This window comes from Brachyhypopomus gauderio, chromosome 2 (assembly GCF_052324685.1).
Source record: "Brachyhypopomus gauderio isolate BG-103 chromosome 2, BGAUD_0.2, whole genome shotgun sequence".
NCBI classification, from domain to species: Eukaryota; Metazoa; Chordata; class Actinopteri; order Gymnotiformes; family Hypopomidae; genus Brachyhypopomus; species Brachyhypopomus gauderio.
In genome coordinates, this window is record NC_135212.1 from 35,661,323 (window position 1) to 35,732,204 (window position 70,882).

The 70,882-nt window shown below is 43.6% G+C and overlaps 5 protein-coding genes and 1 pseudogene across 5 annotated transcripts; 2 read left to right on the forward strand and 4 right to left on the reverse strand.

Moving 5' to 3' along the window:
* Positions 1-7,506: 7,506 nt before the first annotated feature.
* Positions 7,507-11,160, reverse strand: olfcj1 (olfactory receptor C family, j1). The gene is made up of 6 exons (XM_076997490.1): positions 11,099-11,160; positions 10,615-10,900; positions 9,184-9,996; positions 8,822-9,052; positions 8,553-8,676; positions 7,507-8,420 (listed from the first exon to the last, which is right to left on the reverse strand). Exons 1-6 carry the CDS (start codon positions 11,143-11,145, stop codon positions 7,507-7,509), a joined length of 2,415 nt encoding a protein of 804 aa, XP_076853605.1. The 5' UTR covers positions 11,146-11,160.
* A 1,987-nt stretch (positions 11,161-13,147) lies between these two features.
* olfch1 (olfactory receptor C family, h1) lies at positions 13,148-16,251 on the reverse strand. Its single transcript, XM_076997540.1, has 7 exons — positions 16,049-16,251; positions 15,616-15,901; positions 14,991-15,522; positions 14,716-14,927; positions 14,401-14,628; positions 14,168-14,291; positions 13,148-14,058 (listed from the first exon to the last, which is right to left on the reverse strand). Exons 1-7 carry the CDS (start codon positions 16,249-16,251, stop codon positions 13,148-13,150), a joined length of 2,496 nt encoding a protein of 831 aa, XP_076853655.1.
* A 1,929-nt stretch (positions 16,252-18,180) lies between these two features.
* LOC143508963 (extracellular calcium-sensing receptor-like) lies at positions 18,181-28,258 on the reverse strand (annotated as a pseudogene).
* A 3,746-nt stretch (positions 28,259-32,004) lies between these two features.
* LOC143508964 (extracellular calcium-sensing receptor-like) lies at positions 32,005-49,964 on the forward strand. The gene is made up of 8 exons (XM_076997542.1): positions 32,005-32,095; positions 45,510-45,580; positions 45,676-45,839; positions 46,567-46,852; positions 47,035-47,856; positions 48,235-48,456; positions 48,678-48,801; positions 49,069-49,964. Exons 1-8 carry the CDS (start codon positions 32,005-32,007, stop codon positions 49,962-49,964), a joined length of 2,676 nt encoding a protein of 891 aa, XP_076853657.1.
* A 1,877-nt stretch (positions 49,965-51,841) lies between these two features.
* Positions 51,842-56,038, forward strand: olfcw1 (olfactory receptor C family, w1). The gene is made up of 6 exons (XM_076997491.1): positions 51,842-51,972; positions 52,337-52,625; positions 53,042-53,872; positions 54,032-54,259; positions 54,477-54,600; positions 55,131-56,038. The coding sequence occupies exons 1-6, from the start codon at positions 51,896-51,898 to the stop codon at positions 56,036-56,038; spliced, it is 2,457 nt and encodes an 818-aa protein (XP_076853606.1). The 5' UTR covers positions 51,842-51,895.
* A 5,813-nt stretch (positions 56,039-61,851) lies between these two features.
* On the reverse strand, positions 61,852-68,983 carry LOC143501382 (extracellular calcium-sensing receptor-like). The gene is made up of 7 exons (XM_076994989.1): positions 68,273-68,983; positions 66,450-66,724; positions 66,079-66,370; positions 65,096-65,896; positions 64,717-64,947; positions 64,040-64,163; positions 61,852-63,695 (listed from the first exon to the last, which is right to left on the reverse strand). The coding sequence occupies exons 2-7, from the start codon at positions 66,665-66,667 to the stop codon at positions 62,797-62,799; spliced, it is 2,565 nt and encodes an 854-aa protein (XP_076851104.1). The 5' UTR covers positions 66,668-66,724; positions 68,273-68,983; the 3' UTR covers positions 61,852-62,796.
* Positions 68,984-70,882: the final 1,899 nt, after the last annotated feature.

Below are 70,882 nucleotides of genomic sequence, written 5' to 3' on the forward strand. Positions count from 1 at the left end.
GCACGGCGAGGACCAGGGCAGTCTCCCTGGTAGGCTCTTCGTCTTGTGTGGTGTTAGTGTGTCCAGGTGAACGGACGTGAAGGTCTGTGTGCGTGCGCGTTTGTTATATGTTAAGTGTTTTGTGTGTGTGTGACGCGGTCGCCGCTTGTCACTGTCGCCTCGCTCCCCGTGTGTCGTGTGTTTTATGTGGGTAGCGACTGCGACTCTGAGCGGCGCGTCACCGTCGTTTATGTCTAGTGCACGCAAGTATCGGTCCCGTTCGTTCAGTGTCTGCGCACTAAGTTTTGTTTGTCTAGTCTTTGTGTGCATGTTTTGTCCTAGCGTGTTGTCAACTGTTAAATGTGTATTTCCACGCATGCTCCTCCCCTTGAATGTGTGTTTGGGGGGGACCGGCTGTGGTCCCGTGCCATGGGGTGTGGCACGGAGGGCGTTGCTCCCAAGGGAGACCCTGAATAGGGTAGGGTGTGTTTGTGTTGTGTGTGTGTGTGTGCTGTTCTCTGTGCAGGTGCTTCTCCTTGGCGGTGTTCCTGGACCTTGTGGGGGTCTCCACCTGGCAGGAGCCCCCTTGTGTTGTGGGGTGACCGGAGCCCGGTCATGAAGAGCCCCTCCCTAGAGGGCTGGGGCCCCCGGATGTTAGGGGACCATGGGGCTCCGGTCTGAAAAGCTCCTGCTGAGGAGGGAGATCCTCCCTCCTGCCCGGGGTGACCAGGAGGCCCTTGGGGCTGCTCCCTAGCCCGCGTCGGGGGTGCTCTGGGCCTCGGTCTCTGGCGCTCCTGGGTTGGGTGGAGGAGTCCACCTTGCGATGAGAGGCCCCGGGAGGGGTTGGCTCCCCAGGAGGCTGGGGTGACCCCTAGCAGAAGGCAGGGGTCAGCTCTGGGAGGAGGTAGGTCCAGGAGGTGAAGTAGCCACGACTTGGAGAGGTAGCCTGCACACACACATACACGAGGGACGAGAGAGGAGCCGTAGCCCCTCGTCCTCACACCCGTGGGGCTCACCGGCTGAAGGCCGGTTAGGGCGTGAGGGCCCTGTGACCGACTGGGGCATGGTTTTGTGTTGTTAACGGCCCGGTCGGTCCAGGGTCCCGTCTGGGGAGGCGAGCTGTTTAATGTTCTATGTTTTATGTTCCAGCTCCCGGACTGCAGGAGGTGTTCCTGCCTGTCCCTGCCTTCCTGCCCTTTCGTGTGTTGTGTGCAGCCGCTGTGTGCCACACACCCAGTGGAGGGGAGTGCGGCTTGGTGGGGGGGTCTGTCACGGTGAGGCGGCCCCCTACCGGCCGCCTCCGTCCACAGCGGCTGTTGTTGTTGTTGTTTGGTGACGTCATGTGCGTCCCTCAGGTGGGCGGAGCCCGTGATCCGTCTCACCTGAGGGTCGTTTGTTTGCCTATATATGTCTTGTCTTTGTACCAGTTGACCGCTGGTCATTATATCCTTAATTTGGAGATATTGCACAGGTTTTAGGTTTGCACACTTTCTATTAAACCATCCTTTTTCCCTGAGACCTAGCGTGATCGCTTCCTTTTTGTTGCTCACCCCTGCCCGTCACAGTGTAAACCTGTGTTTAACTTTAATGTGTTCCACAAAGGCACTAACTGATGAGACTGTCAGCCAATACGTGTAGCTACATCTTGACGCCAATTTGTAGCAAACTTTGGTTCAACTAAATCATCATATATTGCTAGTTTGAATTGGTTTTTAGTATTTCGTTACATTTAATAATTACATCATACACACGTATACCTCAGAGATAGCATTACACAAAATTATACATACGGAAAACTTATCGTATTGTGTTTCCTCAAATTTGATGTTGAGTTCTTGTAGGCTGAAATGTCCACACGTTTTAGCAGACACAACTGACAGCGCATTAACTGTCCTTTTACACGTTTGTAATGTGAACATTGGCTGTATAAGGTCAGGGATGCTCGGTAGGTTTTTCTGTCACTTTCTTGCTACCGGTGGAGAAAGTTTGCTTATGTGATCACGTGACTGACCGGCTTCATTTGATTGGTCACTCATACTCAGGTGATGAGACGTTGGTCAGTCTTCTCACTGAAAAGACAAATTATTTACAAATGGTAAACGGTAGCGCGTGGCGCAATTCCGATTGTAACGGAGTAAAAGTCGCGTTTTTCTCAGCACATATTTACTCAAGTAAAAGTAAAAGTCGTTCATATTAAAACTACTCTTACAAGTACATTTTTGTCCAAAAAGCTACTTGAGTAAATGTAACGGAGCAAATGTAACGCATTCCTACCCACCTCTGCGTACTTCACACAAAGTGATTACAGGTCCACACAACTGGGTTTTTTATTATTTAAGTCTACATATATTTTAAAAACTGAGGCAGAAATAAACCATAATGGCATATATAATATTACATATTTTACTATTTATTGAATTAAAAATAGGCTATAGAGTACTGTGTTTAATTATCTGGCCTTTTAGAGGACTTTCTAACCCTAACCCTGTACTCTTCATCTGATCAGCAAGCATGTATAGTAATGTATGTATAGTTTCTATGTATACTTATGTACACTACCGTTCAAAAGTTTGGGGTCACTTAGAAATGTTCTTATTTTTGAAAGAAAAGCAGTTTTTTTTTTATTTAGCTAACATTAAATGCATCAAAAATACACTACATTATTAATGTGGTAAATGACTATTCTAGCTGTAAACATCTGGTTTTTAATGCAATATCTACATAGATGTATGGAGACCCATTTCCAACAACCATCACTCCAGTGTTCTAATGGTACATTGTGTTTGCTAACTCTGTAAGGAGGCTATTGGATATTTAGAAAACCCTTGAAAACCCTTGTGCAAGTAGGTTAGCACAGCTGAAAACAGTTTTGCTGATTAGAGAAGCTATAAAACTGACCTTCCTTTGAGCTAGTTGAGAATCTGGAACATTACAATTGTTGGTTCGATTAAACTCACAAAATGGCCAGAAAAAAAACAACTTTCAATTGAAACTCGACAGTCTATTCTTGTTCTGAGAAATGAAGTCTATTCCATGTGAGACATTGCCAAGAAACTGAAGATTTCCTACAATGGTGTGTACTACTCCCTTCAGAGGAGAACACAGACAGGCTCTAACCAGAGTAGAAGGAGAAGTGGAAGGCCCTGCTGCACAACTGAGCAAGAAGACAAGTACATTAGAGTCTCCAGTTTGAGAAATCGACGCCTCACAGGTCCTCAACTGGCAGGTTCATTAAATAGTACCCACAAAACGCCAGTGTCAACGTCTACAGTGAAGAGGCGACTCCGGGATGCTGGCCTTCAGGGCAGAGTGGCAAAGAAAAAGCCATATCTGGCTAATAAAAGAAAAAGATTAATATGGGCAAAAGAACACAGACATTGGACAGAGGAAGATTGGAAAAAAGTGTTATGGACAGATGAATCAAAGTTTGAGGTGTTTGGATCACACAGACGAACATTTGTGAGACGCAGAACAACTGAAAAGATGCTGGAAGAGTGCCTGACACCATCGGTCAAACATGGTGGAGGTATTGTGATGGTCTGGGGTTGCTTTGGTGCTGGAAAAGTGGGAGATTTGAACAAGGTAAAAGGGATTTTGAATAAGAAAGGCTATCACTCCATTTTGCAACACCATGCCATACCCTGTGGACAGCGCTTGATTGGAGCCAATTTCATCCTGCAACAGGACAATGACCCAAAGCACACCTCCAAATTATGCACAAACTATTTAGAGAAGAAGCAGGCAGCTGGTGTTTTATCGGTAATGGAGTGGCCAGCGCAGTCACCAGATCTCAACCCCATTGAGCTGTTGTGGGAGCAGCTTGACCGTATGGTACGAAAAAAGTGCCCATTAACCCAATCAAACTTGTGGGAGCGGCTTCTGGAAGCATGGGGTGAAATTTCTCCAGATTACCTCAGCAAATTAACAGCTAGAATGCCAAAGGTCTGCAATGCTGTAATTGCTGCTAAGGGAGCATTCTTTGACGAAAGCAAAGTTTAAAGTAGAAAATTATTTCAAATAAAAAAAAACATTATTTCTACCTTGTCAATGTCTGGACTAGGGGTGACCTGCAATAGTCGCTGATTCGACTATAGTCGACTATACCCCCTAGTCGACTATGAATGTCATAGTCGAATGTACCATTCTAACTGCATGGGGGTGCCCAAGGACGCTGCTAACCATTAGTTGTTACATTAAATGTCTTTGTTTTTGTTATATATAGCCTTTTGTCAAATATAATCATCCTAATTTCTGTTAATAAATATTTTTAAATGATGTGTGCGCATTAACAATAGGCATCTTCCTTACTACACATTAATAAATCACACCCTGCAGTTGCACAATCCAAATGAGCAGAGCTGAACACGCTACAGATTATAACGGCTACTAAAAAAACTTCAAAAGTATTTTGAAAAAAGTCCTGAATGAGAACGAGATCCTGTTTAAGGTGCTCTTAAAAAACCCCTGATTCGACTATTAGTCTACTAAATGGAAAATCTGACGAATCAGATTCGACTATGAAAATCCTTAGTTGAATACACCTCTAGTCTGGACTATATTTCTATTCATTTTGCAACTCATTTGATAAATAAAAGTATGACATTTCAGGGAAAACACAAAACTGTCTAGGTGACCCCAAACTTTTGAACGGTAGTGTATGTATGTATTAGTATATATTGTCATAGTTTGAGTACATACACTACCCCACACACACTTCTACCTAAATGTATATATAGTTTGTATGCATATCTATAGTATATGTCAGTCATGTATTCATTATCCGAACAGCTTAATCCCGCTAGTCACGGGGGGGCTGGAGCCAATCCCAGCATCTCCGGGCAAAGGGAGGGTACACCAAGGGCAGGTCACCAGCCCACGGCAAGGCCAACACACACGCACACCTACAGGCAACTTAGAGAGACCAATCGACCTAACACGCATGTCTTTGGACCATGGGAGGAAACCCACACAAGCACAGGGAGAACATGCAAACTCCACACAGAGCAGCCCAGACCGAGAATCGAACCCAGACCGCCGTGCTGTGAGGCGACAGTGCTAACCACCACACCACCATGCCGCCTCATATAAGTCATGTCAGTCAAATCATTCCAGTCATGCCAGTTATGTCAGTCATATCAGTCATGTTACTTTTGTTCGTCATGCCAGTGATGTCATTCCAGTCATGCCAGTCATATCAGTTATGTCAGTCATGCCAGTCATGTAATGCCAGGCTTTGCAGACTACATTCATACTTTCATTACACGGGCAGTCATGTTAGGCGTGCTAGGTGTGCAAGGAGTGAATTAACAAAGCATAGTCTCTGGCTCCCTCAATCTCTCTCTGTCGGTACTATACAGGCCCAATCATGTATAGACACATGCACGCCTTCTTATATTGTTCACATAGATGCAGCCCTAGCCAGATATGCTATTTCTGTGTCTCCCTTTCTGACACAAGCAGATGTCATCACACACTATCTGTAGAGTACACACTGGCCAAACCCAAACAGCTTTTAAAGGACCTTTTGGGCTTCCTTTTGCCGCTTGCAGCTATATTTAACATTGGTGAAACTGTTTTAGGTGCTTCGTAAACATGGCACTTGCGACTGGCATCATTAGAGAGGGCATTAGATAATATTCCATATTTATGTGTGACCCCCTTTTTTAATAATATTATCATCCTAACTGTATCTTGGTGCTGTTTTGGTGTCCAGCTCTGCTGTTAATATACACACAGTGCAAACAGCCTGTGAGGCCTTGATAGCGTGTGTGTGTGTGTGTGTGTGTGTGTGTGTGTGTGTGTGTGTGTGTGTGTGTGTGTGTGTGTGTGTGTGTGTGTTTCATCTTATTTACACTGCATTGTAGCTATAACATCTTCCTGTTATGCAAAATAGTAATACATGTATTTGTTTCTCTTTCTTGTTTTTTGAATTTGGTGTGTGACTGCTTTCTTGTCATTTAGGCCTATACACACTTAAGTTAGAAAGTTACATTATACTTATGACAACAGCAAAGTTACAGAATAAACAATTAATCTTTTGTGCCTGATTTAATGTTGCATCACGCAGTGTCTGCTGGGTATTGTTGCTCTTCAGAGCTTTATCAAACCCTACGGCTGTTTACGACAATAATGTGATGCCAGTGACAGGTGCACTTTAATTAATAGGGTTGTTATTTGGGTTTTAGTGTTTGTCAAATTGCTTTCTAGGGAAGTGCATCCTAGAGGAAGCCTGTTAGTCAGCTTGTTCAGCAAGTTGTAACACATCAGCATGTAAGTCCCTGGACTATTACCCTCTCCACTCTGCAGTGTCTGTAGCACCCTCACTAGGGCTCTGGGTTTGTTTATCACAAATAAGGAGGCACAAAAACCGATCTTAAAGAGTAAATGTTGTAAATGAATTATTTGTTCCTACAGTATTCACATAGCACTGCAAATTTATTTTATGCACTCTTATTTTAAGATCCTTTTTGATTAAATTGACCAAATTAACATTTACTGCCATACTCATAAATATGTATATTAAATAATTTAAAACATATAAGTCATAATATTTATGTCAGTCTGGATAAGAGCTTCTGCCAAATGGCCAAAACCTAAATGAAAATGTAAACATGTGGTCATTAGGCATGGTCATTCTATATATCTCTTTCATGCTGATGATACACAACTGTACATTTCAGCCCACACAACAGCTGGGGCCCACCTAACATTAACATGGATGACCTACACCTACTAGAACTGAACCTGAACTACCTGCCCTGCCAAATTCATATGGCCTGTTATATAATTATTATTGAAACAATAAGCAATATTCATTTGCAATTACAATTGTCTCCAAATAGTGTTGTTTTGTAAACACAGTGCTATCCAATGTCACCCATGGAGGGTGTGTTCCTGTTCCTTGCCACCGTTTCCTTTGTCTTGCTCATCAGGGGCCTATATCTGGCTCCTACTAAGTTGCTTAAAGACAATGTCAATTGTAAAATGTATGTTGTAAATAAAATGTAATTAAATGTAACTACGTACTTTTCATAGTCTTCTCCTTTGACCACTCAAATGGATGAGATCTATAGGGTCACTGATGACCTCTAGTAGTGTTTTGCTTTTGCACCATTCTTGAAGCTAGTTCTTGAAGTCAGGATAGCAGATGTCCACACCAGGTTCAGGGCTCCTAACTTCACTCTTTTTAATCATTCCAATGCTCATTTTGAAAATGCATTAATGCAAACGTATGCCACATGCTGTTGTCATATGCCATAATTTGTAAGAAGGTGTGGGGTGTACCAAACTGATAACTCAGCATTTCCTTGTACTTTTGGCCTTCTCTCAAGTTTGTGTGTGTTTGTTTATTTATTTATTCATAACCACAAATACAGTTTAGAGGAATTTGAATCACATCTGTCACAATGCATATCAGCAGCTCCGTAATCATGTTACATTGTCCCCACATTTTGTATTTACTTTTAAAATTATTTATTTATTTAGAAGTTAGCATATTTGCTGCTTATACCCAAATATGTAGCATGGTCAGTGAGGTTTGGAGTAATTTTTACCCATCATATGTTTTTTTGTGTTTTTGTCTGGTCTCAGTAAAATAATGTAGCACTTGGGAATAAATATACAAAATAGTAACCCAAAGCTTGAGGCCAGAATGGCAAATATCTCCACAGCGACAGTGAATTTTCCAGGAGAGCTGACATAAGCTGGAATAAAGGTGATCCAAACTGCACAGAATATGAGCATGCTGAATGTGATGAATTTGGCTTCATTAAAGTTATCAGGCAGCTTCCGTGCTAGAAAAGCTAAAAGGAAACATAGAATGGACAGGAGTCCAATATAACCCAGAACAGCCCAGAAACCTACAACTGATCCCACATGACATTCTAGAATAACTATGTCATTGTATTGGTTCATATTTTTGTATGGAAATGGAGGGGATATTGTTAGCCAAAGCAGACAAATAATGACTTGTATGAGAGTGAAGGCAAGAACACTGAGTCTCTGCTGTGGAGGCCCAAACCATTTCATGACATTACTTCCTGGAAGTGTAGCCCTGAAGGCCATTAACACCACTATTGTTTTCCCCAAAACACAGGAGATACAGAGGACAAAGGTAATCCCAAACGCTGTGTGGCGCAGCATACAGGACCACTCAGAGGGCCGACCAATGAAAGTAAGTGAACAGAGGAAACACAGAGTCAGAGAGAAGAGCAGCAGGAAGCTCAGCTCTGAATTGTTGGCTCTGACAATGGGAGTATTTCTGTAGTAAAAGAAAATCAATCCTATTGTGATTGTAAGGCATCCACCAAATAAAGAAAATGTCATCAGCAGAATACTCATGAGTTCAGTAAAGTTCAGGAATTCAGTGTTTTTCAGATCACATCGAGTCTTGTTCCCATTTGACTTGTACTCGAGTGGGCATGGGAAACATGCCACTGCATCTGAAACCACAGATATATTAAACAGGGGAAATGAGGTCATTTCAGAATGGTGTAAAATCATTTGAACCTTTAGTTGACTACTTAAAAACACCATCAGCATTAGAGTAAAAGAAAGCAGCCAGGTCTTCTCACTTGTGGAGTTGCTAAATTCTCCATCTGAACAGGGGATGCAGTCAAAGCAGCAGACAGGCTTCCCGTTTGTGAAGGCCCTGATGGTGCCTGGGAGACAGCTTTCACTGCACACTGACCGAGGAACCTGGAGAATATAGTGCCCATTCAGACTTCACTAAGCCTACGGCAGTAGTGCAGTACACAGCAAAGCACAATGCATCTCTGATAATCACAATACAATGTATGCATGCTCTACACTATAGAATAACATTATATGATGCTTTGCTTACCATTTGTTGGTCCCCTGTCCAGACAGCACTTACATAATCATTCATTATGAACTGCTGGCCATCTGCCTGAGATGCATCGTACATGCCAATGGTCTCAAATGTTATCATTCCTTTACTGTTAATCTGCCAGTTGACCAGAGCATACTGTGCAACTGGGTCCCCCTGATTGTCAAACAATACTTTTTCTCCAGTTTTAGTAGTGAAGTTCACCTGTGTCAAGTAGTGCAACACCTGAAATATAATAGAGTGCACAAAATATGTATTGAACTAGATTGCTTGGTTCATTCATTCATTCATTAGGATAAGTACATATTAGACAGAATAATTTGAGTGAAAGTGGGACAACATTGTGCTTACACCACCTGCCATGGCTCTATTGTTTTTCTATCTGCACATGTGCCGTTTCGGAAGGGCCCTTTTCCTTCCTGACAGGCCAACAGTCCATCTGCTGCATGAGCCACTGCATAGACTGCCTTGTAAACGTTGTTGAGCAGGCTGGTGTCTGACACGTCCGTGAAGCTTGTGTGTATGTTCTCCAGGGACTCCTCTCCAGTGCAGGGTTTTACAGCATCATGAGACTCCAGGCCCAAAGAGCAATCAAACAGGTTCTCCCATATTTCAACCAGTCCAGTATTACCTAGCCTCACAGATGGTCGACTACTTGCAATGAACTCTTTCAAGCCGGGAATGTGTGCGTTGGGTACAGCAAAGCCGACTGCACCACCCACAACAGCATAGTTCCTGGCATTAGCGAGGTACCGGTAGGTGATCCAACCCTCACTCCCAACCCACTGAAATCCAGTCACATTCTTGTAGTAAAGCTCTTTAATGAGGATGTCCAGGTCATTTCCATCTGCAAAAGCCACAATGACCCTGGAGGTAGATCTTTTTATAATATCTACCACATCTAGAAACTTTTCTCTGGAGTCAGTCCTGTAAATAGCCATTGAGTACTCAACACATACCCCTTCTTTCTCAGCAGCCTCTAAAAAACTGGCCATTCCATCATTGCCATAATCACTCCTGCTTCTGATAGCTCCGACCCAGGTCCAGCCAAAGTGTTTGACCAGTTTGGCCAGTGCTTTGCTTTGGTAGTAGTCACTAGGGATTGTTCTGAAGAAGGAAGGATACTCCTTTCTATTGCTGAGACATGCACAGGTCGCCGAGTGGCTGAGCTGCAAATGAGAAGGACATGACAGTACTCTTATTTTACTATAGAATTTTTACTCATAGCTAATGTTACTTGATTACACAAACGATTTTTTATACAAAAAAGAAGTGTCGGAGTTAATTACTCTGCCTTCTGTATGATTAAAAAAGAAATGTACTTTATACAGGTTACAATTGTCAAGAAATTTGTCAACTCTTAAGAATTGTATCCATTAACATCCATAGTACAAGGTAAAAAAAGACAAGATTTTAATTCAGTTTACTAGCTGTATTTTATAGAAAATTATATGACCAAAAGGACAACATGTATATTTAATCAAAGATTGTCCCCTCACAGTTTAGGTGTTCACTCAGCATGAATAATACAACTTGAAAGAAACTGTATCTCTATAGAAGTGATGGATCCAAAGAGATAATTGCTCATCAGTATGTTTATACCTATATTATAATTATCTCAATTTGTAAGTGCGATTTGGCTGATATATAACATTATATCAATATATAACATTATAACTACTATATGATAATGGATCATCTGTTTTTAACCTTGCTATTTACAGTAATTATTTACATTACATTATTTTAATAAATGGCAGTGAGTCATTCTGTGTCCATTTGCTCACCACTGGTATGTGAAATAAACCCATGGTCCTCACAATCCCTATGGTGGCTGTGGAAGTGGTCTCCCCAATGACAGCATGCACAGTGGAAGGTTTCGAGCAGCTTTCAAGTCCCTCTTCAGGCCCATTCATGAGAATCAGTGATGCCATAACAGAGAGAGGAACACTAGGGCAGGAGCCGTATATCCTGTAGCCGAGAGTAAAGCCAGGAAGTAGATCTGTGCTATTGTTAATCTCCTCAATAGCAAAAATCATGGTCATGGCATACTGCATCTCCCCTGGATCAACCCTGAAAACAGATTCTCTTATGTGATCAAAAGTGTGTTTATGTCTTTCTTTCTTTTGGTAAATGCTTATTAACTCGGCAATCTAGCAGCTGATTTTAATTGAACTTTTGCATTTTCACACAATTTTCACAGAACCAGTATTAAAACTTCTACTATTCAGTTCTCTGTAACATCCCACAAATATCCCATGAATATCGTACCCATAACATCTCACATGTCCAGGACTGGCCTGCAGTGTTGGATTCATACCAACTGGATACTGGTGAAATGAAAAAATCCCTCCTATGCACATGTCACCTTCTTTAGAAAAATAAAGGAGTTCATCTGACCCATAGGCTGTGCATTTCTCCTCTTCAGCATTAGCAGTGAAAAATATGACAATCAGTGGGTTTGCGAACAGCAACATGGCTATACAGGACATATATGCTCTACAGTATCCCATGGTAGTACTGAGGGGACCTCTGTATTTATGCACTCCTGAAATCTGTGGAACATGGGGACTGAGAATGCTGAAGTGGAATGTTTATCATTTCTATCCAATGATGAAAGAAAGTTTGATGAATGACAATGAGGTAGGATTGGGTATACTTGGTCCAATCCTAGACCAAAGATGAATCCAACATTATACCTTATAGTTACACCCTTCAGAAAATTATGAAAATTATTATTCCCATAATTTCCTTTAGCACTAATAAAAATACATTTCAAAAGATGATTTAGATTTATGTTACTACATTTTTATGTTATATTATTTTCCAGTTAAAAAAAGACTAGGTCATTATTATAGGTTACATGTAGTCTACATGTCAAATCAAATCAAATCAAAGTTTATTTGTATAGCGCTTTTCACAACACATGTTGTCACAAAGCGCTTTACAGGATTTAAAAGGTTAACAATACTATGGGTCCAGAACCCTAATGAGCAAGCCAAAGGCGACAGTGGCGAGGAAAAACTCCCTATGATGGTGGGGATTAGGAAGAAACCTCGGGAGAACCAAGACTCAAAAGGGAACCCATCCTCCATTGGGCGGCCCGTTAACACACAAATTACACAAAATACAGACAAATACACAAGTCACACACAAATCACACAATCAGACTAAGTAAAGGTAAAAATGAAAGTTCTGGGTTTTGATATTGTCACTGTAAATGTCTGTTGATGAACGCCAGGCTTTCATTCCATGTCGGAGCAGCGATGCTGGTATTGTAGGCTCCGACTGCAATGTTACTCTCCAGGTGAACCTCGGAGAAAAGATACGAGATGTAGTAACTATGTAACAGATTAATCAAAGGCCAAACTAAACAGATGAGTCTTTAATCGAGTTTTAAACAATGAGACTGTGTCTGAGTCCCGAATAGAGGCAGGAAGATTATTCCACAATTGTGGAGCTTTAAAAGAAAAGGCTCTTCCACCTGCTGTGATCTTTTTGATCCTAGGAACAGTTATTAACCCTGCGTCCCGAGAGCGAAGTGATCGCGCTGGGTTATATTGTTCAATAAGTTCACTAAGATAGTCTGGAGCTAAGCCATGCAGCGTTTTATATGTTAATAAAAGTATTTTATAGTCAATACGGAATCTAATTGGCAGCCAGTGTAATGACGATAGTACGGGCCTAATGTGATCAAACTTTTTAGTTTTTGTTAAAACTCGTGCTGCTGCGTTCTGAACCAGCTGGAGTTTGTTTATTGATTTACCAGAACATCCAGCTAGGAGACTGTTGCAATAATCTAAACGAGAGGATATGAATGCATGGATTAGTTTTTCTGCATCACTAATATTTAATATGTTTCTAATTTTGGCAATGTTGCGCAAGTGAAAGAACGCTACCCTAGTTATATTATTAATATGTGTATTGAACGAGAGATCTGGGTCTATTGTGATGCCCAAGTTCTTTACCTCTGCGCTGGGGGTTATAGTAAAAGAATGTAGATTCAATGCTACATTATGTATCTTGTCTCATGTATCATGTCAGAATGACAATGCCACTCACAAAAATATCATTAAAATGTAATTCATTTTTCTGTTTTATCTTATTTATTTATATGTTTAGCACTTATTCAGGCATTTCACATTTTATCAACTTTTGTATTCAAACATTTAAATAATGGCAACATTTATTCAATGTTTTATACATGTATTTGGGTTCACAATGTTTTATATTCACATGGACATGGATATACAGTCTGAATACAGTATGTGTCATGTCTTAAGCTTCAGTCTGATTATTGTATGTCAGGCAGAAAACAAGTCACTGTGATCTTGCATGTCCTTTACCCATGACATACTTTCTAGTATTATGTTCGGGCTTAAGTACAATAATATAACATTTTGGAATAAATATACAAAATAGTAACCCAAAGCTTGAGGCCAGAATGGCAAATATCTCCACAGCGACAGTGAATTTTCCAGGAGAGCTGACATAAGCTGGAATAAAGGTGATCCAAACTGCACAGAATATGAGCATGCTGAATGTGATGAATTTGGCTTCATTAAAGTTATCAGGCAGCTTCCGTGCTAGAAAAGCCAATATAAAACACAAAAGAGCCAGAATTCCAATATAACCAAGAACAGCCCAGAAACCTACAGCAGAACCTAAACCACATTCTAATATTATTTTATCAGTGGAGTGAAGCATGTTTTTGCGAGGCACTGGAGGTGCTAGTCCTAACCACAGAGCACATATAATGGTTTGGAACAGAGTGCAACAGAAAACACTCATTCTCTGTATGGGCACTGAACACTGAGGGAGGCTGGTGCCTGGTACTGTGGCTTTGAATGCCACCACTACTGCTGCTGTTCTTGCTAAAACACAGGACATGCAAAGTGCAAAGGTGATGCCAAATGCTGTGTGGCGCAGCATACAGGACCACCCAGAGGGCTGACCAATGAAAGTAAGTGAACAGAGGAAACACAGAGTCAGAGAGAAGAGCAGCAGGAAGCTCAGCTCTGAGTTGCTTGCCTTTACAAGTGGTGTGTCTATGAAGTAGAAAAATACCAAGCCTACAGCTACAGTAAAAGAAACTCCTGTTAATGAAAACACTGTCAGAATAATTCCCATGTTTTCCTCATATGTCAGGAATTCCACTTCTTTTGGAACACAGAGGTTGTGCTTTTCATTCGACCAAAACTCCAGGGGACATTTGATGCATTCAATAGAATCTAAAATGAGACAGGATGATGATATTTTTTTTATTCATGCTCACAACTTAGAAACCTTTCATTTAACTATTTAAGTCTTCTTACATCAGTAATGTAAAACATGGATTACCTGTCAAATTGCTGATTTCACCAACAGGGCACAGTACACATGTAAAGCAGCAGGACGGGCTCCCTTTTATTTGTGCCTGTCTGTAGCCTGGCTGACAGCTCTCACTGCACATGGATCTGGGCCTCTAATACACATTCTCATTCAGTTACACTCAACAATAATTTTTAGATTTGTACTAGAAATTCATGAAGTTTTTTTTTCTTCATAGTGGACTTACTGTTCAGGCTACGTACCATATAACTATTTCCAGTCCAAACTATATTGACAGGTTTCATGGCAAACTGCTCATCACTTGGGAGAGAAGCATCATAGTTGCCAACTGTAACAAAGATTACTTCTCCAGCTTCATTCTTCTGCCAGTTCACCAGCTCATACCTTGCAGTAGGGTCTCCATTGCTGTTAAAATACACTTGCTCACCTGATGGCATTGTGAAGTTCACAGTCTGTAAGGCATGTGACACCTAAAAAATTATACACGAAAAAAATGCTGTGTTTATATGCATGTCATGCTCTCATTTCTATTTATATTGAAGTCTTGTTTTTCCTACCTCACCTGGAAGTAGTATGTTCCGTTGGGTGCAATGCACATTTTCAAGGGAACCATCAGTTTTGCAATCCAGTGCGTTACGCACTGCATGAGCTATTGCATAAACTGCCTTATACACATTGTTGGAAATCCTTAGCTCTGATACATCAGTGAATGTGTTATTAATTTCGTTGAGATTCTCAAATCCATTGCAAAGCTTGACATTCTCAGCATCTGGAAAAAACTGACATCCAAAGGTTGTTTCCCAGAACTCAGTCAGAAGGGCATTTGAGGGACTCTGAGAAGGATGGACCTTAAGAAGGAAATCCTTCAAGCCTGGAATTTTTGATTTATTGATCGTGAAGCCTATTGCACTGGTTATAACCTTTGAAGTTCTTTCGGTTGCCAGGTACCTGGCTGTTATCCAGGACTCACTGCCTACCCACTGTAGCCCAGTTATATTTTGAACAAGCGCCTCCTCTAGCAGTCCTTCCATTTCACTCTGGGCCAGAAATGCTACCAACACTTTAGCAGTGCCTTTTTTGATCACTTCCACAACTTTAGCAATGCTTTCCTTTGAATTTGTTCTTAGAATGGCCTCAGAGTATTCAATACATACACCCTCCTTAGCTGCTGCCTCCATGAATGTGGTCATGCCATTGTTGCCGTAATCATTGTCACTTCTTATTGCTCCCACCCACGTCCAGCCGAAATACCTGACTAGCCGAGCCAGTGCTCTGCTCTGATAGTAATCACTGGGAATCGTTCTAAAGAAGGTGGGATACTGCTTTCTGTTAGTCAGGCAAGCACATGTAGCAAAATGACTTATCTGTTGGAAATAAGAAGCAAATATGAATAGGATTAGTGCACTCTTGCTGTGTTCTTTGTTGTAACAAAATGAGATTGAGGCTCATTGTTTTACCACTGGAATCTTGAAAGGTCCAGTTGCTCTTGACATCACTATGGTTGAGGAGGATTCTGACTCTCCAATGATAGCTTGTACTGCTGAGGAGCCATAACATGTTTCTTGTGCTCTACGATGCTGACCGTTTATCAAAGCCATTGCTGATCTCATTGACGCTAATGTTGAGCCACAGCTATCAAAAATTTTGTATCCAATAGAAATATTAGGGAGAAGGCCACTCTTGTTAATTTCATCAATAGCAAACAACATAGTCTGAACAAACCGGAATTCTCTGAAGTTCAGGCTAAAGAAATGGAGAAAACGTGTTTCCATTACTATACTTACATGTTGTCATTATTGTTTCCACAATTTCTTTTTTTGACATTTGCTTTGGTCCCCAAGCTTGAAATATCACTTAAAAAGATTGCATGAAAGAAAAGATGGAACAAACCTGTTGCAGGTCAGATGTTGTGGTTTCTCAGTAAATGAAGGTGTCTGTGGTGTAATTTTGCTGTGAATTGAAAAGGCTCCTCCAATGATAATGTCCCCATCCTTGTAAAGCAGAGGGTACTCAGGGCTTCCAATCATTTGACAGTTAGCTTTCTCACCTTTTGCTTTAATGATCCAGAGGAACAGTAATGCATACAGTAACATCACAGAGGCTCTAGGGCACTGCTCTGCTGCATTGCCCCAGCTGGAGGAGCACATTAAATAGGGATTGATAGCCCATTATGGGGCCATTGAGTGTGCGATCATGTGTTGTGAACATGTGATTAGAAGCTCATGTTTGATTGGATGTCATTTAGGAGGATGACGTGGTCAGGGCAAAACATTTTTCTTCCTCGGACCAGTCAGCTGCCCATGTGGAGAGATTAGCTAATAACATTCATGCTGACCATGATGGGTCATACTGCAGGATAGTGACGGGAATAGTTTCCCTGCATCTAGATATCTCTCACTTCCTATCTCTACATATCTCCCTCTTCCTGTCTCAAGATCTTCACTTATGTAATTGTAAATGTGCCATATTTTGTCAATTGTGATTTTTACACCCCAGTCAAAATTTGTCCTCCGCTTTTAGCCCTTCTGTGCAGTCAGAACACACACACACACTAGTGATTACTAGGGGGCTGTGGATCACACATGCCCAGAGCGGTGGGCAGCCCTAGCCCGGCGCCCGGGGAGCAGTTGGGGTTAGGTGCCTTGCTCAAGGGCACCTCAGTCATGGCCTTAGGTCTGGGAATCGAACCCACGACCCTCCGGTCACAAGACCAGTTCCCTACCACCAGGCCATGACTGCCCAATGTAGGATTCTTTATCACATGACAGTGCACAAAGAACGTATCTACATCATTGCCATTGTTTTGGCCTGTCTGATTCATGCTGCACTGTCTCTAGTTTTCCTGTACATCCTCCAACTCTTACACACAAATATGACCTTTTTTGTTTTCTTTTAAAATTTCATATTTCTAAGCGTACAGACACTTAAATAAACCTGTCGTAAAAACAAAGAACCTTTATTTTTACAACGTTCCAATTAGAACAATTAGAATTAGAAATGGCATTCTACTTATTACAAAAGACAATTGCAGTAGGCTAATGTTTAAAATGAAGGCATACTTTATTACATTCACTCACCAAGTCTCAAAAATGAATTCTAAATGTCCATACTTCAGTAAAGGTGTACTATAAGTAGTAGATCTCACATCCAACTTCAGAACAAATTATAAACAAATAACAATAAAATTTTAAAAAGCCATCTGTGACCTAGTTTTGAAAAAAATAAAGTCTAACCACCAGATAGAAGGGATTAGCGAAAAATAAAATTACATAAATAAATTGAAGATTTATTGTTTAGTGAGTTAGGCAACTTTGTTAGCTAGCATGGTTAGGCAAAAACATTAGCTGAACTTCAGTATGACCTTTCGATGTGTATAAACATAATTAATCTAAACTCAGGATGACTCGAGTAACCAATGATCTATAATACAGATGTGGATGAGCCCTTGGATTAGGGTTAGGGTTAGGATTTGGAATCCATCTGTGTTGTTCATCACTTTCTTCTTGACTTCAGAATATCTTGTTTGACATAATGTCACAGTGCTGCAAGATTTCTGTTTATATGCGATAGTTGGGGAGACCATAAAAAGCATTTGAAGTCATCCTCTTCTATTTATTAAAAACCCTTTAATACAATTCACCAGGGGCTTGGGGGCATATTACAACCTTGACAGATATGAAAATGACAGGGGCTGAATAATATCCTGTAAATATATGTAAAATGTCTATAATTGTTTGGACCATGATGCAACAATGTGTACTGACCACTGATTAATCTTTAAGTTGTTTTAAATCTAGGTTTCAATCTAGAGTTCATACAGTTCATAGAAAATATAGTGAGCAGTATGAACCCTGCAATGTCAGGAATCAGTCATGCTGTCATTGTATTGCTCATCTTTCACTCTTGACAACACTGTAATTCTGAGTGCTTATTCAGGTTATTTTATTCAGTGCTTATTTTTACTTGTGGGACCCCATTCAATATTCAAAATCATATGTCCACTGTTCTGCTTGGAAATTTTTTTATAGAGATTTAGATGCCATTTGTCCCATCACATGTTTCTTTGTGTTTAATTCAGGCTTTAACAGAATTATATAACATTTAGGAATAAAATGTAAAATAGTAACCCAAAGCTCGAGGCTAGAATAGCAAATATTTCCACAGCTACAGTGAATATTTCAGGAGAGATAACATAAGCTGGAATAAAGGTGATCCAAACTGCACAGAATATGAGCATGCTGAATGTGATGAATTTGGCTTCATTAAAGTTATCAGGCAGCTCCCGGGCTAAAAAAGCCAAAACAAAACACAAGAGAGCCAGAAGTCCAATATAACCCAGAACAGCCCAGAAACCTACAGCAGAACCTAAACCACATTCTAAGATTATCTTTTCTTTATAGTAGTTCATGTTCTTATAGGGCAGGGGTCGGGAACCTTTTTGACCGAGAGAGCCATGAACGCCACATATTTAAAAATGTAATTCCATGAGAGCCCTACAATATCAGGGTTGCCAACTTGCGAACGTAAGTTGTTGACGGGGGGGACGTATCGTGTATCGCGATCGATCGATCGCCAGTGGGTGGCGCCAGAGCGAACTGGTAACTTATTGAATCATAGATATGGATCAGAGGTAAATCAACTAGATTTTGTTTCGGTGTGAGAAATCGGATGTGTGGCGTGTGAGCGTGTGAAGACGGTCAAATGCGTGTGTTGCACGCTCAATGCAACCCTGCAATATGTAAAAAAAAAATAAAAGACCAACCCTTTTAAAGTATAATAGGTCTCGGAATTCTTTTTTTTATAACGTTGTTAAGCTGTTAACAACGACTAATGCGACTAATTGTTTTTCTGATGGTTGGTAGTCTGGTTGATACGTGGTGAGGTTAAGCTTCATGCAGGCGTTGAGACTTCCATCCGTTAAACGTGATCGTAGGTTGGTCTTAATGTTTTTTAGATGTGAAAACGACTGCTCACATGCATACGTAGAGCCAGACATTGTCAGTACAGCAACACTCACACGCTGCAGTGTGTGTATGATGGGAAGCGCGTTCCAGGTTTGGACAATCAGCTGGTCCGCGATCCAGAAAAATCTCTGACAGAGACACCGGGGATGTAACCAGGGGCGGACTGGCATACATTGCTACCAGGGATTTCCCCGGTGGGCCGATGGGTTAGTGGGCCGGTGGGCTGCCGGGCCGCTGGTGGTTTAACTCAGCCCGTGGAGGAGCCACTGCCGCGCACTGCGGCCCCGGTCCATAGTCACGCTGCTGTTTAACGGTGTCTATTACCTCTCCCGCTCCAGTCAGGCAAACCTGCGCGGCCGCGGACTGAGCCTGTAAACACATGAACGAGTTGGATCGGGCCGCAGACTGGGCCAGCTGATGCAGGCTGACGGTATGCAGCGGAGATCAGAAAAAAAACCAACTTGTCCCAGAAAATCCGGGCTGGACTACGAAAACATACAGCAGTTTAAATTGTAGATAACATGTTATTTTAAATGTACTGCTGTCGCCTCTGCAACGTCTAAGGCATCATGTATAAGTTAACACGGACGCAAGTGGCGGTCTTAAAGGTTCCAGAGCATTGTGCACTGTTTTTTTTTTTAAAGCTATTGAAATTCTTAGATTAAAACTAACGACCACAAATAGGTAAGAGGAAGAAATACCCACGTTAGAGTTGTAGGTTGTTCTTTAGGATGCACTTTGCGTAAAACAACTTGTTTGGTGGTCTTATGATGGACTATTTAAAAGCCACTATGTGGCTTTGTAATCATATTATTGCTGGAATTAATATTGTCCATATTGACAATAAAGGCCGTCATATACAGGGGAGCAGATGGAACTTCTGAAGTGGGGGGACCAAGCTGTACAATATATATATATAATATAAATCTTATAATAATAAGATATTGTAGCGTCAGACCAATGGGGGGGTACCGGAGAGTGACGCCAGTACCCATGAGCCTCTTCGGCTCCAACGGTGTTATGTGTTCATGTATGTTTATGCCTATGTAATGTTATTAGTAATTAGTGTTTATGGACATTGTTAGTCGAGTCATCCTGGTTGTCATTATGTATTTGTGTCTCTCCTAAGTTTACCCTCCGTCAGTGTGTGATACCAGTACACCTGTGATTTACCTTGTGTTCCACGTACAAGTCTAAGCTCAATTAAAGCTCCTGTTAGCGCGCCTGCGTGCGGCAAACTAACCTCATATAGGAAATAAAAGCCTGTCTTTCCTTGAGAATGGACTTGCCTGCGGCCTCTCTCTTCCACACCACGCCACAACTGGTGTCAGAAGTGGCTCTCCGCGATGAGATATTACAACTATCCGGAGAGCTCGAACGGCTACAAACTGGAGCGAGAGAGAAGCGACGAGGCAACAGGAACACGGCGAAGCAGCGCCTAGACGGGCCGAGCGATACCGACCAGCCAGCCCCTGGACGTAGGAGAACACCTGCCAGAGGGTGCTACGGAACGTGGGAACTGCCCGCCGCGCGCACGATGGTGCCTGAAGCGACGGTGACCGCTGCAACCATCCCAACGCGCCGGCTGAGCCTGCCCGGCTATGATGGCGAAGCGGATTGGGCAGCGTTTGAGGCCCAGCTCGACGCCGTCGCCAGCTACGAAAACTGGTCCGAGGCCGAGACGGCGGTTCAGCTATGCTTGGCGCTCCGGGGACCGGCACTCAGGGTTCTGGTCGGGCTGCCCGCGGAAGCCAGACACGCGCTAGCGCCGCTCAAGGCAGCGCTCCGGACCAGGTTTGGGCAGCAGCCAGATGAGTCGACGGCAAAACAGATTTTGGCCGGACGCCGCCGTGGCCGAGGTGAGAGGCTCGGGGTTTTGGCGTCGGAGATCGCACTGCTGGTCCGCCTGGCCTACCCACTGTTTCCGCGTGAGGCACAGCTGCAGTTGGCATTGGACTTCTTTATCGGCGCAATCGAACCAGCCGAGCTGAGGAGGCACGTCCGTCTGGCTAACCCGACATCCCTTGACGCTGCGGTGGAAGAGGCATCTAGAGCCGAGCACATCCTGTCTAGTGACGGCAGGGACGGATTACCGCGGCGGCCCCGCGTGCACGACCGACGAGCGACCGGCCAACTAACATGCTGGCAATGCGGGGAGCAGGGACACAAGTCCACACATTGCAAAGCAGCGGGAAACGAGCAAGGAGTCGCCCGATGAGGGGCGCGGCGACTCCGGTCCCTTATGGATTACCCTCAAACTTTGTCTCGAGAATTGCCGGACAACGCGACTTGCACATCACATGTAAGTTTGGCGATGCCCTTATTCCCGCTCTAATAGACACGGGGTCCTCGGTGTCACTGATTAGACCTGAACTGCTAGCTAATTGCCCGGGGGGGCTTTCTGCTATGACGCGTAAGCAAGGGGGGCTAACTACAGTGACTGGCGAACAGTTTGAGTTGCTGGGTCGCACTGACACCGTATTCGACTTTGGGCAGGGGCCTTGGACGCACGAGTTTTGGGTTGGGGACGTGCTAGACCCGTGTATCCTCGGTGACGACTTTCTGAAGAAAACTAAGGCTGTCATAGACTATGGACATGGGGTATTGTCGTTGAACGGCCACCGGATCAACTTTTGCGGTGGGGGCGACGCGGCCTCACGTTCGTGCGTAGTTTCTCCGGGCCCTACGAGTTATGTCTTGTCAGTTCAACCACCGGGAGACCCGATCCATGAGTTGTGGCTCAGAAGTAGCACGGGTTTATCTACATCACAAGGCGAGCTACTCCGTGAGCTCCTAGATCGCTACAGGGGGCTGTTCGCTGTGAGCGAGCGTGACTGTTCAAGAACAGGGCTCGCAAGCCACTCGATTGATACGGGCGACGCCCAGCCTGTCCGCCTGAGACCCCACCGCCTCCCGTTAGCCAAACGTATGGCGGCCGAGTCCCAAATTCGCGAAATGGCAGCGGCCGGTGTCATTGAACCATCGAATAGCTCGAGGTCCGCGCCCGTAGTTCTCGCTAAGAAGAAGGACGGTTCGTGGCGTTTTTGCGTTGACTACCGACGTTTGAATGCGGTCACTAAGCTCGACTCGTACCCGATGCCACGGGTGGACGACACTCTCGAGCGGTTAGCGGGCTCGGATTGGTTCAGCTCGTTGGACCTGCGGAGCGGGTACTGGCAGGTCCCCTTGGACGATGCAGCGAAGGAGAAAACCGCTTTCTCGATCGGCACCGGTCTCTGGCATTTCACGGTTCTCCCCTTCGGGCTCTGTAACGCGCCGGCCACTTTTGAGCGCCTGATGGAGCGAGTGTTGTCCGGCGTTCCGAGTAGTAAATGTGTTGTGTACCTGGATGACGTTTTGATCCATGCTGCGGGTTTTGAGTCTGCGCTGGCTAACCTGGAGTTAGTTTTAAGCCTCGTGGAGGGGGCGAAATTGTCCCTTAATCCGGCTAAGTGCAATCTCCTTCAACGCCGCGTTAATTTCCTCGGGCATGTTGTGAGCGGGGAGGGCATAGCTACTGACCCCAGCAAGACGGCTGCTGTTCGGGAATGGCCCACACCTCGCTCGGTGCGACAAGTTCGCAGCTTCCTCGGGCTCGCATCTTACTACCGCCGTTTCGTGAAGGGCTTCGCGGATATCGCTGCCCCCCTTCACCGCCTGATGAGTGGTGGCGGTGCGAGGTTTAAATGGTCCGACGACGCTGAGCATGCCTTCCGTACCCTGCAGCAGAGATTGTGTAGTGCACCTGTCCTGGCCTACCCCTCCTCCTCCGAGCGGTTTATTGTTGACACTGACGCGAGCGACCACGGGTTAGGAGCCGTTCTGTCACAATCCCAAGGGGGCTCTGAGCGAGTGATAGCGTACTTCAGCCGCCGCCTGGACAAACCCGAGAGGAACTATTGCGTTACGCGTCGCGAGCTACTGGCCGTGGTAGAAGGATTGCGGCATTTTCGGCCGTACATCTATGGTGTGCCGTTCTTGTTGAGAACAGACCATGCGTCGCTGCAATGGCTGCTGAACTTCAAAGAGCCAGAGGGCCAGCTAGCGAGATGGTTGGCAAGGCTACAGGAGTTTATCTTTGTGGTCGAGCACAGGCCGGGCCGAAATCATGGAAATGCCGACGCGCTGTCGCGACGACCGTGCGCCTCTCTTGAGTGCAAACATTGCCAACGCGCCGAAGAAAAGGCTGAGATTGTCGGTGTGTGCGCAGCAGTCAGTCGGGCTGCTCCCACCCCCCCTGTGATGTCCTGCGTGCCTGCTGCAGAGCTAGCCGATGCTCAGAGTGCGGATCCAGAGCTTGCGTGGGCGATAGGCGCCTTAGAATCGGCCGCCGTGCCAGACTGGGACGATGCGTTGCGACGGGGGCCCGTGGCCAAAGCTTTGAAGTCCAGCTGGGACAGCTTAAAGGTCGTGGGGAACGTCCTGTACCGGACCTGGGAGGACCCAAGCACCGGAGGCCGTCTGACTCAGACTGTGGTGCCGCGGGGCCTGCGTAACACGGTGCTGCAGGCGGTACACGGCCTACCTGGCTCCGGCCACTTCGGCATCACGAAGACGTTAAGCAGGTTACGACAGAAATTCTGGTGGACTGGTTGCAGAACAGATGTTGAACTGTATGTCCACTGCTGCGATTTGTGTGCTGCCAAAAAGGGACCGGCAAGGACTCCGCGTGCCCCTCTCCATCCCATGCAATCCGGTTGCCCTATGGAGAGGGTGGCGGTGGACGTGCTGGGTCCACTCCCAGTGACTGAGTCGGGTAACCGCTATGTGCTCGTAGCCATGGACTACTTCACTAAATGGCCAGAGGCATACGCGGTGCCCGACCAGAGTGCGATTACAACGGCAGAGACTCTGGTGGGGGAGTTCTTTTGCCGTTTCGGTGTTCCGGAGGTGTTACATAGTGACCAGGGCCGGAACTTCGAGTCTGAGGTCATGAGCGAGGTCTGCCGCTTGCTGGGGGTACACAGGACGAGAACAACACCCCTTCACCCACAGTGTGATGGTCTGGTCGAGCGATTCAACCGGACCCTAGCCACCCAACTGGCTATGGCTACCCGGGAGAATCAGCGAGACTGGGACAAACAGTTACCTCTGGTCCTGCTGGCATGCCGCTCTGCCATGCAGGAAACTACTGGCTTCACCCCTGCTATGCTTATGTTCGGCCGGGAACTGCGGTCTCCAGTGGACCTGGCATTTGGGGCACCCCCGACGAATGACGATGAGGTTGATCCGGGTCCTGTGTTTGTCTCTAGGTTGCGGGCGAGGCTGCACAACGCCCACAAGCTCGCCAGGGGTAACCAGACAGAGGCCGGACTACGTCAGAAGCGCGCGTACGACATGCGCTGCTACGGTGAACCCCTGCCCACAAACTCAGAAGTGTAGTTATATAACCCCCGCCGGAAGAGAGGACTATGCCCCAAGCTGCAGTCTGCTTGGGTGGGGCCGTGCACAGTACTCTCACGGGTAAGCGACGTCGTTTATAGATTGCGCTGGGGCCGGCGGCGCCTCGTAGTCCACCGCGACCGCCTTGCCCTTTACCGCCCAAAGGTGCAGGACACTGGACGTTGCCCAGATTCCTCCCCTCCGGTTTCCCCTGTGCTTACTCCTGCTATGTCCCCTGGAGCCGGTCCGGCCAGACCGCAACGCATGCGGAGGCTACCGCAGCGCCTGCAGGACTGTGTCACGTGAACTGTTATTCTCTCTGTGGGTTGACTTGTTTATGTACTGTTTAACTGTTGACACCTTGTTAACACTATTGTGTTTGATGTTGCTGTGTTTAATGATGCAGGCCAGCTTATTTGTTACTTGTCCAGGCCTTGGTTATGCGGTTATGTACGTGGTATCATTCATTTTGTCCTGAGTGTCCTGTACTGGGTTTGCACCTTGAAAAGAAAAAAAAAAAAAAAAAAAAATGTTCTCTTTTGTGATTGTTGTACCCTTCTGCAATGTTCATGCCATTCTGTGCTGCTCTGTCCACCTCTCACGATGCGACGCTTGTGCCATGTCCCATTTTCACTGTACTGTTGCCGGATTACACTACTGTGTTAACCATGTGACGGTCGCCGGGACGGCTGACCTCTGGGAGGGGGGCTGTGTAGCGTCAGACCAATGGGGGGGTACCGGAGAGTGACGCCAGTACCCATGAGCCTCTTCGGCTCCAACGGTGTTATGTGTTCATGTATGTTTATGCCTATGTAATGTTATTAGTAATTAGTGTTTATGGACATTGTTAGTCGAGTCATCCTGGTTGTCATTATGTATTTGTGTCTCTCCTAAGTTTACCCTCCGTCAGTGTGTGATACCAGTACACCTGTGATTTACCTTGTGTTCCACGTACAAGTCTAAGCTCAATTAAAGCTCCTGTTAGCGCGCCTGCGTGCGGCAAACTAACCTCATATAGGAAATAAAAGCCTGTCTTTCCTTGAGAATGGACTTGCCTGCGGCCTCTCTCTTCCACACCACGCCACAATATAAATAATAATATAAATCTGGAGGGGATATGTTCCCCCCCGTCCCCAGTGCCATCTGCACCCCTGGTCATATACACTACGTGCCATGTATAGATTCATATACAGTATATACACACACACACACACACACACACACACACATTATATATATATATATATATATATATATATATATATATATATATATATATATATATATATATATATATATATATATATATAGTGGGCCAGTCTGTCAGGAACTCCCGGGCCACTTTTTCTCCCCAGTCCGCCCCTGGATGTAACTCAGGTCAGCGCTGTCCACTGCACACTCGTGGGTGATGAATTTAAAAAGACAAGTATGCACATGAAAATCTCCAACGCGCGCTTTAAATGACTGCAGAAGTGATTGCCACCCGCAAACGTGAGCGGCAAGAAATTAATGGATTGAAATACGTTTATATTTTAGCATTATTAGTTTTAGTAAAAAATTGTCTCTGAGCCATATGCAGCCATCAAAAGAGCCACATCTGGCTCGCGAGCCATAGGTTCCCGACCCCTGTTATAGGGGAAAGGAGGGGAAATTGTTAACCAAAGCACACAAATGATGACCTGTATGAGAGTAAAAGCAAGAACACTGAGTCTCTGCTGTGGAGGCCCAAACCATTTCATGACATTGCTGCCTGGAAGTGTAGCCTTGAAGGCCATTAACACCACTATTGTTTTCCCCAGAACACAGGAGACGCAGAGAACGAAGGTGATCCCAAACACTGTGTGGCGCAGCATACAGGACCACTCAGAGGGCCGACCAGTGAAAATAAGTGAACAGAAGAAACACAGCGTCAGAGAGAAGAGCAGCAGGAAGCTCAGCTCTGAGTTGTTGGCTCTGACGATGGGGGTGTCTTTGTTTGTTAGAAATATAATGGCTACTAATATAGTTAATATAGATCCTGCTCCAAATAGAGAAAAAAAACACAAGTACTATTCCCATAACCTCTGATAGAAATTCTATGAACTTTAACATACATTTATCTCTGTCAGCATTAGACCAGTATTCTCCTGGACACTGCTCGCAGTTATTTGAATCTGCAAAACAGTTAATATCGTTATATGATTAGGAATGAATATGACTATGGTCTTATGTTATTTATTGAAGCCATTCTTCAGAAACTGTATCTTGAAAAGCAAGAGCCAAATGCAAAATGTACAACTAACTAATTTTCTTTGGAACTTCATAAGCCTAAAATTACCTGTTATATTACTGATCTCTCCCTCTGCACATGGTATACAGTCATAGCAGCAGACAGGCCTTCCCTTCTGTACAGCCTTCCTGGTGCCTGGAGGACAGCTCTTACTGCACACAGACCTTGGCTTCTAGTGTGAGCAATGTTATGACTGTAGTCAGTACTATTCATGTCAAATGAGTAAATAACAACAGAACAAATCCTCTTCAATAATTTCCGTATGTATATATTATTTCAGAATTATTACTGCGTGTAAAATATAATTTGCCAACAGTATCTGTACTTCAGCTTTTCCTCCGCCCCACACTATGTTGTTGGTAGTTATGACAATCTGCTGTCCTGGAGGCATTGAGGCATCGTAGTAGCCCACTTGTTTAAATTGCACTTCTCCATTGTCCCTCTGCTGCCAATTCACCACATCGTACTTCGCAGCTGTTGCTCCAGTGTTGTCAAACCACACCTGCTCTCCTGATTTAGTGGTAAAATTGACCTTTTTCAGGGCCTCACCAACCTTAGGAGGTAAAGATAACAGTGGTATCTATATGACCACAGAGTCATTATTTATTTATTTATTTATTTGTCTGTGTGGGTGTGTTACCTGCCATGGTTGTATTATTTGGTCCTTCTTACAGCCCTGGCTGTCTGTGCATCTGAACAGGCTGTGTAGAGAATGAGCTACAGCATAAATACCACTGTAGATACCATTAGCGTGTCGGAGTTCTGGGATGTCTTCGTTGTAGTTTTGAAATGGAAGAAGGTCCTTATATCTACTGCAGGTGTTTTCCACTTGAGAAATGTTTACCTCTGTCAGTACGCATGGTATAGCTGTTTCCCAGAATTCTTTAAGAACGTAGTCAGCAAAACCATCGATGTTGGCCTTTCCCACATTCAATCCTAGACTTCCACCCAGCACATCATAACTTGTTGGAGTTATTAGATTAACAGCAGTAATCCATACCTCAACTCCGATAAATTGTAAACCTTTGACATTTTTTACATATGGTTATAGTTTTTACAGTATTTACAGTGTGGTTTATAGTATTTACAATACTGTGATTACCAAATTCCCAGTTTTTTTAGTATCAAAGAGAATCATAGACACAGTACGAACATGTCTAGTTTCACAGCTAAGTTGTTTAAAGTCATCAAGATTATGGTAAGACTGCTCAGTGTCCTCACTGAGTCAGTAGTTGGGATAGTTGATGGATTACAGGTGATTACAGGTGCAAATGGCAGTGCCCTGTTAACTGCTCCAAGTGTTTTGTGTAAATGTGTCAGCTCATCACACTAGCTGAGTCTTACCATTGGGATCTTGAAAGGCCCTGTAGTCCTGGCGAGTACTATACTAGGAGTAGACTCAGACTCCCCTATAATGGCCTGGACTGCTGCTTTTCCAGAGCAAGATCCATCTGCTCTTAGGTCCTGACCATTCATCAGAGCCATCGCTGCCCTCATAGATAAGAATCTTGAGCCACAGTTGTCAAAAATTCTATAGCATATTAGAGATTCAGGTTTTTCAGTGAACGAAATAGTGGATGGTGATGGTGGAATAACAGCGCTGTGTATTGAAAAAGCTCCACCAACAATCACATCTCCATCCTTGGAAAGCAGAGCATACTCTGGAGTTTCTAGAATTTGGCAAATGAGCTTTTCTCCCTTTGCTATAAGAACAATGGAAACCAAGAGCACATGAAACAGCATCCTGAGATCTCTCTGCTGCTGGTGCTACACGGACCTCCTGCCACTGTACTGCTGATTCTTTATGTAGACATGCAGAGACCTATTCCAGACATCACTGTTCACACGTAGCGAATCAGAGATGGCCTTCACGAACTTCATGACCTCATTAAGGGACAGGATGCTAGCTGTGTAGCGCTACACAGACCTCCAGCCACTGTACTGCTGATTCTTTATGTAGACATGCTTTATGTAGACTTGTTCTAGACATCACTGTTTACACTAAGCAAATCAGAGATGATGGACTTCATGATCTCATTAAGGGACAGGATGCTTGCTTGGTCCTGTTTTATTCAGTAAAGGATGACCCTGCATGATGGTCTGGTGGGCATTACCAGCAATCAGGAAGGCAGTGCAGGAGCGTAGGCCAGTGAGAAGGCCAATCTGAGGCTGTCCAGCTAGTTAGACAGCAGACCCTCTGTGATAAAATATACTGACATCATTTTACTTCATTTAAAATGGAATTCCATACTGATCGGTCTAAACTGATTCTTTGAGGAATAGTGCATTAGGCACTATTGAAAGGGGAAAGTGTAACCTAACCACCGCATGTAGATATTGTGACAATCCCTTCTCATTTCATGGGGTTCTGTTAGACTTTTAATAAGGTCCGATTAGTGTGATCCCTTAATGGTTTGACCACTGAAAATATTTTCACTTTTCATGTTCTTCTTAGACTACACTTGTCTGAACGGGAGATACATTATATTGCCAAAAGTATGATCACCGTCCTTGACTCACATATGAGTTTAAGTGACATCCCATTCCTAATACATAGGGTTCAATATGATGTTGGTCCACCCTTTGCAGCTAGAACAGCTTCATCTCTTCTGGGAAGGCTGTCCACAAGGTTTAGGAATGTGTTTATGAGGATTTTTTTGACAATTCTTCCAGAAGTGCATTTGTAAGGTCACATACTGATGTTGGATAATAAGGCCTGGCTCACAGTCTCCGCTCTAATTCATCCCACAGGTGTTCTATCGGGTTGAGGTCAGGACTCACTCCAGAAAATGCACCTCCACTGCTCTACAGTGGCAGCGTGCTTTACTCCACTGCATTCAACGTTTTGCAGTGCACTTGGTGATGTATGGCTTGAATACAGCTGCTTGACTATGAAAACTTATTCCATGAAACTGTCTGTGCACTGTTCATGAGTTAATCTGAAAGCCACATGGATGTATGTAGTGATTGACTCTGCAAAAAGTTGGTGACCTCTTCACACTATTTGCTTCAGCATCTGCTGACTGTCAGTTTACGTGGCCTACCACTTTGTGGCTGAGTTGCTGTCGTTCCCAAACGCTCGTTTAGGAGCGAGGAAATTTCACGACTGGATTTGTTGCACAGGTGCCATCTTATCACAGTTCCATGATAGAATTCACTGAGCTCCTGAGAGCAACCCATTCTTTCATGGCATGCCTAGGTGTTTAATTTTATACACATGTGGCCTGGTCACCCTAACACTGACAAAATTGTGAATTTATCCTTTGTTGACTTCTTGTTCGAGGCATATAGCAGAGCATATAGCAGAGGTCTAATGTAGCTGACAGGACAGGTGCATTCTGACTGATATAGACTGAGGTTACACTGGGGTCACTATCAAGAAGTCCCAGATCAGTGCAAGGGAATAAGCACACACACAACTGAACTGAAGCAATATTTAACTCAGGGGACCACACAAACCCGAGTTTAAATAGACGAATCAGTTTAAACAACAAACAGGTGAAGCAATACTAAAACGCAGGGTAGGGTGACCTCTGGTGGTGAGTGATGGTGTTGTCGGGAGCCAGTGTGACAGATTTAGTGAGGAACTTTAGCATTGATTTTAACACATCCCTGTAGGCTGTTTGGATAACACTTTGTCATTTGTATGTAGAAGAGGCCTAATCTGCCTGACAGGGTCACTTTGTCATGTCCGTTATAAACTGGAGCTACACTGGGTGCTAACAAGTGGGGAGAAGCATGATCATTATGAGAGCATCCACACTGGCTTCTGCTTGTGGTCTCAGTTATCAGGCCTCTGTCACAGGCTACATGTGGGACACCGTTAATGGCTTTTATAGTACAGTAGCATCAGTATTCAGTGTATGTATTAACCTAACCTTTACCCCAGCCCCCACCCTAATTCTAATCCTAGAGTAGCACTGAATGGTCCATAAACATTTTCCAAAGCTTTTCCATGTTAGTCACCTTGCAGCTTTAACAATATCAAATAATATAAAATATTAAATAATAATACAATTTAATATATAAACTCATATAATCTATATAATAATATAATCTCAGACTTGCACACAACCTGAATAACACATTATAGTGATGGGCACTCAAGTAGTTTTGCTCATGACCCAACTGGAGTGTATATTTGCCGCAGTTCTAGTCCTGCACATCTGCTCTCACACCCGTGCTTCTAATGTCCACTAAAGAGAGGTGGTATGATATAAAATATGTAATAATAATACAATATAATATATAATGTCAAATAATCTATATTATATAATAAGATAATCTCAGACTTGTTTCTCATGTCCACTAAAGAGAGGCCTGTATAAGTGATTAGCTACAGCCCTACACAGTGTTTGTATTATTTACGTCTACATATATTTTTAAAACGGTGCTGAACTGATGCAGAAATAAACCCTATTGACCTGGCATTTGTCTACATTCATCTACATTTATTACTATATATTGATTTAATAAATAGTACTGTGTACAGAGTACAATGTTTAATTTTCTGGCCTTTTAGAGGACTTTCTAACCCTAACCCTGTTCTCTTCATCTGTTCAGCAAGCATGTCCCATTAACGTCATGTCAGTTATAGGATTACAGGCACTTCTGGATGGTGTGGTAATCACATACCTAACCCTAAATACTCACTAAAATACTTATCTCCTTTTAATGTGTCTTTTTATTTATACTGTAAAGCACTTTGAGTTGCATGTATGTATGAAAGGTGCTATACAAATAAAGATTATTATTATTTACATTTACGGCATTTTGCAGACGCTCTTATCCAGAGCGACTTACAAATTGCTTTGCATCCGATCACAGAATTCAACGTAAGAAATAGTACGGATAGGCCAGAATTCAAGATACCATTGAGTCAGACTACTACTAAACTATGTATGATTGTACGATGTATGATTTTTAAAATAATTTATGTGTGTTACTGCTGCAAGTATTTGAACACCTTCAATCAGCAAAAAGTCTGGCCCTCTAAGACCTGTTAGTCTGCCTCTAAAACCTCCACTCCACTTATTATTGTAAATTAGAAGCGCCTGTTTGAGGTCGTTAGCTGCATAAAGACACCTGTCCACCCCACACACTCAGACCAAAGAGCTGTCCAAAGACACCAGAGACAAAAGTGTAGACCTCCACAAGGCTGGAAAGGGCTACGGGGCAATTGCCAAGCAGCTTGGTGAAAAAAGATCAACTGTTGAAGCAATTATTAGAAAATGGATGAAGCTAAACATGACTGTCAATCTCCCTCGGTCTGGGGCTCCATGCAAGATCTCACCTTGTGGCAGATCAATGATCTGACAAAAGGTGAGGAATCAGCCCAGAACTATATGGGATGAGTTGGTCAATGTAGTCAATGACCTGAAGAGAGCTGGCACCATTGTTTCCAAGGTTACTGTGGGTAATACACTAAGATGTAATAGTTTAAAGTCATGCATGGCATGGAAGGTTCCTCTGCTTAACTCAGCACATGTCCAGGCCCGTCTTAAGTTTGACCATGACTATTTGAATGATCCAGATGAGTCATGCGAGAAAGTTTTGTGGTCAGATGAGACCAAAATAGAACTTTTTGGTCTTAATTCCACTCGCCATGTTTGGAGGACGAAGAATGATGAGTACCATGTCAAAAACATCATCCCTACTGTGAATTATTGGGGTGGAAGCATCATGTTTTGGGGTTGTTTTTCTGTACATGGGACAGGATGACTGCTCTGTTTTAAGGAGAGGATGACCAGGGCCATGTATTGCAAGATTGTGGGGAACAACCTTCTTCCCTCTTTTAGAGCATTGAAGATGGGTCATGGCTGGGTCTTCCAACATGACAATGACCCAAAGCACACAGCAAGGATAACTAAGGAGTGAGAAGCATATCAAGGTTTGGAGTGGCCTAGCCAGTCTCCAGACCTAAACCCTATAGAAAATCTTTGGAGGGAGCTCAAACTCTGTGTTACTCAGTGACAGCCGAGGAACCTGGCTGATCTGGAGAAGATCTGTGTGGAGGAATGAGCCAAAATCCCTACTGCAGTGTGTGCAAACCTGGTAAAAAACTACAGGAAATGTTTGACCTCTGTAATTGCCTCTGTAAAGGCTACTGTACCAAATATTAACATTGATTTTCACAATTGGTCAAATATTAACACACAGTAACACACAAATAAATTATTTAATAATCTGGAATGTGATTTCCAGATTATTCTTTTTTTTATTACAGTGGACATGCACCTAAGATGGAAATTTCTGTGTGTCTGCTTTCTTGTCATTCAGGCCTATACACACTTAAGTTACATTATACTTGTGACAACAGCAAAATTACAGAATAAATAATTAATCTTTCGTGCCTGATTTAATGTTGCATCACGCAGTGTCTGCTGGGTATAGTTGCTCTTCAGAGCTTTATCAAACCTTACGGCTGTTTACGACAGTAATGTGATGCCAGTGACAGGTGCACTTTAATTAATAGGGTTGTTATTTGGGTTTTAGTGTTTGTCAAATTGCTTTCTAGGGAAGTGCATCCTAGAGGAAGCCTGTTAGTCAGCTTGTTCAGCAAGTTGTAACACATCAGCATGTAAGTCCCTGGACTATTACCCTCTCCACTCTGCAGTGTCTGTAGCACCCTCACTAGGGCTCTGGGTTTGTTTATCAGTGTCTACACAAATAAGGAGGCACAAAAACAGATCTTAAAGTGTAAATGTTGTTATTTGTTCCTACAGTATTCACATAGCACTGCAAATTTATTTTAAGAACTCAGTTTAAGATCCTTTTTTCATGAAATTGACCAAATAAACATTTACTGTCATACTCATAAATATGAAAATTAAGTAATATGCAATATATAAGTCATAATATTTAAGTCACTCTGGATAAGAGCATTTTCCAGTTGGCGAAAGTCTAAATGAAAATGTAAACATGTGGTCATTAGGCATGGTACTTTTATATAACTCTTTCATGCTGATGATACACAACTTTCAGCCCACAGAACAGCTGGGGCCCACCCAACATTAACATTAACATGGATCACCTACACCTACCAGACCTGATCCTGGAGTACCTGGCCTCTCAGGCTCAAATGACTTATGTAATTATTATTGAAACAATAAGCAATATTCATTTGCAATTGTCTCCAAATAATTTTGTTTTGTTTACACAGTGCTATCCAGTGTCACCCATGGAGGGTGTGTTCCTGTTCCTTGCCACCGTTTCCTTTGGCCTGCTCATCAGGGGCCTATATCTGGCTCCTACTAAGTTGTTGTAAAATGTATGTTGTAAATAAAATGTAATTAAATGTAACTACGTACTCTTCATAGCAGCATCATTGCCCCAGCACTGGCCAGACAAACTGACAGACTTTTTATGAAATGCAGTTATCTAGTAATATGTGCCTCTTTCTTTGGCTTTCAGGACAGGATCAGTTGAATTGGGCATGTGTTCTACCATATCTTGGGTATGTTATGCAGGAATGTTGTACAGTGAGTAAATTATTATTCACATGCATCTAATACACTAGGCTATTTTCCCACATCTCAGTGAGAACATGCCAATGTTGAATCCAGGGTTCATTTGCCTCATTGTGGTCCATCCATTTGTGAGATTCTTCTCCTTCAACCACTCCAGTGGATGATATGGTGGAACGATCTTCCATTAGCTGCTAGGACTGCAGAGTCTATTGCTATCTTCAAGCGTAGACTGAAGACTCACCTGTTTGTTGAGTTCTTACCAGAGCACTAACTCAGCGGACACCACTTGCCGTTGTTCTTAAATTGTATGTCTGTCTATGGTTATTTGTGCTTCTTGGCAAATGCCTAACTTGCAAAACACTAGGTAATGATACTGATTCCTGTAGTTTAGTAGTAGTCTGACTCAATGGTTTCTTGAATTCTGGCCTATCTGTACTATTTCCTAGGATGTATTCTGTGATCAGAAGCAAAGCACTTTATAAGTCGCTCTGGATAAGAGCGTCTGCTAAATGCCGTAAATGTAAATATGATTTCATCCACTGGGTCACTGATCACCTCTAGCAGTGTTTTGCATTTGCACTGTTCTTGAAGCCAGTTCTTGATGTTCTTGAAATGTCGGTTTAGCAGATGTTTTAGAGATACTAGTGGTGGCACGCCAAGCAGTGGAACAACCACCACGCCAGGTTCAGGGCCCCTAACTTCACTCTTTTTAACCATTCCAGGGCTCATTTTGAACATGCAGACTTATGCCACACACTGCAGTCACATGACTTAAGCTGGGGTAAAGGTGATGCAAACTGCACAGAATGTGAGCATGCTGAAATTGATTAATTTGAAACAATTATCAGTATTATTTTGCAATCAATGTTATTAAATCTCCTGTTGTGTGAGAGCCCTTTTGACAGGTGAACCACCCTGTCAGTTCAAAAACTGATCTTGAGCGCCCTCTGCTGATCACATTCAGATACTGATATTGAGCGCCCTCTGCTGATCACTTGCTAATCCATATAGCAGACAGCAAACAGTAGGCCAAACGTAAACATGTCTTCTATCAGTGGATTCATTATTTTGTTTTTACATTTTTACTTTTCGAAGTTAGTGCATATGAGGTGCCAGTCCTCATCAGTAGAAGGAGAAACTTTATATCAGGTGTTAGTGACAAAGGTCAATTTTCACCTTCAAAGGTGTGCAGAGCTTTTACAGCCCTGGTTGATTATTTGTTATTGAACAATTCTAGACTTCATTGCCCAGTTTTACATTTTGAGGCCAGAATTTCGTATAGTTTGTTATCAAACTGCCAGACTCTTTAATATTTCCAATTCTGTTTGTCCTTTTCAATTAATTGAAAAATTGCTCTCTTTGAAAAATCCTAAGAGAACGTTTAGTGCTAATATGAACAATGAGTATATAAGCCTGGCCACTGGCCGCCTTCTTAATACGACATAATGTGGACACACAATGTCCAGAGAGTGTGTTTGTGTTTTAAAGGCAAACTTTTAATACTATGTAAAAAATCTGTTTACCTGTCATATGAGTTTGCAGTGACTGTCTGTCTAGTGTGCCTAGAAATATCCCTGGTCATTTTGATAAGGTACACTTTAGAATTGTTTAGAAGTCTGTTTTCATCCAGTGAGCATCTCTATGTGCAGATTGTGCAGTCTTTAATATTGATGTTTATATTAGTTCTGTTTACATTATTTCATATTGTATATAAAACAACAATAATTATAATTAATATATTATAATATATTGTAATATGACAAAGTATTTAGTTTCAACAGTTGGTTTATAGTTTTAAAATACTTAAAAATGGCCTGTGCTTCATAATTAGCTCTTACAGCACAAGCCTCATGTGGAAAGGCTTGTTGTTGTTCAAGGTGTTTTGACTGAACAGCAGTCCTCAGTGTACAAGATCCCCCCCCCCCCCCCCCCCCCCCCCCAGCATGAGTCCTCTCAGAAGCACTCCGGCCCCTTGCTTTTACTGCAAAGCGGCTAATTAATTATGATGCAATGCACCAAATGATAAAAGGTGTCATTTGATCTTCTGATTTGGAAACACTTTCCTGTCGGCACATGTCTGCCAGGCGGAGCCGCATCTGCTGTCCCCCTCAGGCAGGGGGAGACGGGTCTTCTGACACAACATCTAGGGGTAGATCATGCCGCCTGAGTGCTACTCATCTCTCAGCTCTAATTAAATCAAAGCCTTGGGCCTACTGATTAAACCTGAAACAAAGGAGCGCTGGTGGAGCATCTGAGCTCACAAACAACACCCCTTACCCTTGAGACCTATAATTTAATTTGGGTTTGCCATACAGCTACAGTCACTGTCACCTGGGATGGAGAGAGCAGTTGATAATATTTTGATGCACAGTTTTTTGTTTATTTGTCTGACTGGTGAATGCTAATTGTTTGTCTTACAGGTTGTTTGGGAAATCAGTGCTGCTCAGTGATGCTCTAACGCTTTTGCATCAGACATGCTGGGTGCTGAATATTCACAGTTGATCTTTCATGACCTTTACATGAACAACAATTAACAATAAATAAAACATTTCACATTCTGTCACTATGGTACTGTGGTATTAAAGTTGGTATGGTATAATGGTATAACATGGTATAATGCTCTTAGATAACCCTTAGATGTTCATTACCTTTAGAAATTATCCCTGGATGAACCCCAGTTGAAGGAATACCTTTTCCCCCTACTGTTAAATGCTTTTTCGTTTCAGGAAATCTATGCATGATTGTACAAGATATGAACAAAATTATACTATAGTAACATAGTATAACAATGCAAATATTGCAGGTTAAGCATTGTACACCAAAATGGTGCCTCATGGATTACAGTAACATGTATTTACAAGGATTTAAAATTTAACCGTGTGCTTATTAAATTGAATGTGCAGTCCTAAATAAGAATAAAAATGTAAAACTTTAACATATAAATAACATATAACATATTCACAAAAAATGCTTGGAGTGTGAGCCCTTTATATTTTCATTGTGTATCCACCCTGTGGAAGGAATAAGATCGAGGTCAGCCCTACTCCCTACAACCCTACTACCCACAGCCCTACTCCCTACAACCCTACTACCCACAGCCCTACTCCCTACAACCCTACTCATGGAGAGCTAAATCTCTATCAAAGCTGTTCAGCTCAAACCCCTGACCTAGCAATCCTCATCCAGCTAATGCCTTCAGTTGTAAGTTATTGTACAGATAAGGCCTGAACATTATATAGCAGCATGATAGACTACTCCAGAGATGTACAAATGTCAGCAGAAGCTTAGCCACATGTTTAATCAGGGTAGTCTCAGTGTTCAGACAACTGAATCAAGTGAGGTCCTGCTTGTTTGGAATGAAACACCACAGCTCCACTGGCCCTTTGTGGGTAAGATTTGATTTGATTGGTTCCATTAGGATTTAGTTAAAGCACAATAATGTAAAACCATTTTCAGGCCCTGTATATCATTTCTGCTGCCTAATGTTTCAGTGACTCAGTCTAAAAGCTCTAGCTTCTGTTTTCTTCCTCAGCCTCATGTATCATATTAAATCAGTAAATTTAGTGCCAAGCTTGCTATTATGTCTTACAACCAAAAGAAATATCACTGTTCACTCTGTCTGCTTCTCACTTGATAGACTTGCAGTCTTCAAAAAGTATGAGGTCAACCAGCCAAATTCCCTTCTTCACACTCACTCACAAAGTTGGAGATCCCAGTAATGACATAATGACATACATTCCCTATCTTTAGTCTTATTCTGTTAAAAATGTGTGTTTCCCTCACAAAGAAAGGTTTACAAGCCACATAAACTTAGTAGGCTATGCCTCTGTTTTTAGAAAAACAAATACAAGCTCCTGGATTTTTTTTTTGGTAATAAATACCAGGGTAGAAAAAAGATGCTCCTTAAATAAGATGATATGATTGCATATCTGTTTTCCTTCCAGAGGCCCTGGGAAGCATGCCATCATGTCATCAGGCTTTGGGTGAAGCTGCCTCTGCCAGAATCTTCCCTACTTGGTCCCTTACGTCAGTGATGCACATCATAGATCAGGTCCCATGCAAGAAAGTGTTGTAATCATCACAAATCCAGTTCATTCTGACGGCCAGTCTCTCACCCAGGCTCCAATCCTCTGAAAACTTGTGATGTGCTTCATATGCTTTTTACTTATTTCAAACATCTGAATTATTTTGCTATATTTAATTTATGTTCACAGCAATATGAAATGTGATTCTACCTGACAGTATATGTTTATCTAATGTACCTTCTGTAACACTTGGCAAGTATCAACACCATTACATCCGTTTTCATGATAAGACAACATAGACTGAATTCCACCATCACTTCAGGAGGTTTTTTATACATAGATCTATTCACAGGACATTCACCGACAATGTCTGTATGTGGTACATTTACAGTGGGGAAAATAAGTATTTAGTCAGTCACCAATTGTGCAAGTTCTCCCACTTAAAAAGATGAGAGAGGCCGGTAATTGACATCATAGGTAGACCTCAACTATGAGAGACAAAATGTGAAAAAAAAATTTGAGAAAATCATTTTATATGACTTTTAAAGAATTTATTTGCAAATAATGGTGGAAAATAAGTATTTGGTCAATAACAAAAGTTCATCTCAATACTTTGTTGTATATCCTCTGTTGGCAATGACAGAGGTCAAATGTTTTCTGTAAGTCTTCACAAGGTTGGCACACACTGTTGCTGGTATGTTGGCCCATTTCTCCATGCAGATCTCCTCTAGAGCAGTGATGTTTTGGGGCTGTCGGCGGGCAACACGGACTTTTAACTCCCTCTAAAGGTTTTCGATGGGGTTGAGATCGGGAGACTGGCTAGGCCACTCCAGGACTTTGAAATGTTTCTTACGAAGCCACTCCTTTGTTGCCCTGGCAGTGTGCTTGGGATCATTGTCATGCTGAAAGACCCAGCCACGTTTCATCTTCATTGCCCTTGCTGATGGAAGGAGGTTTGCACCCAAAATCTCACAATACATGGCCCCATTCATTCTTTCATGCACACGGACCAGTCGTCCTGGTCCCTTTGCAGAGAAACAGCCCCAAAGCATGATGTTGCCACCCCCATGCTTGACAGTTGGTATGGTGTTCTTTGGATGCAACTCAGCATTCACTGTCCTCCAAACACGACGAGTGTTTTTACCAATCACGACTTGTGTTTTTACCAAATAGTTCTACTTTGGTTTCATCTGACCATATGGCATTCTCCCAATACTCTTCTGGAACATCCAAATGCTCTCTAGCAAACTTCAGACGTGCCTGGATATGGACTGGCTTAAGCAGGGGGACATGTCTGGCACTGCAAGATCTGAGTCCCTGGCGTCGTAGTGTGTTGCTGATGGTAGCCTTTGTAACGTTGGTCCCAGCTTTCTGCAGGTCATTCACTAGATCCCCCCTTGTGGTTCTGGGATTTTTCCTCACCGTTCTTGTGATCATTTTGACCCCACGGGCTGAGATCTTGCGTGAAGCCCCAGATCGAGGGAGATTAGTAGTGGTCTTGTAGGTCTTCCATTTTCTGATTATTGCTCCCACAGTAGATTTCTTCACACCAAGCTGCTTGCCTATTGCAGATTCAGTCTTCCCAGCCTGGTGCAGGTCTACAATTCGGTTTCTGGTGTCCTCCGACAGCTCTTTCGTCTTCACCATAGTGGAGTTTGGAGTGTGACTGTTTGAGGTTGTGGGCAGGTGTCTTTTATACTGTTAACGATATCAAACAGGTGCCATTAATACAGGTAATGAGTGGGGGAAAGAGGCGCCTCTTAAAAAAGAAGTTACAGGTCTGTGACAGCCAGAAATCTTGCTTGTTTGTAGGTGACCAAATACTTATTTTCCACCATTATTTGCAAATAAATTCTTTAAAAGTCAGACAAAATGATTTTCTCAATTTTTTTTCACATTTTGTCTCTCATAGTTGAGGTCTACCTATGATGTCAATTACAGGCCTCTCTCATCTTTTTAAGTGGGAGAACTTGCACAATTGGTGACTGACTAAATACTTATTTTCCCCACTGTATAGATTTCAAAATTGAAACCAAAAAGTCACAGATTCAGTGCAAAATTAACAAAACATACTCATAAAACATACAACAGACTCATAAAACAGGCCTTGAAAACAAAAGCTTGCCAAATTTAACAGCAATCTTTAACAGTCAATCATATTACAAATCCAAACATTTTATGAGTTTTAGGATCTTTCTGATTGATGGCTAATTAGTACAAGTATGATGTGGAAAATACCTACATTGCAAACAATAAACTCTTATTAGAATATGCCAACATCATCAGTGACCAAAAATAGCAGCAGGTTACACAAAACTAAAAGAAAATCCCAAAATATGTTCATGTAGGGAGAGGATGGGGAATGCAAAATACATTTTTTATCACTGCTGTTAGCCTATGAAGTGCATAAAACAAATTGAACTTTTGTAGTTAAGAACGTCTTGTAATATTATAAAATGACAACATGTGATTAGCCAAAAATAACATCAATAATAAAAAAAAACAAAGTCCCTCAAACAATCCCTGAGACCTGCTACTTAGCAACTTGAACATACCTCTTTTGAGACACTGATATCCACACATTTAACACAGCAACTTGGACTTCAGTGTGTGCACTTTTGGTGAAAGTTTCCCACTGTCAAGTTCTAACAGCATCTTCTGACAAAATTCAAATGTATACCTGAGTTGTTTGGGGTAACTAAGGTTCACAGCATAGATCAGACCCATTAGCAAGGCCCATGCCCTTGCTACACTAGACAACCCAGCCAGAACTTCTCTGCCTTCCAGCACAATTGTAACATCCAAGGGGTCATCATCAGTAGAACCACCTTTGGTGACAATTTTCATTGTGTGCTGTGCAAGATCCTCTTTTACTTCATCAGATGGAGCACCCTAAAATAAAAAAAGCATATCTAATGCTACATTTGGACAAGATTCTGCACATCAACTCTAAGACACAGAAATAGCCTTTCAATACTCACTTCAAAATTAGTGGTTTTACACATTAAGCCTGAAAGAGGAATTAAACCAGCGACATTTACAATTTACACAAACTGGACACAAACTCTTTAGTGCTCTCCCCAGTAGCATTAGTGCAGGGTTGCCAACTCTCACGCATTGAGTGTGAGACACACGCATTTGACCGTTTTCACACGCTCACGCCACACTTCCGATATCTCACACCGAAAAGAAAATCTAGTTTATTTTTAATCTATGATTCAATGAGTTACTAGTTCGCTCTGGCGCCAACCACTGGCGATCAATCGCGATATAATACTTAATTTGTGTCATTTTTATGTTCGCCACCCCCCCGTCAACAATTTATACTCCGGGTTAACATCTCACTCCAAGCGATCTTCAAACAGGGTATCTGCACATTTTTAAATCTCAAATTCAATGACTTTTAAGACCTTTTTAATAAGTATTATTATTGGGGGGCGGGGGTGGCGAACGAGAATTGTTGACCGGGGGGGGGGGGGGGGGTTAGCGAACGAAAATTGTTGACGTTGTTGAGGCCGTATACTCCAACGTTAGGAATCTAGCACTAGGACCCTGGAGCTGTTTTTTTCTGCAATAGCGCTAGATTCGGCAAAGTTCACATCGCGCCAGAACAACTGAACAACACACACTTATAATAATTTAATGCCTCCCCTCATAAAATTCCAGACATTTTAAGACATTTTTAGGCCTTGAATATGGAAAACTAAATTTAAGACATTTTAAGACCTTTTAAGGACCCGCGGGTACCCTGTTCAAAAGTTGGCAACCCTGTTAGTGTGTTACCTAGCTTAGCTCATCACTAGCTAGCTGGTCGCTAATGTTAGCTTGCTGGTCGCTATCTTTATTTTTCTCCCAGTGAAAGAGAGAACTATAAAATAGACTTAAAACAAATCTTTTATTTGAAAAGGAGAATTATAAAGCCATACTGCCTGCTGACCAGCATCAGAAAGCGGAAAAGTTCCGTTTCTAATGAACTTCACCTCAGACAGGGGACTCGGTCGGTTTCGTCCACAGTCTTCAAGTCCACCTCACACTGAGACTGAGACAAGACCGGACTCGAGTACTACAACTCTAATGGTTTATATAAAACACAGACAGTCCTCCTGTATCAGAAAAAGTTTTATTTCCTTTATTTATTACTTGAATTGATTGAATTGACTGTAGCTAGCTATAACAGAGGAACAGTTCCACGAAGCAGTGCCGCAGTGCACTCGCACTAGTTTTTACCTGACTAATAGCAGGGCTCTCAAGTCTCACGCATTTGACCGTCTTCACACGCTCACACGCCACACCTCCGATTTCACACGGCGAGAAAAAAAATCTAGTTTATTTACCTCCGATCCATATCTATGTCGCCCTCCACTGGCGATCGATCGTGAAATACAACGTATACAACCCCCCCCCCCCCCCCCCCCCCCCCCCCCCGCTCAACAATTAACGTTCGCCACCTTTTGGGATGTGGTTTTAAAGTTGTGCCATATTAGAAACTTGAGAGAAGACCTAATAGAAGACCTACATCTACATCAAAGAGAACACCTACATCTACACCAAAGAGAAAACCTACATCTACACCTATGAGATGTACATCTAACAATCTAACAATCACACTGTTCCTTCCAGTTTAGTATATTGTATATATTACAGTCTGTGAAGAGGTGTCACACCCACTGTCTCCTCTGTCTCTTCCTGGTCTCCAAGACTCCTGAACATTAGCCTTCTGCAGTTTTACATTCTCTCCTGAAGTCACAGCTGATTAAATGTGTGGTCAGTGGTGGTCAGTGATGTCAGTAACGCGTTACTTAGTAACGCGTTACTCTAATCTTACCACTTTTTTTGGTAACGAGTAATATAATGCGCTACTATTTCCAGTCCAGTAATCAGATTAAAGTTACTTATCCAAATAACTGTGCGTTACTATTTTTATTTTCCTTAGTAAAAATATATATTTTATCTTTCTTCTTGGCTCAGTTCTACTTTTGCGTCTGACCGTAGCGCTCGACTGACCGCTGCGCGGGACCCTGTGAAAGCGCGAGCACGTTTTACAAGTCATTTTTTGCAGTGTCCTCCCGAAACGATATGTGGTAGTATAAAGAAATACCCCTCAAAAACAGAGGAATGAACATTTACCTGAAGAATTTTAATGTTGCTTTGTGTTCCACGTTTGAAAAGTGCTGGAATTTTGACTAACGTAGCCTACTTTAAAATGCTTGAAATTGTAATGGTATTTCGTTTCACAAGCTGTTTGACTGAACAGTTCGCTTGTATTACGTTTACAAATAAATTTACAAATAATACCATGCAGCTACACAAACGTAATGTCAGTGTAACGACTACTACTCCTCACAGCGAAATCCCTAACGGACAGACACTTGGCCACTCAGGGAGTCTTAGTCCTTTAAGTGACACTGGGGGGGTGGCGACGGCGCGCGCCAGCGTTGCGTTATCAATAAAGTTTCCCTCCTCTGGATTTTTGGATTAAGCAGTTTCTGCCTCGGTTACCGAACCTGCTTCAATACATTGTTACTATTAAAAATGCACTTCCAATAAAGTGAGTATTGGAAAAATTTATTTTGCTGCTGAATGTAACTATTAAAGTAACTTGTAATCTAACGTAGTTACTTTTAAAATCAAGTAATCAGTAACGTAACTAAGTTACTTTTAAAAGGAGTAATCTGTAATCAGTAATCGGATTACTTTTTCAAGGTAACTTAGCCATCACTGGTGGTGGTACATTTGATTATATGATGAACTGTGTAATCATTCTGATAGGAATGGATAATATAGCATGACTCAAAATAAATCAGTATGATCGTGTTTTTTTAATGTTAGGCTGATAATGAAGTGATTTTGTTTGCATTTCTTTGTTCCATATTTTCTCTCCATGTAATTGGTGTTAATTGTAGGGACCATCCTGAATAACAGCTGCATACAGTGGCGCAAAAAGGGGGTATGCAGCATATGCGATGCATAGTGGCGCTGCACTAGAGGGTGCACCAAATCGATGCCAGAAAATTATTTGCAGAGTTGGTGGGGGGTGGAGTGCGGGGGGCGCCGAGAGTATGTTTGCATACACCTCAGAAAGTATGTAGTTGCAACCCTGGCTGCATATTATCTTGTTTGTAAACAAAAGATTTAATACCTTCATATATTACAGAGTTTAGCATAATCAGAGAAAAACTTAACTGGTATAAAGCTTGATTTCTAATGTCCTCAGTAGATGCTGCCTCTGGCATATTTATATATCTGACATCCAAACAAAATGTGGTTGTTTTAATAAGACTCCCATATCTGGTCAGGGCAAATGGTTTCTCATTGTCTCCTTCCACATAGTAGCGTTGAGCAGCAGTGTATCCTTCTTACACAGTGCCCTGTTGACCTATGAACTGATCCTGTGAGAGCTCATCATGGCAACACTCAGATCCAGCAGCAGTCTCCTGTTGATATTAGAGGACTGAGTACAAGAAACAGCCCCGAGACAGGCTCTAATGTGCCCTTATTTTCACTTGCTGTGAATGTTGCCTGCAGCGTTCACAGATATGCTCCCAAAAGCCACTAAACAGCCTCTAATGATGCATTAGCCCTTCCCCTAATTGCACTGCTGAGAGAGCCTTAGGCTAGAAACTGCCTGGTCTGCCTCTTAACAGGCTATCGCTTCATGTCTGAGTATTACGTTAAACTTGTGGTGGTTGGCACAATTGGATAAATATCTAGACATGGTCTTATTGGTATGAATTACTCCCATGACAGACTGTTTGATATTTAGTGGTTGTCATCCTTGTGTGATACGATGAATTAGAAATTTACCTTTCAGAGATATATTTCTGTGTGTGTCTTAACATGAAGGCATCATAACTATCAGAGCAATTGTTGCTAGTGATATTTGACCTCAAGGTGCGATATTCTTTTGTTTACCCAGTCTGCAGAACAGACCAGGATCTCTTCATGAAGCTTTAGGTCTGTAGTAAACATCATTAATGCCTGACACCATTTAGACCTCTCTCACACAATTAAGATCCAGCGTGCATTGAAAGATATGGGGTCTGTTATTGCAGTGAGCAGTTCTGGGGAGCAGTGCTGTTTCCACTGTGCTATGTCCTCAGGGGGGTTAGAGGCCTGATGTGGTACAGGTGGTTCATTTCAGGAAGCCTTGACATGCACCATAAAAATGGTGATGGGTGAACCATGTATTTATTACATGAGCATCGACTTTGCCTGTGCAGATCCTCTGTGTCATTGTGGCAGAATGCCACAGGTTCACCCACACTGTGGAGACCAGAGAGTCTTCCCAGCTCTGTGATTTGGGTGGAGTGGCTGTGTGCCTGGAGCCGTAATGCAGCAGGGGAGTGTGTTTGTGCACGCGTGCGTGTGTGTGTCGATGGTGTTCCTCTTTCCTCTGCTCTCTCCTCAGGTCATCCAGAAGCAAACCTGTCAGCTCCTCCATGGTGCCCCCCGGCTACCCATGGTGGTCAAGGAGGGGGACATCACGCTGGGGGCTCTGTTCTCTCTCCACGACGCCACGCTGGAGTCGCATATCTCCTTCAGCTCACAACCACAGCCGGCTCAGTGCACCGGGTCAGTCCGCCGGCCCGATAACCACCTTCAGGGCATCTCCGAAGACCTGGCTGAATCTATGGATTTTTACATTTATACGTTTCTGTTATTTTATTTTGCTTAATTTTTACTATGTTTTAACATTTTTAAAGATGCTTTAGGTTTTTCTTCACTGTCCAATGTAAAAAACTCAAGGCTTTTCTCTCTCTGTCTTAGCAAAATGTTTCTGTGTGTCCACAACTCCACACAACTCGTGCACAGCATATTTTAGAACAAACTGAAATCATTCTGAGTTAGATCAGGTAATTTGTAGATGGTGAGAGTAGTACATTTTAAATGATGTCTAATTCCGAATATGCAAACGTGAAACCAACTTTACCGCAGTTACAAGGAAGAGAAAGACAGCAGGAATCTCGGGAGAGATCCTAAATAACAGCTTAATGTTGCAATGCTTATTAGTTTGTATATTATTATGGTGCCTAGAAATTGGTGCCTGATTTTTTCCTTTTAGTACCCACTGGCTCCTTGAGTAATTTTAGTTTTTTTGTCTGGAGCCCTGCATGCGAACAATCTTGTTGCCATGGTAACCACCAATTGTTTACCTTTTTAATTTGTTATAACATTTGTATTGTATAAAAGTGGGTCATGAAAATGTGGGTCCCGGGCTGAGACCAGTTGAGAATCCCTGCTTTATAGATCTCTCATTGGGGAGCAATAAGACTGAATTCGCTTTGCTTGTGTCCTGTAGGTTTAATTTCCGGACCTTCCGGTGGATGCAGACAATGATTTTTGCCATAGAGCAGATCAACAGAGATGGCCGTCTCTTGCCCAATGTTTCACTGGGCTACAGAATCTACGATTCCTGCAGTAACCCCCTTCATGCCCTCCGCACGGCGCTGGAGCTGCTCGGTGGCACGGGGGAGGAGAGCGGGAACACTGAGTGCCGGGGCAACGTCCCTGTTGTCATTGGTGATGGTGGATCCACGCTGTCCATGGTTGTTGCACACTGTCTAGGTGTTTTCCAGCTGCCACAGGTGAGCAGCCCTATGGTTGATTTAAGTGACACAAGCACATCAGGATCATTTAAGGTCAGATTATAACATGCTAATATGCTTGCTAATGAGTTCTTGGCATTCATATCATCTTTTGTCTCCTGTCTCCTCTTTTTCTTTCCTCTTTACTCCTCTACTGCTCTCCTCCACTCTCCTCCCCTCAGATCAGCTATTTCTCCAGCTGCGCATGTCTCAGTAATAAGAAGACGTTCCCAGCATTCCTCAGGACCATGCCCAGTGACTTCTTCCAGGTCAACGCCCTTGCTCAGCTGGTGCAGCACTTCGGCTGGACCTGGGTGGGAACGGTTGCCGGCGACGATGCTTACGGCCGCGGAGGCGCCCAGATCTTTAACGCTAAGATCACCAGAATGGGCGCCTGCATCGCCCTGTATGAGGTCATTCCCAAAAACCACACTCCAGCAGAGATGTCCAGGATTGTGGAGCGTATCAGTGCATCTGGTACGCGGGTGGTACTGGTGTTTGCTCTAGAGCAGGACACTAAAGCCCTGTTCTTAGAGGTGCTCAGACACAACCTCACAGGGGTGCAGTGGCTGGGCAGTGAGGCCTGGATCACGGCAGCGATCCTCGACACACCCCAGTTCCATGCCATCCTCCAGGGATCCATGGGCTTTGCCATACGCCGGGCTTCCATCCCCAACCTGTTGCCCTTCCTGCTGCGTCTACATCCTACCTCTTTTCCCGATGACCCCTTTGTCGTGCAGTTCTGGGAAGAGTTGTTTGAGTGCTCTCTCGCCAGCATAGCTGGTGCAGAGCTCTCAGAGCGACACCCCTGTAACGGCTCAGAGCAGCTGGCCAGCGTGAAGAGCATCTACTCAGATGTGTCTCAGCTCAGGATCTCCTACAACGTTTACAAAGCTGTATATGCCATCGCCCATTCACTAGACTCTATGCTGAAGTGTGCGCCGGGAAGAGGACCCTTCCCAGGGGGAGCCTGCCCTGATACTCACAACATCAGGGAGTGGCAGGTAGAAACACTTTTCTGTGTCCATGTCTTAACACAAATCTGCTGGATTTTTGCAGAAAAATCTAGGTTCTCTGGTTCTCACCAGTCAAAAACCAATTAGATTTTCTGTTTGCCTGTACAGTTTATTTTTTTAGCTTTGAGAGCTAGAAATGTGTGGGTATCTTTGGGTCTTGTGGTTCAGCTAAATCAGTATGTGCTCCAGAGATGGTGTGTTTTAAACAACCACATTTGGACAGCTGTAATATTAAGTTTGTAAAGTAGCCCCTACGTTTTCCTCATTATCTCTGAAAGTCTGTCTCCTCTCTCCCTTTGACACCCTCTGTGGTCCTCGCCCCCTCACGCCTCTCACTGTCTCTACTTGTTCTCCTGGGTCTTTCAGCTCCTGTACTATCTGAAGAAGGTGGACTTCACTAATGAATTTGGCGAGGAAACTAAGTTTGATGAGAATGGGGATCCCACCGCCTTGTACGACCTGATCAACTGGCAGCTCTCGGCGACCGGAGAGGTCCAGTATGTCACCGTGGGCAGGTTCGACGAGACCAAGAGTGCTAAACTGGAGATAGGGGAAAACAACATCATCTGGAATGCTAACCAGAGCCAGGTAAGCCTCTGTGTGTTTCAGAACTGTTTTCAAGTTCCTTGGTGTTTTTCGAAAGTGCAGACTGAGGAAAAATCTCTATGATTCTACATATTTCACATAGATGAGTTCTTCAGCTGTCAGATCCATCCCTGTGGACGTACTTATATAAGTATTCTGTAGTTCCTGTGCCTTATATATGAGTGGTTTATATCTGTTTAGAGGCCCTGCGCTTTGCTGTGCAGGTGCCTGTGTCTGTCTGCAGTAGCAGCTGCCCCCCTGGCACCAGGAAGGCCATTCGGCCTCGTTTCCCTGTCTGCTGCTTTGACTGCGTTCTCTGTGCAGCTGGGGAGGTTAGCAATCAGACAAGTGAGTCACCTGCACATGCCTGGATCCAACATACAAGAGACAAACTCTGTAAAGCCATTTAATGTAAACCAAAGAATTAAAGGTATGACAGCTTTTTTATGAGCATGAATTTTGAAGTATTTTTGTAAGTATTTTTTACATTTGTTCAGGCCTTGATGGGCTTGCTCCTGTCTCACTGAAAGCTTTGATAGCTTCGAGATTTAAAAGGGATTAGTACTCGTATTCCAAAATGTGGCTGTAATGTGTGCTGTGCCTGTGATGTGTCAGATGCCATAGAGTGTATGATGTGTCCTCCTGCGTTCTGGTCCAACTCGAAGAGGGACACCTGCATCCCAAAGCTGGTGGAGTTCCTGTCATACGGCGACACAATGGGGACTGCGCTGCTGGCTGTGGCCCTGCTGGGCTCCTGTGCCACATTCTTGGTGGCACTCATCTTTGCCTACAAGCGCCACACGCCCCTTGTCAGGGCCAACAACTCAGAGCTCAGCTTCCTCATCCTCTGCTCTCTCTGGCTGTGCTTCCTGTGTGCGCTGGCCTACATTGGGCAGCCCACACCTTGGTCCTGCCAGCTACGTCACACGTCCTTCGGTGTCACGTTCTGCCTCTGCCTCTCGTGCATCCTGGGTAAGACGATGGTGGTGCTGATGGCCTTTAAAGCCAGTCTTCCAGGCAGCAGTGCCATGAGGTGGTTCAGGCCCCCACAGCTGCGTGCCCTGATCTTCCTGTGCACAACGGTGCAGGTGGTGATTTGTGGCATGTGGCTGGGCCTGGCGCCTCCTCTACCACGCAAGCTGATTACCCGCGAGTCAGCGCACATCATTCTGCTGTGTGACATGGGCTCAACGCTCGCCTTCTCCCTGGTGCTGGGCTATATCGGCTTGCTGGCTGCTGTCTGCTTTCTTCTGGCCTTCTTTGCCCGGAAACTTCCGGACAACTTCAACGAGGCAAAATTCATCACCTTCAGTATGCTGATCTTTTGTGCTGTGTGGATTGCCTTTGTTCCAGCGTATGTCAGCTCTCCAGGGAAGTACACAGTGGCAGTGGAGGTGTTTGCCATCCTGGCCTCCAGTTATGGACTTCTGCTGTGTATATTTGCCCCAAAGTGTTACATTATTCTGTTCAGACCTGAGAAGAACACAAAGAAACACCTCATGAGCAAATAACACAAATAAGAATACCAACACTTAGTGAACAAATAAGTTTCAGGGAAGAAGTTTTAACATTAAAACTGTAGTTTAAGCTGCAATTAATATCAGAATAATTTATGCTATGGAAGTGTGTGTGTGTGCGTGGTGGACATTTACTTTTTTTCCTCCTGCAATAAAGACTTTTCATTTTTTTCACTGACAATTACATGAACCATTTACAGTTGCATTTCTTATGATCTTGCATCATTGCTCTTTGTCCACTATGAGGTGCTGTTGAGAGCTGTTAAAGAGCTGTGAGCTCTATACTGAACATATCTGAGCGTATCTTGACTTAAATGACACAAACCCATGGCTATCATCATTACTTTGGCCCTTTTAAGAACACCTCACACACACACATGCACACATGCAGTCTTCCTCTCTCTCTCTCTCTCTGTCTCTCTCTCTCTCTCTCTCTCTCTCTCTCTCTCTCTCTCTCTCTCTCTCTCTCTCTCTGTATCCCTCAGTCCTTGTGGTTTCAGGCAGCAGGCCAAAAGAACTGCCCAGTTTGTTTCCAAACAAGCATATACACAGCCTTGTATCTCTCGGCACCAGTTAGCAATAAAACCCAGCTGCTTGAGGCCAATTAAAAACTCTCCTTGACTGCTTCTATTTCTCATTGAGTGCTCCATGAGCAAACATGCCTATGCCCCACACCCTGCTCACACCAGCTCATTCACTACAGCTGACTTTATTCCTGTTTTTTCCATCCACGTGGGTGAAGAGGTGTGGTGGAAATGGGCACACACAGGTCTCTGTGCTCTGGGGAGCGCTTGTGTGGTAAACAGCACGACGACCATAACACCAGCACCATGGAGGTCCCCATCTGCGTATGCTGCCTGCCCTATCAACACTCTGCACTGATTTGACCATGCTTCCATCCCAAGTTTCCCTCCCTAAGTGGGTTAGCGAGTCTGTGGGACTGCTTGTGTTATCGGCGGTGATAGATGTGCCCCTGGATTGCTTCATAGTCCAAGAGAGGAGCATTCTGGCATCTCTGTGAGATGGATAACCTGATCACAAAGATTTAAGCATGAGAAGGTTAAAATGTCAGTACTTCTTACTGTTGATATATGAATATGCGATAGGAATTGATGATTTACAGTAACCTGCAGTCCGTGCAAACAGGCTGAAAGCACTCTTACATACATGCTGCTCAATGAAATCTGAATGGAGTCATTGATATGTCTGGTATACAAGATGTTACTAGTGTCAGTCCTATTACAACAGCTCATGTCATATAACACACTATAACACTAATGGGATACATATGGCTCTAAATATTCAAGCTACATTCCAGCAAAGGTTTATTTGCCCTGTAACTAAAATCTCCTAAATGTTTGTTCCCAAGTCTACTTCTCCTGAACTCATATGTCTGGCCAGGTTTGTTTGATGGATTTGTTTGAAAACATAATCTCAGAGTCTCAAGTTTGTATGTAATGTATTTCCCATGTTGCCTTGATCTTTGGAGGACTTCAGATCTCCTTCTCAGACAGTCTTGGTCTTCCTTCCTCTGAATAATCCCCTTTGATGTGAGATCTTTGATTGTTTATTGATTTATCTATTTCATAAGTATGTTTTGTGTTACGTGTGTATCTGTATGAACTCAGAAACGCGTTTATTTTTGCTGTTGTGTTTCTCTCACCGCCTTAAAATTCCCCACAGACAGGCCTTTCATTCGTCTGGCTGTATAAAATTCTCAAGGCACGGTCACAGTGCACATTGAGCATGAAACGGATTGCTGATGTGACATGGCAGTGTCATGGCAGCCACGGTTGTTCCACACAGCCGCCCTACTTCTCTGGCTCCTGCGCCCTGCTGACGGCGCCCCCGAGCTGGGCTGTGTCCTCTGGCAGGACCTGAACTCTGCGCTGGTCCATAAGGAGGGCCAGGTGATCCTGGCTGGGATGTTTCCCATCCATTCAAAGGGTTTGGAGCAGGAACTGAGCTTCCGCAGCTCACCGGGGATGAGGAGATGTAGGGGGTAAAGACTGCCACCCGCACAGGGACATGCTTCCTGCCGTACACGGACATGCTTCCCGCTGCACAGGGCCAGAGATTAAGGTCCCGCCAGAGGCTTTGATGTGGCGGTGCTCCTGTAGCACCTGATCCATTAACTAAATGTGCTGGGCGTTTGAAGGGGAAATGCTCCAGGCACATTTTGTTCATGCTGTAGCACTGGTTTCTTTTTTTGTTTGATTTTATTTTGCTTTTTTTTTTCAGGCTAAGCTTAGATCTTGGTAATTTTTGTTGATTGAATAGGAAACTGATGTAGTGTGTGTGTAGATAATGGTACAGGCATTATAATGATACAGATGCTTTTGTGTTGCTCTTTGAATGTCCTTCAGGCTGAACCTGCGTGCCCTCCGCTGGTCTCAGGCTATGATCTTCTTCATAGACGAGATCAACCGCAACCCTACTTTGCTGCCCAACATTACCCTGGGCTACAGGCTGTATGACACTTGCTGGCTGGTGGCTCTGTCTATGAGAACAGCTTTATCTGTAGTCTCTCAGCCCCTGAAGAGGAGCCAGACTGGGGCGTGTTCAGCCCCTACAATACCTGTCATCATTGGAGACTCGGGATCTACTCTGTCCATAACCGTCTCTAGACTTCTCGATCTGTTCAAAGTCCCAATGGTGAGGTCAGCCCAGCACAAATATGTTTTTGGATAGACACTGTCCTGTTTAAATACGTTCTGCTGTATATGTCCTCTCCTTCTCTTCTCTCTCTTTTTTCGCTCACTCTGTCTTTTTACTTTCTTTCCATCTCTTCTTCTCCCTTCTCTTTACACAGCACAGACTCAGTGTAAGATCACACCTACAGTGAACAGTTCTCTTGCAATTTCTGTCCAGCCAGGCTTATGTAAACACTGTGTGAGAGTTGTAATTTAATGCTGTTTTGTTTGTTTCCTGCTGTTTTAGTAAGTATTGCTTGTACAGGGTTCTGGCTGTCCCAGGCTCATGCTCTACTGTGTTCTCCTCTCTCCTCTCTCTTCTCTGTCTCTTCTCTGCCTCTCTCCTCCCTCTGCCCGGTTTTCTCTCTGAACTGTCAGGTTAGTTATTTTGCCTCGTGTGCTTGTCTCAGCGACAAGCAGCAGTTCCCCAATTTCTTCCGCACGGTGCCCAGCGACACGTACCAGGCTGCCGCCATAGCTCACCTCGTCAAGCACCTGGGCTGGTCCTGGGTGGGCATGCTGGGAAGTGACGACGACTACGGACACACGGCCACCGGCATGTGCACGGCTGAGCTGGCGCGCCAGGGTGTGTGCGTGGCCTTTCGGGTCGTCATTCCAAAAGTGCCATCTGTGCAGCAGATCCAAGGCATCGTGAGAATCATCCGAGACTCCACCGCACGTGTGCTGGTCTGTTTCGCCACTGAGGAGGACATTCAGCCAGTGATGGAGGAGGTGGTGAGGCAGAATGTGACAGGGAGGCAGTGGGTGGCCAGTGAGGCCTGGATAACCTCCACCCTCATGTCCACAACCTACCCTTCTCTTCTGGGCACAATCGGCTTCGCCATCCGCCGAGCCGAGATCCCAGGCCTCCAAAAGTTTCTCCACAGTTTGAAGCCTTTAGCTGAACCATATAACCCCTCTGCTCGAGAATTCTGGGAAAAGCAGTTTTCCTGCTCCTTCAACACGAGCAAACCAGCTGGTTCGGTGGCTGATGATGTCGAATATAATCGCCCCTGTACTGGAGATGAGAGAATCGAGGACACTGAGACAGCCTATAACGATGTATCCCAGCTCAGAGTCACTTACAACGTGCACAAGGCTGTGTATGCTGTGGCCCATGCCCTGCACAACCTGCTCATGTGTCCCAGACAAGAGAGCACCTCCAGGAAGCCACTCTGTCCAGACATCTCCAGCCTTCAGCCCTGGCAGGTATCAGTCTGCAAATTACCTATTTATAACACTAACTATCTTCAGACTAAAATTACACAAAAGTGATCCTCCTCACTGATTTTAAAATCTTGATTTGCCACTGATTAAAAAATCTGATTTTAAAATGTTGAGAACATGCAAACATCTGTTTTTCTTTAGGTGATTCAGTACCTGAAGGAGGTAAACTATACCAACGTGTTTGGAGACACCGTGTACTTTGATGAATATGGTGACTCTGCAGGCTCGTATGACATAGTAAACTGGCAGAAGGTGCCAGAGGGCAGGGCTCTGCAGTTCGTTACAGTGGGACGCTTTGACTCCTCTTTCCCAGCCAATCAGCAGCTAGTACTCCACCAGGACATCGTATGGCATGGTGGGACTAAGGAGGTGACATCACAGATTGTGACTGCTCAACTGCTGTTGTTAATCAAATTCTACTGGCGAAAATCTATATGCTGGCTATGCAGATGAAAAAGGAAATAACTAACTAAAACTAAAAGCAAGTCACTTTTAAGGCCTCTCCCACCCCCTTTTCTTCTCTGTCTCTGTCTTTTTACCTTCCTACCTTCCTTCCTTCTCCATACTGTCCCACTCCTTCACACAGGTGCCAGTGTCGGTGTGCACTGCCAGCTGCCTGCCGGGCTACAGGAAAGCCTCTCGTAAGGGTGAGGCGCCCTGCTGCTATGACTGTGTGCCATGTGCAGAGGGCACCTTCAGCAGCCACATGGGTACATAGCTTCACTCTCACAGCTCATCTTCAGCACAGTTTAGGGGTTTCTCCCCCCAGCCCAGTGGACCTGAGCCAGGGATGCAGAATCGTCCCTGTGACCTTTGATAACTGGAGAGTTGGAACTGTTGTACAAGTTCTTATGTGTCACTGAAAGCACATTTATTGAACAACATTACCTAACAACAACAATGCAGCATCAGTATCTCTTTCTCTCCTCCCTAAACACACAGACACCTCCCAGCAAAAGGAAACAGTTCCCTTGCAATGTGAGAGTGTGGGAGAAACAGATAATGTGGTAGAAAGCAACAAAATTGCTATCTCTATACTCTGAGCTGCTTCTTCCGAGAAGTAGCATAAATTTACACCCACAGCCATATTTATTTTCTCAACTTTGTTTTTTTTTAGAAATTAAAATCATTACATGGGAATCAGCAGGTTAATAAACATGGATTACAGGAGTTTGGATGTAACTGAGTCCTGAGCTCTGTGCTGGCTAACACTCACTGTGTGTTCTGCTTGTGTTCCCAGACCAGTCTGATTGCACCCTGTGTCCTGAGGAACTCTGGTCCAGCCCACAGCGCCTCAGTTGTGTTGACAAGCAGATCGAGTTTTTGTCTTACGCTGAGGGCTTCGGGATGGCCCTTGCTGCTGTAGCAATCCTTGGTGTAGTGGCCACGGTGACTGTAGCTGCCATTTTCCTCCATCACCGGGACACACCCCTGGTCCGTGCCAACAACTCGGAGCTGAGTTTCCTGCTGCTGCTGTCGCTAGGACTCTGCTTCCTGTGTGCGCTTACCTTCTTGGGCCAGCCCACACGCTGGGCCTGCCCACTCAGACGTACTGCCTTCGGCTTGACCTTTGCCCTCTGCCTCTCCTGCCTGCTCAGCAAGACTTTGGTGGTTCTCATGGCCTTCAGGGCCACATTGCCTGGAAACAACTTGGCACGCTGGTTCCGCCCTCCCCAGCAGCGGCTAGGCGTGTTCCTCTGCTCTGCCCTGCAGGGTGTCATTTGCATGACTTGGCTGACCACAGCTCCACCTTATCCAGTAAAGAACACCTGGCTGTACCGTGACCGGATTGTTCTAGAATGCCACCTAGGTTCTGTGGCATTGTTCAGCTGTGCGTTTGGGTACATTGGGTGTCTGGCTTCTTTTTGCTTTATACTGGCTTTCTTGGCTCGGAAGCTACCTGATAATTTTAATGAAGCTAAATTCATCACATTCAGCATGCTCATATTCTGTGCAGTTTGGATCACCTTTATTCCAGCTTATGTCAGCTCTCCTGGAAAATTCACTGTAGCTGTGGAGATATTTGCTATTTTGGCCTCAGGTTTTGGGGTTCTTCTCTGTATTTTTGTCCCCAAATGTTACATTATCATATTTATCCCTGAAAAAAATACAAAAAAATATCTCATGTCTCAAAATGTTGGAAGGTGATTTATATTATTGTGGTTGTTAGACAAAACCTTTTAACTCTTGTCATGGTGCTTCATAGTGTACTGTATCTGAAAACATATGCTCAAAAACGTTTGCATAACTGGCTGTTGATAAAGATGTAAGGTTTGTAATTCTTTTGAATTTTTATGCTGATGTTTAACTGATAAACCCAGAGGGGGAGATTGAGAACATGAAGTTTCTTCAAATTCTACCCTAAATATTATTTTGATTAAGTTATGAACTTTATGAAATATAATTTAATTATAAACTACAGAAAATGCATTAACAAATCAAATTGTAAAACCAGTGCTTTTTGTTTTTACCACCAGGGTGCAGTGGTCTTCCAGTGTGATTCATAAAATGCAGATGAACAATTCAACTGAGGTCAGCACTGAGCCAGCTTAAAATTGCAATTATATATCATATATATATATATATATATATATATATATATATATATATATATATATATATATATATATATATATATGACTACATTCATCTATCTACATAACCAAACAGACCCAGTGGTTTTCTCTATACATCATGAAGGCTGGTGTTCTCAGATGCTCAGCAAATTTTTGTTAATGAATGTGCATTGTATCGCTGGTGTGGAAACAGTACCAGTGAAGCCATTTTATGCTCAAGAACATCTCTTTTATTGCAACCTGAAGTATTTAAAAAGACAAACACAGAGGACAGGTAGAAAATAATTAATTCTATACTGGCAAATGACATAAATAACTAATAAATAACAGGGACGACAACATTTCTCCCAGCATACTAATAAAAACAAAAAGACAAGCAAAACCAAACATATGCACACAATTTAATTATTTAACAACATAAACATGAAAAATAATTTGACATAAAGGCAGGGCATTCTGGGAGTTCTCACCATGTTGTCTCTGTTGTCATAGTGGCCCTACTCCACAAGTCCAGAGACAGACACCACAGCCTAGACCCCCACCCGCCATGCGTCCGGTCACCCTTCATAGGATGAAAGAGGTCTCTTAGGTGTGCCACGTTTTTTACTGAGACACTTGCATCCTTGGAAAAAGTTATAGGCTTGTTGTTTAGCCACATGCCGACATCACCCTTGTGAGCTGGTTAATAGCATGGGAATCTCCTTGGCAGACCCTGCTCCAAGGATACTGTCCTCCTCTGATCATCCTCTGTGTTAGAGTGGAAAGTCAAACAAGCTGTGTGGGTGTACTTAACCACTGACTCAAAGTAGCAGCCCAGGTTACTCGCATGCCACACTGATAGAAGAGCTCCTCATCTAACTCCTGTGCCATCATGGCTGTGCTCTGGTCATGGTTTCCCCTTGGGGTCAGTAAAGTATAAAGTATATGCTGAAGCAGACACTGAAATGGAGCGTGTGCCCACTGGTGTCCCTTAGTCCCACAGTCCCTTCCTTGGTATGCTGTGGTCATGATTATGCACTCATCCAGCTCTTCCAGCAGAAGTTTGCCTGCATCAAAGTCCCCAGCCTTGCACCCATAGAGGTAAAGACAAAAATGGTGCAGCCGCACATGACAGCGAGCACAAGCAGTATTCAACCACTCTGTCAGTCCCATCTTGTATCTGTGAAAGGATAGTGCCAATGCCTTTATCAATGGTGTCTGTGTCCACAACAGACTGTCCTGGTAAATGCCTGCACCGGTGCCTCACATAGCCAAGCACAGAGAGCAGCAAATGTTCTCTCAGCCTCCATGTCCCCCTTCATCATGAGCCAGTGTAGCTGTGTGGCTGTATTGGGAAACCCATGCATGAGTCACAATAGTACAAAGCCATGAAACTAGTTCACAAGCCCAGCAAGTGTGGGCCTTTCGCAAATTGCTTTTGCCTTTGCTGGCATGCACAAAACTCATTCACGTCTGGAAGAGATTCTACTGTTTTGGATAAAGCTAGAGGTTTGTGGATATGAAAGCTTGGAATTCCTGCTTCAGGCATGTGTGCCATCAAAATACCATCAGGACCAGTACATCATCTTGGTAGATGATGCCCTGATCCGTAGGAACGCCGACAAGCACGACAAGTTCCACCAAATGCTCAAACATGGCTGACGTTACGAAGCATGAAGTCTGTCAGCATGAACTATCACAGTACTGCACCCAGTGTGAACACCATCTTCTGTTTGGCATCCGAAGATAGTGCCACTTGCTGATATCCACTCTGCACATGTATCATGCTGAACCAAGTGAGCTGATCTAAGGTATCATCAATGCGTAGGAGTGAGTGTAGGTCAGGCATTGTAACAGCTCTGCTCCATAAATAGTCCATGCAGAAGCACCATCTGTTACTCTTTTCCTTTGTCAGGACCACTGGTGCTGCTTCTTGGGCAATGGGAGACAGTGGAGACAGAGCCAAATCGGTACAGCATCACCAGTTGGTCCATGTACTGTCTCCATGGCTGTGAAGATGTCCCTATGGGGTGCATAAGCTCCAACAGGCCCTCTTCCTACTCCTTTGTAAAAGCCGAGCCACTGTGGTGCCACTGTTTGTGTTCCACCTACAGCACCGCACAATCTTCCTCTTGCCCTGCAACCCTCCGTGCTCTCTGCTGTCTTCATCATACACCTCATCATCAGTGTTGACGAAGGTGCTGCTTATGTGCACTGCACGAGGCCCTCACGGATCCATCACTCAGCACTGGTACCAGTTTTCCACCAATAAGGAAACAGAACCATTCCTAATTCTGAATGGCTTGGCGCATTTTCAAAACAATAAATGGGCTCCTGAACCCGAAAAGTTCAGTCCCATCTGGAAGCAAAGCGTAGTAGGAGGCTTGTCAGGTTGTAGAGGAAAGAGTTATCGTTCGGTGGATCTGGACAGAGCAATTTTCCAGACCAGTATGTAATGCATACTAACCTTCAACATGACAGCACTCCCCACCCCCAGAGATCCACCAACTGCTTCTGAGGCTGCATGATCAGCTTCTCCAGGACCGGTAACTTCCCTAATGCACAACAAAAGCCAAACTGTCAGGGAGTGCTTACTCGTTGCCTCTCTCTACCACTACCCACCACGGACAGCTAGGAGGCCGTCGGGCATGTTATGATTCATGCATATTTAAAGGCAACGGTTAAAAAAATCTCACACTCAGCAGACAGACAGAAAACAAACTACGGAGGAAAATGCCAAGAAGGTAAATAAACAGGAACACATCAGAAGGAAGGCAACATGTCTTCCATGTCTTAGGATAACTAGTCCTAACATTAATCCTAATCCTAACACTAGACAGTCAGCCTAACCAAATTCATACACACAACTTGATGTTTAAACAGTCATTTTAACTAGATAGGTTTTCAGAGAGGCACACAGCATGGTAAGAGTTCTACTGGTCAGCTCCCCAATCCCGGACACCACAGTATGATTATGTAGAAATATACCTAACCTTTTCATTTCATTTAGGGGTTTTTAAACCTTAATATTTTTAATTAGGAGCATGTGCAAACTTGCACTGTGTATTTTTTCTGTGCAATGTTTTTTCACAGCCCCACATATTTTGCCATGCTTTAAATCTGACATGACCTGACAGTCTTAACATGAAACCGAGATCATAAATGTATCCACAAGAAAAAGACAAATCTGCTGCTCTGTTCACAAGAGCAGTGCCAGCCCAGATCACTCCCAGAACACTCCCAGATCACTGGACAAAGTGCTGCTGCCATCTCCTCATACTTCTGGTATTCTGGAAAATTACTGCAAATAGGGCATGATGCTCATAGTCATCTGCTGGTCTGCTAATGGATGGTAATCACTCATGTTAGCCCGAACTACTCTCAGCACATCCAATCATCTCTATATTCACTTTGCATAATTTCCTTAAATAACACCACCTTGTTTTTTTTTACTTATATATATATATATATATATATATATATATATATATATATATATATATATATGTGTGTGTGTGTGTGTGTGTGTGTGTGTGTGTGTGTGTGTGTGTGTGTGTGTGTGTGTGTGTAATATATATATATATATATATATATATTACACACACACTATATTGCCAAAAGTATTTGCTCACCTTCCTTGACTCACAAGTGAGCTTAAGTGACATCCCATTCCTTCATAGGGTTCAATATGACGTTGGTCCATCCTTTGCAGCTAGAACAGCTTCAACTCTTCTGGGAAGGCTGTCCACACGGTTTAGTGTGTTTATAGGGATTTTTGACCATTCTTTCTGAAGTGCATTTCTGAGGTCACATACTGATGTTGGATGACTAATCTGCTCTAATTCATCCCAAAGGTCAGGACTGTGCAGGCCAGTCAAGTTCATACACACCAGACTCTGCCATCCATGTCTTTATGGTCATGTTGGAAGAGGAAGGGGCCAGCTCCAAACTGTTCCCTCAAAGTTGGAAGCATGGAATTGTCCAAAATGTCTTAGTATGCTGAAGCATTCAGAGTTCCTTTCACTGGAACTAAGAGGCCAAGCCCAGCTCCTGAAAAACAACCCCACAACACAATCCCCCCTCCACCAAACTTTACACTTGGCACAATGCAGTCAGACAAGTACCATGCTCCTGGCAACCGCAACACCCAGACTTGTCCATCAAATTGCCAGATGGAGAAGCACAATTTGTCACTCCAGAGAACGTGTCTCCACTGCTCTAGAGTCCAGTGGCGGCATACTTTACACCACTGCATCTGACGCTTTGCATTGCACTTGGTGATGTATGGCTTAGATGCAGCTGCTCGACCATGGAAACCCATTACATGAAGCTTTGTTCTTGAACTAATCTGAAGGCCACATGAAGTTTGGATGTCTGTAGTGATTGACTCTGCAGAAAGTAGGCAACCTCTTCGCAATATGTGCTTCAACATCTGCTGACCCCGCTCCATTAGGTTACGTGGCCTACCTGAGTTGCTGTTGTTCCCAAACAGTTCCATTGGCTTATAATATAGCTGACAGTTGTCTGGAATAGTTAGGAGCGAAGACATTTCACGACTGGATTTGTTGCACAGGTGGCATCATATCAAATTTTCATGGTGGAATTAACTGAGCTTTCACAAATGTTTGTAGAAACAGTGCTTAATTTTACACACCTGTGGTCATGGAAGTGATTGGAACACCTGACTCCAATAATTTGGATGGGTGAGCGAATAATTTTGGCTTTAAACAATATATATAAGTATATTAATATATATATTATATATATATTGGGGAGAGGGGGGTTACGTTACAAGAAAGAGAAAGTTGTCTCTCTCACAGACAGAGAGATCATGGAAATATTATTTGTTTACATAACTAAGCAATCTATTGGTCCTTAATATGTCTAATGTCTTTATTTGTTAAATGCCATGAAATGTTAAATGCCTTGATATGTTTTAGTTGCTCTATTAGGGGCACTGCAGTACTACATCATGCACATACGCATGTTAATGAAGTTAACAGTTTTAAAAACAGTGATGACACAACGCTTATCACTGGGTGCCATCGCGTGTAATGCAGTACAGCTCAGTGTAATTTCACATACATGCCTTATCTGTGCTTTACCCGTCGGCTAGTCAGGAACCTCTTCTCAGTGTTCATCTCTCCCACGTCCCACTAACTCAGTGGTTCTCAAACTTTTTCTCATTCCCCACCTCAGAAGAAGAGGTAATTCCATGCCCCACCTGTCTCATATCACCCAAGCAAAATGGTAATAAAATACAAATGGTGGGTGGCAATCGTGATTTGTTGACGGGGGGGGGGGGGGGGGGGTTGGGGGTTGGCGAACGTAATTTGTTGACCGGGGGGCCGGTACAAATTCATTAAAGGGCCGAATCTAGCCCTGGTTCACACTGTTCCGTAGACATTTTAAACATCCGGGGTTTATGCAAAACGAACAGGCATTAAAACGACTTAAAAAGGTTCTTTTTTTCCAATTGCTTGCGCACCACCTGCAATACCCACTAGTGGGGCGTGCCCCACACTTTGAGAAACACTGCACTAACTCAAGCTGCAGCAGAGACTCCCTCCACACTTAAGCCATCTTCCACCACAGATACTCTAAGCATAGGCAACAACCAGGCCATTCAAGGGGACTTCACTTGAGGCCTTTGTTCAGCTTTGCTGGTCACAATCACTGTCGGGAATGACTGTGAGACACTCAGGACCAGAGTGACTTCTGATAACCCTCAGCACACTCTGAAGTGGGGCTGAATAGTCACACTATCAGATCGTTGCAGTGCGGAGGTGTTTAGTCTATGTCTGCCAGGGACAATAGGACAAGAGGAGTGTTTGTGCAGTGCCTGCTTGGTGTGTTTTGGATGACAGTCTGTGGGGAGGGAGGTCATGAGAAACCAGCCCCTCCCACACTGCAGGCTCTTGCAGAGCGTTCCATTTGTTTTGTTTGTGCACATGTTAGGGGGGGTCTTCCCAAAGGGAGTGCAGGGTTAGAGTTTATTCAGTCCCTTGCATCATTTAGCACTTATTATTGAAGAATTCATACCAGAATAAACTGATGCAACAATATAATGTTATTTATTTCATAAAATGTCTGTTTACACACCTTTGTCTTATTGTTTTAATATTGGAAAGCTTTGGATTAATATTTTCTTATCAAGAACTGATGGTATTGTATCATAATGATAGAACCCCTTTTGAATAATGAATAAATGGCACAGTTTTGTGATATTTTGAAGATATATTTAAAGAAACCGTCATGCCTTCAGTTGTATCCATTTACAGATCTCCATAACTCCCCAACAAATGGGACAATAAAGTGTGTTATTTGGCCATCATGTCGTTCTTTGTGTTGTTATTTGACCATAATGTTCTTTTTTAGATTTTTCTCAGGTCTGAGCAGAATAATGTAACATTTTGGGGCAAAAATACACAGCAGAAGTCCATAACTGGAGGCCAGGATGGCAAACACCTCCACTGCCACTGTGTACTTCCCCGGAGAGCTGACATACGCTGGAACAAAGGCGATCCACACAGCACAAAAGATCAGCATACTGAAGGTGATGAATTTTGCCTCGTTGAAGTTGTCTGGAAGTTTCCGTGCGAAGAAAGCCAGAAGAAAGCAGACAGCAGACAGCAAGCCAATGTAGCCCAGCACAAGGGAGAAGCCTGCCACTGAGCCCACTGCACAGAGCAACACCACCCGAGCGCCGAGCTCCCCTCCTGCACTTTCTGTAGGTACAGGAGGTGCTAACACCAGCCACAGCACACAGACCACCACCTGCACCAGTGTACAGAGCAGGATTCCAACCCTTTGCTGAACAGGGCCGAAGTATCGCATGACACTGGAACCCGGTAAAGTTGATCTGAAGGCAACCAGGACAACTACTGTCTTACTGAGCACACAGGCCAGACACACCACGAAGCTGATCCCAAACAGCGTATGACGCAACATACAGGACCAAGGTGCAGGTCGGCCAATGAAAGCCAGTGCACACAGGAAGCAGAGTTTGAGTGACAGCAGTAGCAGGAAGCTCAGCTCTGAGTTGTTGGCGCGGACCAGGGGTGTGTCCCGATGATGCAAGAAGGCAGCCAGAATGGTCCCAGTGAGAGTTGCTCCAGATACAGACAGAACTGAGAGGATGATGCCCATATTATCTTGAAATGACAAAAACTCCACTAGCATTGGCACACAGTCCGTCCGATCAGCGTTGGACCAGAACCGTTCTGGGCACTTGCTGCACTCTGTGGAGTCTGGAGAGAAATGTAAAACTACTGAATTTAAATTATAAAGAAGAGGAACATGACAGTTGAATTGTAACTCTCTTAAATGAATCTGGCTGCATGTATGTGATGTTTAGTGGTGGATGTTTACAACACCTTAGCTTTTGCTTGTTTTCACAATTTCCAGCACAATTAAATCACTAATGTTTTATCAGCTAGTAAATAAGTAACTTCATTTTAACTTATGTGTGGAGTGAGGTCATTTTAAATATTTTAAATATATGAAGTTTAAATATATGAAGCAGCAGGCAAACATGCAACCCAGATTCTCAGCATTAAACAATTAATGTGTTTTCAAGTTAGTTGAACAGTACCAGTAACATTGCTAATCTCTCCCGTTGCACATGGTACACAGTCATAGCAGCAAATGGGCTTTCCTTTCTGCACAGCCTTCCTGGTGCCCGGGGGACAGCTCTCACTGCACACAGACACCGGCACCTGAAGAGCAGAGGGAGAAATCTCCATCAAGCAGTCCAAATACGCATATGTGCAGCCACCGGAGGAAAGGAGAATGGGATGGATCTCTTTCTCTGGCTTCAGGGCCTTGCTATAAATTAAGATTATCATGTTTCTTTTTCATGTGCAAGATAGCTAAACATTCATAAACAGAACAATAACTATGGCATATCTCTCCCACAGACAGACAGTCTGCATGAGGAAGCTCTCAATCTTCCCTTCCGAGAGGATAATTAGGTGCTGTGGATACACATGCAAACAATACCCCCATATACTGGCTCTAAGTTGTGGGTAAGGCAGTTCAGTGCAAACAGTTCTTCTTCTGTTGCATTCTGACTCAAACACACACCACAGTTCCTCTGCTCCCTCAGGATATGTGAAAAATGTTAATATCACCACTCACAATGACACAACAGCTTGTCTGAACTTAAATCGGTCTCATGTTTATTTTATCTTAGAAATGTTTTTAGCTTTTACCCTAACCTCAGTCTTTAACTGGAAACGAATTGCAGAGATCCAGCCGCAGCATTCTTACCTCGTCACTGTGGCTCCCTCCCCACACCACTTTCTTGAGGTCCAATTGGAAGTCCGGTTCTGGTCCTCTTGTTGCATCAAATTGTCCGACCTTGATAAATTCCATCTTTCCTTTTGATCCTAAGTGCCAGTTAATGATGTCATATGATGCTGCTGGATCCCCGTTTTTATCAAAATAGACCAGCTCACCCACTGGTGTTGTGAATTTTACTGACTTCAGGTAGTGCAGAAGCTGCCATCAAATATTTACATTACAATTTACCCCCGGAAGAGATAACAACTCATCTGGATTGTGACTTAGTTTTTTGACTGTATTTATATCAAACATAGATCTAAATATTTAGGAAAACATAAACCTGAGGGCAGGCATTCTTCTTTACCTGTTTAGGTCTTATTGATTTAATTTCAGGACATTCCCCATCCTCAAATGGTCCTTGCCCAGGCTTGCAGGCCAGCATGTCCTGAACAGCATATGCAATAGCGTACACGGCCTTATACACATTATAGTTGATATCAGAATAAACCTCCCCCTGTCCTTCCCCTTTCTCCAAGCCTGTGCACTGTGGCACCGAAGCTCCAGTCTGTGTTTGCTCCCCAGGTCTGCAACCAAACACTTCCTCCAAAACATTCTGTACCAGTGAATCCTGTAGGTGCTTCTCCGGGTACAGCTGAGTGAGATAGGAGTCCAGACCCTGGATATCAACCCTCCTCAGGGCAAAGCCAAGGGTGCCTGTCAGGCAGACAGCACTCACAGCGACATGATGACTGGAGGTGCTCCAGGCAGAGGTGGCGATCCACTGCCTGTCACTCAGGTTCTGCTTTGCCACTTCCCCCAGCAAAACCTCCACATCTGGGCCAATGGCGAACGTGACCACCACCTTGGCCTTGGAGCTCTGGATTCTCTCTACAATATGTTTAAGTCTGCTCTGTGGTGCGGATTTGGGGATGACCTCCAGGTATTCAATGCACATGCTCGAATGGTCCAGTTCTTTCAGCAACAGCTGTACACCACTTCTCCCATATGCATCATCCCCGGAGATAACGCCAATCCAAGACCAACCCATGAGGCTCAGCAGACGGGCAATGGCCTTAGTCTGGAATGCATCACTGGGAACAGTGCGTAGGAAGGTAGGGAACCTTGAGCGGTCACTGAGACATGCGCAGGAAGCTAAATAACTAACCTGGAGACATGTAGCACAGAGAAAGAAGAGCAAAGACATGGAGAAATCATATTTCATCAGTCTGGATCACCAGAGTATGCCTCTCATGGCAAGAATGATCTGAACATTTAAAATGCAGAAATTCACTGAGGTAAAAAGTAATTTATTTTATAAATGAGATACGTTTGTAATTTGTTATTTACCAGGGGGATGTCAAAAACACCCAGCGTATCAGCCAACACTATGGAAGCAGCAGAGCGGGCATCCCCAATGATGACGGGCACACTGGGAGCACTGATGCACTGTTCTCCAGACACTGCCTCCTCCTGCCCCGTCACCATCGCCAGCGCAGCACTGAGGGTGCTGCCCTCAGACAGGCAGCTGTCTGCAGCCAGGTAGCCCAGAGTGAGGTTGGGAAGCAGGGCTGGGTCTCTGTTGATTTCCTCCACAGTGAAGATCATGGTAAGAAGCCAGCGGTAAGACCGAAGGTCAGCCCTGAACCAGAAACAGAAAGACATTTTAAACAGAGACATAAAGATAGGTAATCTTAGTAGGAAAGTTATGCTGTACTCACCCTTGACAATGGCCTCTCTGTGCTCTGTGTGTAAAGCTGTGGTCAGGTTCAGGAGCATTAAAATGAACAGGGAACAGACCCCCAATGATCACATCACCTTCTTTGTACAGGGTCCCAGAGTTGGACCTGCTCTGCAGAGTGCATGAAGGCTCCACACAGTGCACCCAGACCATCACAGCCAGGAGCTCCAGTGCCCACAGCCATGCAGTCACGGCCATAGCTCACCAGAGAGAGATGGAGTGAGAGAAAGGAAGAGGAGTGCAGGGTTTCACCTCCTGCAAAGAGAGAGAGAGTGAGAAGGAGCTCCTGTTTAGTAGAGGTAAATTTGCCCAGAGCAAAACATGATTTGGTGTAATTGGAGGTCCACATGGACCTGGAGTCATTTTCCAATCTACAGAAACAACAGTGTGTTCATTTTAATTAAATCGTATTACATGGCAGCAATTGAGTTCGCATTATGAATACAAAATGAAAATTAAAGAATTGAATAAATAAAATAGCTAATATAGTACTGAAATTAATTCATTTCTAAAGTTGTGTGAATTATGCATTGTTGTGTGAATTTCGCATTATCTTTGTGTGTGTTTCTGACCCTTGTGTTTGGTGTGGAGATTTTATATTTGGTGAGATTACTGTATATACTCTAGTTGGTGAGATAATATAGTTGATGAGATTTATGCATCAAGTCAACACATTTAAACCTTAATGTATATGAAGGTTGTGCACTTTCGGAAATAGTACCATCTGATCTGAGACCAGTGGGAAAACAGGAAAAACTAAATAAAGGCATCACTGTAACACCAGGGTTAATTATTCTGTTTTCCTAGAGAATAATTTATTTTCTCTTCACAATAGCTCTTCCTTTTGATGCATGCAAATCCACTCACATCACAGCATGTTATACCACTTTGAGCTTTTATTTTTAAGCAATTAGACAGAGTTAAAAAAGAAGGGAAATAGTAGATGACACTACTTGTCTTCTATTTATTGATACAAAGGCAAGGGAACAGGAAGTTTTGATAGACTCGTTAGTCCCAAAAAAGCTAATGAAATTTTTTTTGCTATTGTTTGGCTGCAGTATTGTCTAATCATGCACTGCTGGCTGGGCAGACCTCCCATTGAGAGACAGGGTAGACTTCTGAGACTGATTCCCAGCTCTGGAGTGAAAAGGCTGAAAATGAGCTTATGGATCCTCACAGCCTGGACTCTTGCCCGGATAGCCAGACCCAGATTCCTCCCTTTTGGGGGCGTGTCTGCATGCAGTTTAGTCCGGTTATGTCCTTGTATGTACTTCCGTGTGTCTGTGTGTGCCATTGACCTTCATTCATGTCACCTGTCTCTTGTTAGGGTGATGTGTTGTTTCCCATTATGCTTTGTGTATATAAACACGTGTCTCGTCTTTAGTTGTTCAGTTGTTGGTTGTGTTGTTGCGTGTATGTGTTTGTCAGCGTGAAGTGCTGTTACTCGTAAATAAACGTCTGCTAGGCAACGAACCTGCTATGCATCTTCACGTCCTTCTCTCGCTGCAGACATTACACAGCCACCTATGATGCTTTTCCATCAGTTCATATATAACATCTTTCCACAATTATTTTTGTAAGCATAATCCATTAGATTAAAATGCCTTTTTCAATATTAAGAGCATGCATTTAGTCAAGTGTCTCCAAATGTTTGACTTGTAGTGTATAAAATGAAACAACACTCGGCTATTTACAATTATGCCAAGTCTTAAGTGTTCATCACTGGCTTTCATCTATTCACTGTTAGCCAAGCCAGTGCTCTGAGTGACCTGTTCCATTAATAATCTGATGGTTGTGACTCACCTACGCAGCAGTAGGTAATGCTGTAAAACCCTGTGCAACGAGTTCCAGGTTCCAGCTTCAGGAGTTGACATGCCCTGCACATCTCCTGCTCGTTTTCTGCATATCACAGTGAAGTTGGTGTATGTTTGTCACATTGTTTATCCCATGTCACAATTTTCTAACAGACCGATTATCATTTTGATGATGTTCATTCTGTTTTCTTTCTTATACTCCATGTTTAAAAATAAACCATGCCTGTCTACTGAAATACAGCAATTTTTTTTCAGTGGAAATTTTGTGAGTACAGTATAGTGGGTGCAGTAGGGGTAGTTAGTGGTGACCTGCCCAGGTGGGAGAAGCCAGCTCCCCCCTAGCATGGGAAAAAGGATGGGTGTGAGGTTCAGACTTTTAGGAATTTCAATGGAGCTAAAAAGGTGGATTTTCAGGGTCTTTCTTCCAAACGTCAGTTGTTCCATAATTCCATTAATTCCAAAAGTATTTAATTGGGCTGTCAGCGTACAGTAACGCTAATGGAAGTATGAAATAATCAAAATGCCATGCAGGTTACCTCTGACAGGCAAGTCAGTGCTCATCTCTCACTAAAAGGTTCCATCAGCTGTTTGAATGCTGATCTGGGTGTGTGTGTCAGGAAAAGCTAGTTTGGGTATGTTTCCGTTGGTCTGTGGTATATTAACGTCAGAGCATTCTCTTCCAAAAATAAACTAAACAAAACTTCCTGGAAATCGGCTGGAAAATTGATTTACCCTTCATTCATTCACATTCCGAGCTCATATTTTTCTGCTGTAATACTCGGAGGGTCAGTCCAGAATGACTTATTTTAAGGTTAAGTGCTTCACTCAGTGGTTCAGGTCCCCTGTCTTCCAGTATATACTGAATAGCGCATTCACTGTTATGACTGGGAATAGAAACCATAAGCATGGTTTGCTTCTTTCGGCAATTCCCGTTTAGGGGTTGCCACAGCGGATCAAACTCCTCCATCTGGCCCTGTCCTGAGTGTCCTCCACTGACACACCAGCCACTCTCATATCCTCTACCACTGCATCCATAAACCTCCTCTTAGGTCTACCGCTCCTCCTCTTGCCTGGAAGTTCCATCCTCAAGACCCTCCTACCAATATACCTCTCCTCACTCCTCTGTACATGTCCAAACCATCTCAATCTCGCTTCTCTAACTTTATCTCCAAAACATGCTGATCCTCTAATAAACTCATTTCTGATCCTATCCTTCCTCGTCACTCCAAATGAGAATCTCAACATCTTCAACTCAGACACCTCCATCTCCCTCACCTGTCTCTTTGTCAGTGGCACTGTCTCCAGTCCATATAACATAGCAGGTCTCACTACTGTCCTATAGATCTTTCCTTTCATTCTAGCCGACACCCTTCTATCACAGATCAACCCAGACATTTTATGCCATCCACACCACCCTGCCTGCACTCTCTTCTTTACCTCTCTTTCACTTCCTCCGTTACTCTGTACCCTCGACCCTAAGTAGGTAAACTCATCAACTTTCACCAAATCAACTCCTTGTAACTGGACCTGATCCCTGATGTAGTCCTACCCCTGTCATTCCTACCGCACATCTCACTGCTGTCACACTGTTCTCATACATATCCTGCACCACCCTCACATACTTTTCTGCTACTCCTGACTTCCTCATACAATACCACAGCTCCTGTCTCGTTACTTTATCATAAGCTTTCTCCAAGTCAACAAACACACAATGTACTGTAACTCCTTCTGTCCTTCCCTATACTTCTCCATTAACACTCTCAAAGCAAACATAGCATCTGTGATGCACTTAGCTGGCATGAAACCATACTGCTGCTCACAGATCTCTACCTCTCCTCTAGCCTAGCTTCCACTACTCTTTCCCAGATTTTCAGGCTGTGACTGATCAACTTTATTCCCCTGTAATTACTTCAGCTCTGAACGCCGCCCTTATTCTTGAAAATCAGCACCATTATGCTTTGTCTCCACTCCTCAGGCATCTTCTGACCTTCCAAGATTCTGTTAAATAATCCAGTGAAAAACTCCACTGCTGTCTCTCCCAAACATTTCCATGCCTCCACTGGAATATCATCCGATCCAACTGCCTTACCACACTTCATTCTCTGAATTGCAGCCCTTACTCCTCCTTGCTCAGCTGGGGCACTTCCTGATTCCTATCCACTTCCTCTACCTCTTCTAACCTTCTTTCCCTTTCATTCTCTTGATTAATCAGTTCCTCAAAATACTCCTTCCACCTTCCCAAGACACTCTCCTCACCAGACAACATTTCCATCTTTATCTCTATTCCCATTTAAAAGATTTAAAAATTATTATAAAGAAGAAAAAGTAAATATTTTATACAGGCACAGAACTTGAGAAGAAAGAGGTTAATAAAGAATTCAAAGCTGCTATCAGACGTGCAAAGCTAGCTTACAAAAACAAAATTGAACATACATTTAAATTAGGGAATCTTCATTCTGCTTGGCAAGGAATAAAGAACATGGCATCAGTAAACTCATCTGGAGTCCCTGTCAGAAGAGTTTCAGTTGAGGGAGTTGCTGAAGATTGTTTGCCTGATTCATTTAACTCATTTTTTACTAGGTTTTGTGACGTACAGGGT

Coding starts and splice junctions, on each gene's coding strand:
- olfcj1 (XM_076997490.1), bottom strand. CDS start 11,145: ATGAATCCAACACTGCAGGCCAGTCCTGGACATGTGAGATGTTATGG. Junction 8,677..8,821: donor GGACAGGGGACCAACAAATG/GTAAGCAAAGCA, acceptor TATATTCTCCAG/GTTCCTCGGTCAGTGTGCAG. Junction 8,421..8,552: donor AGAATTTAGCAACTCCACAA/GTGAGAAGACCT, acceptor CTGTGGTTTCAG/ATGCAGTGGCATGTTTCCCA.
- olfch1 (XM_076997540.1), bottom strand. CDS start 16,251: ATGTTACTGTATGCATTACTGTTCCTCTGGATCATTAAAGCAAAAGGT. Junction 15,902..16,048: donor CAACATCTGACCTGCAACAG/GTTTGTTCCATC, acceptor CCATTTCTTTAG/CCTGAACTTCAGAGAATTCC. Junction 14,059..14,167: donor TGAAATCAGCAATTTGACAG/GTAATCCATGTT, acceptor GTCTCATTTTAG/ATTCTATTGAATGCATCAAA.
- LOC143508964 (XM_076997542.1), top strand. CDS start 32,005: ATGGATGAAGCTAAACATGACTGTCAATCTCCCTCGGTCTGGGGCTCC. Junction 32,096..45,509: donor GATCAATGATCTGACAAAAG/GTGAGGAATCAG, acceptor TCATTGTGGCAG/AATGCCACAGGTTCACCCAC. Junction 48,802..49,068: donor GGAGGTTAGCAATCAGACAA/GTGAGTCACCTG, acceptor GTGATGTGTCAG/ATGCCATAGAGTGTATGATG.
- olfcw1 (XM_076997491.1), top strand. CDS start 51,896: ATGTTTCCCATCCATTCAAAGGGTTTGGAGCAGGAACTGAGCTTCCGC. Junction 51,973..52,336: donor GGGATGAGGAGATGTAGGGG/GTAAAGACTGCC, acceptor AATGTCCTTCAG/GCTGAACCTGCGTGCCCTCC. Junction 53,873..54,031: donor CCAGCCTTCAGCCCTGGCAG/GTATCAGTCTGC, acceptor GTTTTTCTTTAG/GTGATTCAGTACCTGAAGGA.
- LOC143501382 (XM_076994989.1), bottom strand. CDS start 66,667: ATGGCCGTGACTGCATGGCTGTGGGCACTGGAGCTCCTGGCTGTGATG. Junction 66,371..66,449: donor CAGAGAGGCCATTGTCAAGG/GTGAGTACAGCA, acceptor TTTCTGGTTCAG/GGCTGACCTTCGGTCTTACC. Junction 65,897..66,078: donor GTGTTTTTGACATCCCCCTG/GTAAATAACAAA, acceptor ACATGTCTCCAG/GTTAGTTATTTAGCTTCCTG.